This window comes from Nycticebus coucang, chromosome 4 (genome assembly GCF_027406575.1).
Source record: "Nycticebus coucang isolate mNycCou1 chromosome 4, mNycCou1.pri, whole genome shotgun sequence".
Lineage (NCBI taxonomy): Eukaryota > Metazoa > Chordata > Mammalia > Primates > Lorisidae > Nycticebus > Nycticebus coucang.
In genome coordinates, this window is record NC_069783.1 from 148,342,228 (window position 1) to 148,414,316 (window position 72,089).

The 72,089-nt window shown below is 41.0% G+C and overlaps 1 protein-coding gene across 5 annotated transcripts; it reads left to right on the forward strand.

The window, feature by feature from the left end:
* The first annotated feature begins 19,956 nt into the window (after positions 1–19,956).
* LOC128583188 (leucine-rich repeat-containing protein 37A2-like) lies at positions 19,957–42,542 on the forward strand. Of its 5 annotated transcripts, none has more exons than XM_053587199.1 (4): positions 20,054–20,535; positions 40,791–40,842; positions 40,924–41,066; positions 41,743–42,542. In XM_053587199.1, the coding sequence occupies exons 1-4, from the start codon at positions 20,366–20,368 to the stop codon at positions 41,831–41,833; spliced, it is 456 nt and encodes a 151-aa protein (XP_053443174.1). In that variant the 5' UTR covers positions 20,054–20,365; the 3' UTR covers positions 41,834–42,542. The 5 variants fall into 5 exon arrangements, 2 of the variants coding, with proteins under 2 accessions (XP_053443174.1, XP_053443175.1); XM_053587200.1 differs by lacking the exon at positions 20,054–20,535 and adding an exon at positions 33,316–33,702; XR_008379406.1 differs by lacking the exons at positions 40,791–40,842; positions 40,924–41,066; positions 41,743–42,542 and adding exons at positions 19,957–20,047; positions 21,365–21,587 and having other exon boundaries at positions 20,443–20,535.
* Positions 42,543–72,089: the final 29,547 nt, after the last annotated feature.

Consider the following 72,089-nt stretch of genomic DNA (forward strand, 5'->3'; position numbering starts at 1 on the left):
ATGAATAATAGCTGGAAAAGGATATAGAAGATGATATTTTCTTGTTTTATTGGTCTGTAAGGCCCTTGGGACCCCCAACCTTTGTTAGTCAAATTAAATCAATGAAGAACTGGTGTGAGTAGCCTTATACAATTCCCTATTGTAAGTGCTAATCAAGGACACGGATAAATTCAGACAGAGCCCACTAGCCCCTGCCTTCCTCTGTACTTTAGCCCTTTTTCCTACCAACTGATGATGACCTGCTAACATGACAATGGACCATTTTTTTGATTGCTGGAGGTGTCATTAAAAATAAAGAAAGAGACAAGTCGGGAAATAGAAAATATCACAAATTATTTACCAAAGAGGATGGAGTCAAGGGATAATAGGTTTCTATACCAGCGGCTTAATTGTGTGTCTCTTACCCAGTAAGGACCTTGTACTGCCTTGGTTCCTCATCTCTATCCTGAGAGTGATAATACTGCTCTCATCACGAGGGCAAGCAGTGTTGAGTACTTTCTATGTTATTTTTAAATGAGTTTGTTGATGCCAATTCACTACAATAGCTTTATGAAGAAGGATATTTTCATAATAAAACTGTCTTGTCACCCCAAAGAGGTTTTCTCTGTGTTCTCATCCAGAGGGGAGCAGAAGGCTGCACACTGCCTGCTGCCCTCTCCACTCGGCAGTAAGACAGGTCCTTGGAGAGCTTTGTGATTGTGGCACCTCCCTGTCATCGTGGCGAGAACCTGTGAGCAGGGGAGTGCCTCCACACTGACCCTTTCTCCCATAGGAAGATTCTTTGATGCCCAAGATTTCAGGGAAAATACATTCAGAACATTTTTTTTCTTAAAATACATCCTTGGAGGCTGCTTTCTCCCCTAAAGCCATTCCTCTGAGAATATAAGCCAAATGGCTAAATCTAGGGGATGGAATTTTTTAACAAAAAAATATTAAATATATTTGCCAGCTAAATATATTAAAACCACTTAACTCATTTCTTTGGTTAAGGGGAAGAGAAAATCTGGCCAATGCCTTGCAGGAAGTGACTTAATCAGCTGGCAAACAATGCCTGTGTTGTTATTATGGCTGACAGGTTATCGGACTGGTAAGAAAAGGTTTTCACACCACTTTCCAAACCACCATCTGAGTATTTTCAGGCTGTTTTGACCTTGTCTAAAGAAGCTGGAAGAATGTCTCCTGCTGTTTCAGTTTACAACTTGATGCACGCATTGGGGAATTTTGAAAACATTCCTATGAAAATCTACAAAAGGCTGCTGCCAGGGCAAGCTCTGCAGAGATGACAGCTGTCTGGTACCTGTTTAGCTCCTCCCCCACCCAATGTCTCATCCACTGCCCCGAAAGAAGTTTTGGATGGTCCTTTAGGCTGGAAAGCAGGTGAGGGGAATTCAGGGACAGACAGCACTAGATCTGCCTCCCTGAGTATTATTTGGGCCTATGGAGTATGCAGGGGGTTAACAGTAAAGTCGTGAACTTAGCATACGTCTTTGGCACTAAGTTCTTCCTTTCCTCAGTGGGTTGTCTAATTAACAAGGGCATCAGGCCCTCCTCTCGTCATACCAGGAGATCTGCAACACATTTCAGCTTAATCAACTTTCACTCACTTGGTGCACATCCAAAGAGTATTGGGGCTTCAGTGATTGCTCAATTATTAAGGAATTGTTAAATAGGTTTTGTGTGAAAATGAAGTTTTCTGAAATACATTGGCATCATCAGAATCTAAGCTTCTGTTCTGGGCAATTCTGTCTTCTCTTAAGTTTCACCCAGTGCTATTTTTATCCAGCATAGAGGAACAAATTCATAAAAGAAATCTCAATTTGTTAAAGCCTGATATTATGCACGTAATGACTAGATTCTACAATGAACTGACTTTTGAATTTTAGTGAGTGGTAAATGAACGGATTGGAAACTGCTGCTTTTAGAAATGGGTTCCTTCTGTTGCTCTATTCTAAATTTCATACTAGAAGGAAAGTTATTTTGCAGGTATAGTCCTTTCGCCTGGAGGTTGATTTTAATTTACTTGAAATGGTGGTTTCTTTTCCTTCTTTCCATTAAGGCTTTCTTTCTATTCAAATCTAGAGCATTGAAAAGCTTAGCAAGTATTTAGATCTTTTGTGATTTACAGGTTTTTGTGTATATATTCAACCTGGAGTAAGCCAGCAAGTATTCCCCTTCCCAGGCAGGGAGAAATATTGTCTAAAAGTAAATGAAAATGTCAGTAAGGGCTTAATGACTTTCATAAAGCCCTGGGAAAACAAGAGAGCACAAATGACTTCATTCCTTTCCTTTCTCTCTTCTCTTCATCTTGTTTTGAATGCAAGAAACCAGATAAAATTTTGGACGTATCAGAGCCTAAATAGAAGATTCTGGTTTAATTAATCACAGTAACAAGGCAGACAAGCAAGATTGACACAGATAGACAGATGACATACAACAAAAGAATATTAAAAAAAAAATACTCCACTCACTTTAATGCTGCTCCACAAACCATCTCGGGATGGCACTTGCTCCAGTGGTGCTGTGGAGGAGCTGGAAGCTGACAGGTGAGTTGACTTCTCCCAGCCTTTTTGTAGAGCTGGAGTGGCTTCCTGCTACAAATTTTTGGAAGCGAAGCAACATTCCATATACCTGGAGGAGAGGAAAAGTTCACATTGACCAATTTTATTTGATTTCTTATTAGAAAGATTAGAAAGTTCACACTCTTGCTTGCACAGAGTTATCACGCAGTCTCCCACCGAGGGGTAGTGTCACTTGCAGAAAGAACTTGCAAAGGCAGAAGGTGTCTTTGGGTTTTAGTCCTCTGCTCCAAGTAGCTGTGTGACCTGGTAAGATAAAGAATGTCTCTATCTTCACTTGTCTCCTGTGTGTAATGGGAAGGATATTGTGCGGACCTTCTAGTAGTCCACAGGAACTGGAAAAAGATAAAGCCTTAAATGTTCTTTCCAGCTGTGTGCAGTTTTCATCCTGGGTGTGCGGCACTAATGTTCTCAAATTTTTATCTAAGTATAATAAAATGATGCTTCATGTTAGGCAATGAAATAAGAAAAAAGTGGGAAGAGTCCTAATAGTTGCTCCAGTTTTTAGAAAAAAAAAGTTTGAAACTGTCAGAAAGACACAAAATTGACTTTTTTGGATACTTGCTAAATTACTATCAGTAGTAACTCAATTCTGCATGTTGCTAGTTTACTGAGTGGGTTACTATTGTTCATTCGTCTCTTTATGGCTTTCTGTTAAATAGTTTGTACAGTAAGCCTCACTCATTTCTCCAGTCTTTACGGCTAAGGTTTTGACTATCCAAGGATGGAATTGCCACATTTTTTATGTACATATACTATCAATTGGACCAAAGGTTTAAAATAACTTATCAACTCCATTGTTGTTTCCTTTCATTTCCCCCAACTCATAAACAAGGGACCTATTACTGTCCCAGTTACTATGGCTGCGTTAAAAAACCATCCCCAGCTTCATGGGCAGAAAACGGTTGTGTATTAAGCTCATTGATTCTATGAGTCACAGCAGGGTGTGGGACAACGTACCTCAGACTCACTGTGTCTGGGGCCTCTCCTGGAAGACTAGAAACCTGGAGACTGGAGTCATTGGAAGTTTGCTCACTTACATCCTGGCAGCTGATACTGACTATATTCTGAGACTTACCCGGGACTATTGACCAAAACAACATCTGACCTCTCCTTGTGGTCTGGGCTTCCTCATAACCTGGGGAAAGAGAGCTGGGCAGAAGTCATGTCCTTTTGACTTGGCAGTCACATAACACACTTCTACCCACTTTATTGGCCTAAGCAATCATCAGCCTAACCAAGTTCAAGGGAAGGAGAAACAGTAGTAAGAAGATTCTGAAGCGGCATGTAGGATTTCAAATATGGCTGTCATCATTTGTGGAAAGTGCAAACTACTACAGTTATCTGCCACTGAACATTGAGAAGTTGTAAAATATATACAGCTAAGTAAATGCCCAAAGCAAAAAACCCTCCTATTAAGTAGATGCCCTGCTTCTATTTATGAGGGAGGCATATTTCTCTTGGGGAGAACAGGGAGTCATCTGTAACGACTTAACTAGATGGCTGTGAATTCTAAAATCATAAATCATACCCAACTAAAATACAAATACCAAGCTACATTAGAAAACTTAATCTTACATGTTTGCGGAGAGTTCTTCTGGATTATCTTGGATCTCAGCGTTACTTTGTTGGACTGGATATTCTAGTTTCTCTTTTCTCTTCTAGTTCTCTAGAATTAAAAATGGTAGTGCTAATGGTGTTTTTTCAAATGAAAGGATTGTGGTGCCCACGTATTATCTTTTAGTCAGGCTTCTAACCATCTACCAACACTTCAGAGTGTTCAGTGGGATCAGAAATAATCTTTGGGTCATTGACGTACCGTGCATTCTTTCATCTAGCACACATTTGTTCAATACCTACCTAAAAAGCATGATAATAGTTATTTTCTTTGTCAGACACAAAGATTAATAATAAGTAGTATTTACTTTGAATAGTAATATTAGTTACCATTTATTGAGTACTCAGGACATGTCTGGCAAGGTGTGAAGACTTCATATATAGTGTTATTCATCCTTATAGCTTGAATTAAGGCAGGCATTATTGTCATCCATTTTATAATTGCATAAACAATTTATGAAAGCCGATTACTTGTTTAAGTTTGTATAGTCACTTGGTAAAACATCTCAGTATCACACTTTTCTTTATTGAGCTGAAAAGCCTATGCTTTTCCTACAAAGCTATCCTGCTTCTTTTAAGAATTAGTCTTACTAGGGCCAGGGGAGAGATAGGTACATTTACAAATAATTGTCATACTACACAATACAGGTGAAATTTGGTAAGTATTAAAATTATAGGAGTTTAGAGAGCCTACTTTTTTGTGGAATAATTGAGGGAGACTATCATGGAAGCAGTGGCATTCGAATTAGGGTTTGAAGAACTAACAGAATTTTAATATTAATATATGGAGATAAGGATAAAGAAGATAATCTAGAGGTTAACAAAATGTAACTGGTGGAGTAGGAACAGCATGGGGACATTTGGGGAATAGCAAGTCATACACATGAGAGGAATCCATGTGGGGAGATTAATGGGTTAGACATCTGGTTGAGTCCTTATCTTGAAAGATCATATGTGGCAGCTGACGGGAAGTCCAAGTAGGAGTTTAGGATGTACTGGTGAGCAGGTGCAGGTGTTGGAGTAGGGGAGTGACACAGATAAAGTGGGATGACAGGCAGAGAAATCCAGCTGGGCTCCACAGGATGCATTGAAAGGGCTTGGAGGCAGGGAGTGAGGAGGTTTGCAGTAATCCGGAAGACGGTGATGAGGTAGAGATGGGATTGGTGATGAGAGCTATAAAGGGAGAGAGTGAAATGTGTTGACATTTTTATAAAAAGTAAACTGCAAGTCTGGAGCAAAGAGAAGAGCCATTTGTTATATCTATATCTATGTTTCCCACCAACTGACCAGTTGTTCAATTAAAGTACATCGCCTCTTCCCTAAAATTGTCTTTTTTTTTTCACCCCCTTTATTAAGTCATATTCTCTGGGGGCCCTACTGAGCACCTGCATCTAATTTGGAACTGTGTTGTCATGGCTCCTCTTGGGACTGTTCTGCATTTGGAAGTTTATTTTTTATTCCGTTTATTTCTATTAAATGCTTTGTTATTAGACTTCTTGCAAGTCATATCTCCAGAATATGAAGTTAGAGAATAACATGAGCAGCCCCGAAAGTGCTGAATTGCTGATCAGTGTTGTTAGGAGCAAGAGGCGTAAAAGGGTAACAAGCGATTTTGTAAAAGAGGTTTATTCATTTTTTGCCCCTGAAATAGTGCAGACTTTGTAAAAAAGAAATGATGTGCCTGGTTCATTCTGTTAACATTTTCCTGTCCCTGTGCCCCTCAAGGTAGGTCTGTGCACATGGAGAGGTTAATATCAATAGTGCCTTTTTACAGCTAAATTATCTGGCTCTAGAGCCATTCACAGATTCTATTAAAGACCCCTATGGAGGATTGCTTCTTCAAATAGGCATTTTAATTCACCCGGGTACAATAAGGTGTTACCTTCCTTTCATTAATAAAATGGGAACTCATAAAGAAAACCAGATTATCTTGAATTTATGATCAAGTAATTTTGTTTCTCTTAGCCTGGATAATAATTGTGAAACATCGTTTTCCCCCTTCTTTCCTTTTCCCTTCATATACTTCGACATTCTTAGTTTCTCATGTTTATTTGATTGGAACCCCTGGCTAACAACTTTGATAACTAGTTTGGCCAGCTCTCTAATCCTCCTTATGCTGGGTTTGACTCGGACATAAGACCAGTGGGGACTGTAATGTCCTAACTCCATTTTGCTTTTGGTAAGGGCTTTTAACAGTCCCCCCTTTAAGCTCAGCTGAAAGTTGCAGAGTTTAGCAAAAACTGCAAAATCCTATGAAAGCACAGCTGTCCCTTGTAAGCACTCCCCTTACCCTATAGATCTAACCTTGCAGGTGTTGGCTTTTATGAAACTTGGCTTGCGTTAAGGACTCCCCCGCCCCTACCGTAAGCATCTGATAAAGCGTTTGTGCCCCTGCTTCTGGCGGTTGAAAGACTTTGAGGGTGAGCTCACTCTTGATCGCTGGCCAATAGAGGACCCCTGCTTAATTTGGACTCAGTGTGCAGGCGTTTCTCTATTCCACTGGCTTCAGGTATAGCAGGGAGAGCTCTTCTGTGGTTCATGGACAAACCTTGTCCTAAGTACCTTAGGGTTTGTTAGGAAATCATGTATTTTAGGGTTTTTAGTTGGTTGTTGCTGTGAACGGCAGCTCGAATCCCTTATCAAAATCTTTAATAACAAATCTGCACCACCCCCCCCTTTCTCCCTCTCTCTGCACAAAGTTTTCTGGAAATGTTGCATTTCTGCCCTGGTATAGTTATGTGTCTCTATCTCACATTTGTGCTGGATAAATTTTGGCATGTCTGGTGTTGACTGGAATAATTGGGAAGAAGGAAGATGCCTCTGAACCTTATCTCATCTCATAAGTCACCACTCTCTGCTCGAGGCTGTCCCAGACAACCTTTGAGAGGTCTGGGTCAATGTCCACCAAAGCAAGGAGGTGCTTTGGGGTGGTGCTCAGACCAGGGGGAGATTGCAAAATAAGAGCCTTGGTGTGCCGGTAGGCCGCAGTGTTTAGGAGGGAGGGCCCAGGTGTCTTACAAGCACCAAAAATGTCCACCTCCCCCACCACCCCCGGACACTTGGATGGAACTGGCATGACATGGCTGGGATTATGACACTTTCTCAACAGTCTTTTGCAACCCTTCCCCATGGGTGAGACCCTTGGTATCTCTGAGGGTCATGGGATGAAAAGCAGCAGCAAAGGAGGGGTCAACAGAGAAGGCATCTGCCTGTGAGATACTCTAGTGAGGCACCATGATCAGGTTATTGCCTGACCAAAGAGTCTGTCTGCCTATCACTCAAGCCAATCCATGGAGAAGCAGATGGGGGATCAACAGTTTCACTTTTATTTACAGAAAAGCCAGCAATTCTGGAGAACAGCAGGGATATTTCCTCAAAGAACCATTCAGCCCTCCTCTTTCCCTTTGTTACTTTTTCTCTCAGTGCAAGTAAACATCAGCAATGTTTACTTACTCATTATAGTATCAGTTAAACAGATTCCTCTTCATAGGTTACGAAGCAACACAATATCTTCTTATCTTAAAGTGATCTTCAAAGCATTTTTACTCTAAATTTATAGTTAGTCAACACTTCACTGGGTTCACAGAGTACCCTGGGTTCTTGACCAGGACCATGGATTCCAGTTTCCCAACTTATCTATGACAGTAGGCCTTGGAAGTGAATAAACAACCTCCAGATATCAGCACATATACTCACCCAGCCTTGTTAGGGCCTGAGCAGCAGCCCTAACAAGGCTCTGTGAAGTGGATGTTCAGGTTAGCAGTGGCTGGTAATAAGGTAAAGTTACCTACATCCTGGGTTAGAGTGGGCAATTTGACCCTGGCTCTACTTACTGAGCCCAGTGTCACACTGCTTTCTTTGAGTATCGCTGGGAGGAATCACTGCTCTTGTGGAGCCTGCTGGCCTGAGTCTCTATCACTGATAAAATGCAGGTAGAGATCCACCGTCCTGCCCTGCTGACTGGCTGGACATGAGGACTTTGCAATGTATATCCAACAAAGGGAAAGAGAAGGGCTGTGTACTACTGAGACCACATGTCTCTAGAACGGTACCCCTGGATCAAGGAGCATTACACCCTCAAGTAGTGGACTGCTGCTTAAGGACCGATTCCAGGAAAAGCATCTGCTGTTGTACTGGGAATCACCCCCTCCTTATACTGGGACCTGCTCCCTGCAGCTGTAGTGAACTTCTAAGGCTTTGAGCACTCACTATCTATAGCCACCACATTTTCAGGAGCATTCCCAAGGCGACACCCAACAAGAGCAGTGCACACTGACACAAATCAGTATTATCAAATGCTGGCAGGCAGTCCTTCCAGACCACATGGGGCATCTGATACAGAAAGGCCAGGAAGTGTGTCGCCCCCACCCCCCACCCCCCAGCCCCCATGAGCAGACATTGGAGTCATGTCCAAGCTGAGGCTATGATTCTGCCAACTACATTGATTACTTTGGACAAATCTCTTTTAATTTATTTATTAAGTGGTAGCTACTGTCACCAGCAGCAGCAGGGGACCTATCTGCATGGGTCCCTGTAAGGCAGCCTCACCATCAGATTGTGGGCACAGCTTCAGTGACACAACCATAATGTGAAACTGAGACTTTTTACTACTTACAGGATCCCAAGCTAGGCAGGGCAGCCAGAGAGAGAAAGGCAGCAGTCCTCTGTCCCAGATCTTATATAGCAGCAGTAACTAACCATGCATATCCAGGAGATGACTTCTCATATCTAAGGGTCACTGGGATGGAGTGTCCTAATTATAAGGAATTACTTTCTATGGGGCATCAAGGGGTGGTTGAGTAGTTGGCTGCAAAGCTGGTGTAGATTCTGGGCTTCAGGAAGAGACTTCTTATCTATCTTGATTAGCCCGGGCCAGGCCTAGGCAGCAATCAACTATTTTTTTCTTCATTATTCCCAAAGCAATAACCTAGAGAACATGGCTAAATTCCTGTGATCATACAAGTTACTACAATTGAATCAAGAAGAAACACAAACCCTGAATAGACCAGTATGAATAAGAAGATGTAATCACTAATAAAAGTCTACCAAATGATAAAAGCCTGGGACCAGAGGGCCTTACTTGTGAATTCAGCCTAACATTAAAAAAAATAGTTAATGCCAGTTTTTCACAGACTCTTTCAAAAAAAAAGAACATCAAAGAGGAAAGAAGGAGAGAACACGTCCAAATGAATTTTATGGGGGTGCCATGACCTTGATTGCAAACCCAAAGGTACAATAAGAGAAGAAAACTACAGACCAACATCACTGAATAACGTAGATGCAAAAATACTCTACAAAATGTGAGCAAACTGTATTTATAGCACATCCAAAGGATCATACACCATGATCAAATGGAATTTATCTCTGGGATGCAAGGATGGTTCAACACAGGCAAATCGGTAATTCTGATATACCGCATTAACAGAATGAAGGACAAATTAATATAATCATCTTAGTAAATGCAGAAAAATCATTTGATAAAATTCAACATACTTTCATGATATAAACTTTCAACAGACTAGATATAGAAAAGTATGCATCTCAAAACAACAAAGGATTTATATAACATGCCCTCAGTTAACATCAGACTTCATGGTAAAAAACTGAAAATTTTTCCTCTAAGATAAGGAACAAGACAAAAATGCCCACTTCCTTTTCTCCTATTCAACATGGTACTCAAAGTCCTGGATATAACTTCTGTTTGCATATATAGACAACTCTAGAGATTTGACGGGGAAAAACTATTAAAACTGATAAACTGAATGAAGTTACAGAATACAAAATCAACATGCAAAGATCAGTTTCATTTTTTGTACACTAACAATGAACTATGTGAAACAAAAATTTTAAAAATCTCATTTACAATAACATAAAAATGATTAAATAGTAGGAGTCCTGATGAAATTCAGCTAATGAAGTCAAAGACTGTACAAAAAGTTTAAAATATTACTAAAAGAAATTAAGGAAGACACAGATAGATGGAAAAACTTGTTTGTGGGTCGGAAGATGTAATATTGTAAAATACTGTGGAAACATACTATGCAAGGCAGTCTATAAATTCCATGCTAGCTCAATAACTTTTTTTTTTTTACAAAAACTATAGAAAATAACCTTAACAGTGCTAGAACCACAAAAGAACTCACATAACCAAAACAATTCTGAGAAAGAACAATACTGTGGGCATCACATTTCCTGATTTCAAAATACATTACACAGCTACAGTAATAAAATTTGTATGTGCTGACATAAAAATACACGTAACAACCAGTGGAACAGAACAGAGACATCAGACTCATATACAGCAAATATTTCGTTTTACGTTAAAATATTAAGGGGGGCAGGCATGGTGGCTCACACCTATGATCCTAGCATTCTGGGAGGCCAATGTAGGAGGATTCTTTAGCTCAGGAGTTTGAGACTAGCCTGAGTAAAAGTGAGACCCTGTCTCTACTAAAATTAAAAAAGTTACCTGTGTGTGGTTGTCACAGCTTCTCTGGAGTCTGAGGCAGGCGGAGGGCCTAAACCCAGGAGTTTGAGGTTGCTGTGAGCTAGGCTAAGGTCATGGCACTCTAGCTAGAGCACCAGAGTGAGACTCTGTCTCAAAAAACTATATATGTATATTACAGGGGTACGAAGGTTTTAGATTACATGGATTATAAATCCTGTAGAACCTCTGTAAGTTGACCACCCAAGGGACTGTAACAAGCTATTCAACATACAGAGGTGGTCAACATAAGGAGTTAGGCCTATTGTACTGATACATACACACTGTACTTTCTTATACAACTTTTATTAGAGAATATCATATGAAATGATACATAATCAATATGGTATCATGTGAAATCAATGCATTTACTGTTTTCTTATGGTTTAATCATTCCTTCTGAAAAAATAGTCAGTCTTAGTCTTTTTCTTCTTCATATTACAAACATAAGTGGAGAAACCACTCTCAGTGCTGGCTATCCCACTCAGCATACCTGGGCATTTTTCCACCGCAAATGGCTTCAATTGCATTGGAGTCTCTGCAATTTCTGTGTCATCCTCACTTGCTTCTTCCACTTCAAAAGCTGCTTCATACGCTCTTATGCTGGTCTGTACTTTTGTCAGTATTGCTTGGAAAATTGCTTCTGGGTCAGGATCATTACAGGTTGCCACCTCTTCATCCATTGCAACAAAATCTTCAGAACCTCCTCCTTTAGACTCTGCCAGAGCAGATGGACTCACTCATTTGGCCAAAACATGGCGCTCTTGGGTTGTGACAAATCCAACTTTCTTGAAAGACTTCTCTATTATATCTGGCTGAACTTTATTCCAAGCAAAGGACAGCATTTAGAGCATTAACTGATAGCAGAAAGTGAAGTTACTTTCACAGGCAGACCACAGGTTTTTGTTTTAGTAATGACCCACTGCAGAAGCTGGGCTCAGTAGTGCATTTTAAATGTTCTGATGATGGCTCGGTCAAGAGGTTGGATTTGTGAGGCAGAAATTTCAGTGTCACGTTTCTGAGATGATTCACTGTGAGTGGCCAGGACAGTTGTCACTGTCAGTAGAATAGACCATTTCTTCTTCGTTTCTAGGTTGATACCCCATACCCACTCCTCAAATAGGGCACCAGCTGACCATGTGAATTTGTTTGATCTCCAAGTGATGAGGAGAACCCACTGAGCCCTCTGAACAGCCCACTGCCTTTTCCTTCATTTGGCAGACAGACCCGAGGCTGGGTGGAGCCCCTCCCTCCCATCATGTTATGCTCTGAGCAAGCGGCTTCACCCCTCTGAGCTTCAGTCTCCTGGTGTGTAAAATGGAAGTGACAATGGTACTTCCACAGTGTTTTCAGAACTTACTGAAAAAACAAGTGCTCAGCACCCAGGAGGCCCTCAGCAATGGGGGGTATTCTTTTAAAGTGCATCTAACTCTGCCCATCCCACCCTGTCAGCCCAGGTGAGACCCCTGCCTGGTTTACGCAGAAGCCCAGCCCTGCCAGCTGTTCGGGGGCTTAGCCGACAGAATGGCTAAGGCCACAGCTAAAACCAGCAAGATACAAGCGCTGCTATCTTGGATAAGTCACTGTCCCTTTCTGGGCCTCAGTTTCTCCATCTGGGGAAGACGGGTGCCATTCTGCAACAGCTCCAAGGGGCAGCAATGACCAGTACATTTATGGAGCACTTGCTGTGTGCTCTGTGCTTTGCCTACTTCCCAACCACCCCATGGGGCCACCAGCGTTATCAACAGCCCCATCGTATGGGGAGTAAGGCTCAGAGAGGGGGAGCCATGTCCACAGTCACACAGCTAAAAGCAGTGTTGTAAGGCTGTCCTGTCTGAGCAGCTTGGTTCCCTCGTGGCACTGGGCTAACTTTGGAGGGGCTTCCATTCTCCCAGCCTTCCTCCGCCTTTCCACCATCCATGGGGGGCTCCCCTGGAGGAACAGTTGCTGCTGGCCCCCACCAGGCTCGGTGCAGAAGGCCATGAAAGGGTTGCTTCTCTGCCTGCACCTCATCAGGTGAGATGGACAAGCACAGGGGAGGAGTCAGTCTGCGTGGGCAGGGCATTCCAGGAGCCTGTGCTGGCTCTCCAGGCCTGTGGCCGACAGCCACAGGAAGGGAGACAGCTCTTTCAGCAATCGTTACCCCTACTGTGTGCCTAATTCTGAGGGAGGCCTTAGGGTTGGGGTGGAAGAAATGGGGCACATTGCTATGCACAGTGATTATGAATGGCATTTTATACCTCAGAGAGTGCAAGAGGGGTATGTCCAGATTTAGCTTTGCTGAATTCTGCCTTACTGAAGTCCCCCAATGCCTGTCCATTTCACAGACCGTGGTGGCCACCTCAAGCAAGCATGCCTGAATCGCCACTCATTGATTCCAGTCACCTTATGAACTTTCTAATGGCCATTGGCACGTCCCCCACTTTAATGCAATCCTTACATTAGTGAATTCCCCAGGGCCATGTCCTACTTGGGCAACCTGCTAATAAGCCAAATTTCCGGTGCCCTTTTGCCTGACCACACAGCTGGAACATTGGCCACAACTCATGACTCAGTAAAAACTCAACCATAGGGGCAAACGTCATGAATTGAGCCCACCGAATGGGTTACTTCTGCTTTCTTTGGTCAGAGAGTGGCAGTCTTCCAAACAGGAAACTTCACATTCACCTTGGAACTGATGTGCAAAAGCCAAGCAGCTCTTTTTTGTTTATAAGGCCCTGTCCAAGTGGTAATAAAATCAAGCAGCTTCTAAGGTGGGTTCAGTCAGCTCCAGGGAGAAGAATCTTGCTGCTTATGAACTTGCTGAGAAACTCTTTTCTCCTTTAGTGTGTTCCTGTTCCCATTTTATTGTGAAACTCAATAAAATTGTGAGCCTTGCTCTCCATATTAAAGAGTTTATCTGACATTGTCTAAGATGTCATGGGAACCTACTTCAGGCTTCAAGATTATGTCCTTTAGTCATAGGGACAGTTTCAATTGATGTCGATAGAAAGTTAGTAATTGCCCTTCCAAAGGACATTTTCTACTCCGTGGTCCCAGAAATTGTCACTGGAAGGGGCCCATAGGATCTGTGCCTGTGTTCCAGGCTACATTCCATGTAGGGCTGTAATGCAGAGAATTTGCTTATACCAACAGCATTCAAGCTTCTATTCTATATCTTGTGGGCTCAGGCATTCTGTCCCCCCGGGAATAGCCTGCTTTGTATTTGCATTATCACTGGGATTGTTCCACAGTGAGATGTGGGTCTTGAATAAGACCAAACATTTTTCTACTTTAAGACATTCAAGCCTACCCTCTCCTCTTTCCCCTTCTTCTTGGACTATAGTTGGATTATAGCTTTCATATGAAAGCTATAAATTGGTTTCATAGTAGGGCTGTGTACATTGGATACTTTTTCTTCCATTCTTGAGATACTGTGCGGGGGAAGGATGGGTGGAGGGAGGGGAATCAGTGGGAACACAACTACGGTGCATTTCACAAGGGTACATGTTAAATTTACTAAGTGTAGAGTATAAATATCTTAACACAATAAGTAAGAAAATGTGGTGAAGGCTATGTTAATCAGTTTGATGAAAATATTTCAAATAGTATATAAAACCAGCATGTTGTACCCCATAATAGCATTAATGTATACAGCTATGATTCAATAAAAAAAAAAAAAAGACATTCAAGCCCAGAGCGACTGGCCCTAAATTAATCTTACCATCCGTTTCCATAAGAACTCTTTAGGAAGATGGCAATTCTGATTCACAACGTGAGACAATTATTTTGCCCTGTACTCCCTCAATAGTCTCTTGGCTTTTCTCCCCCTAACCCCACAAAGACTCCTTTCTTTGTGACCAAGGATCTTAGAGGTACTATCTATTGTCCCAACATAATTTTTCCTTTGGGAAAAATTGAAGCATCTTTGAAGCTAGTGGCCATAGCTCAGGTGGACCAAAATATGAGCTTTGCCTGGCCATCAAGATCTGACCTCACACTCTCTTTTAAAATTATATTTTAGTTATTACAGGTAGCAGTAATGGAAGGATTCTGTGTTTTACTTTTACGTATTATTTTATATCTCCCTATGCATCTAGTGAACAAATTTTCTGGAAGTTAAATCTATCATCTCTAAATTCCATTGGTAACTTTTTTTTTAAATTAAAACATTTTAAGGATGTATAAATGTTTTAGGTTACATAAATCCCTTTTTTAATATTTGAGTCACAGTTAAAGGTATGCCCATCACTCAGAGGGTTCATAATACCCATTAGGCAGGTTTTTGACCTGCCCTCCTTCCCACTTCCCTCGTTGATTTCCACTGAATTTTACTCTCCTTTATGTGTGTGCCCATTGGTTAGTTCCAATTTAATAGTGAATACATGTGGTATTTCTTTTTTCATTCTTGAGATGCTTCACTTGGAGAATGGTCTCCAGTTGCACTCAGATTATTGTAAAAGGTATGAATTAATATTTTTTTATTGCTGAGTAGTATTCTATGGTATACATATACCACATTTTATTAATATACTCAGACTGATGGACACTTGAGTTGATTCTACATCTTTGCAATTGTGAATTGTGCTGCAATAAACATTTGAGTGAGATGTCTTTTGGCGAAAAGTCTTCTTTTCCTTTGAGTAAATACCCAATAGCATGATTGCTGGATGGAATGGTAGGTCTATTTCTAGTTGTTTGAGGAATCGCCATACAGTTTTCCATTAGAGGATGTGCTAATTTGCAGTCCCACCTACAATGTGTATGTGTTCCTTTCTCTCTGCATCCACGTCAGCATCTACTGGTTTTGGACTTTTTAATAAAAGCCATTCTCATCAGGATAAGCTGAAATCTCATTGTGATTCTAATTTCATTTCCTTGATGATTAGTGATGTTGAGCATTTTTTCTTTTTTGTTTTTTGCCATTTGTCTTTCTTCTTTTGAGAAGCTTCTATTCATGTCTTTGCCCTCTTTTTGATAGGGTTGTTTGTTTTTTCTTGCTGACTTGCTTGAGTTCTTTGTAAATTTTTGTTTATGAACACTTTATTGGCTCATGTAGCTTCTTCCATTCTGTAGGTTGTCTATTTGCTCTGTTGATTGTTTCCTTAGCTGTGCAGAAGCATTTTAGTTTAATCAAATTCCATTTATTAATTTTAATTGTTGCCAAGATTGCTATTGGTATATTTTTCATAAATTCTTTGCCTAGGCTGATATTGAAAAGAGTTTTCTCTACCTTGTCCTCTAGAATTCTTACAGTTTCTTTCCTTAAATGATCTGACTCTTTTAGCCATCCTGAATTAATTTTTGTGAGTAGTGAGAGATGGGCTTCCTATTTCATTCTTTTGCATGTGGCTATCCAGTTTTCCTAGCAGCATTTATTGAATAGGCCTTCTTTCCCCCATCGTATGCTGTTGTCTGCTTGGTAAAAGACCAGTTAGTTTATTGTAACTAGATAACTGGTAACTTTTAGCTTTGGAATTGGTTGCAACATAGCTGCTGTTCTATACCATGCATGACCTTGTGGCCACCCAGGAATCAAAGAATGCTCATTCCACAGCCTTTCATCCTTTCTATTCCTAAACCATGTGTTTCAATGAGTCAAAGTTGTTCCAGAAAATCCCACGTCTGTGACACGAAGTCATTTATCCCCCCTCCCAGCTGGATGGCTATTACAGCACATTATGACATTTTTGCTACCAGCCACCCAGAGTTAGCATTAGATACCACAAGATAAGGGCAATGTTATCCACACTGATCTTAAATCAGACACCAGATGCAATTCGGGGTCCCTTAGGCAGCCCAAATGTCAAAAAGAGTGACCCTGTATTTGGGGGTTCCCATACCCCTCAGTTTCTGTAGTTTGCTAGATATAATTCATAGAACCGAGGAAAATTATAATTCATAAAATTACAATTTTACCACAATCTCACACATAGGTGAGATCTGGTAGGGTCCTGAACTCAGAGCTTTCATGCCCTAACCTTATTGAGTCATAGGATAGATAATTCCTTCACAGCCATCAGTTATTCACAAACCTGGGAGTTCCACTGAGCTTTGGGTTCAGAGTTTTTATTGGAGTTTCATCATGTAGGCGTGACTAATTCAAACATTGTCCACATGACTGAAGCCAGTCTCTTGCCCCTCCCTCTTCTTGGAGGTCAGTGTGGCCCAAAGTTACCATCCTCTGTTCATGTGGTTGGTCTTTTATTGTCACCCAGAAAGTATCTAGGGGATCACATTGAATTTCCTTGTTAATATAAAAAGAAATGCTGTTATACAGGAAATTAAAGGATTTTTGAATCTCCATGATAAAAGCTGGAGACAGAGACCAAATATACCCTTACTTATGCCACAGTAAGTATATCAAAATAGATCAAATTGTATACTTTAAATATGTGCAGTTTGTTGTATGCCAAGAATTTTTTTTATAAACAAGAAAGAAATAGTTTTGCCATATAGAAAAATGGTCCTGAGGTTCTAAATGGACAAACTGTGTCTTGGGATTCCTTTTACGAGTCAAATAATTTAATAATAAATCTCAATTACGAGGGGCTTTTATGTTCCCGTCTCAGAATTTTGATTGATCAAATAAAAGAATCCTTAATCCTTAAATGAATCCAGATAATCTTTATTTGAATTATGAAAAAAGAGGGCTTGAGAATGTGTATGAATTACACAGAGTTGCACACCCAGTGAGTGGGGAAGCAGGCACCACAGATTAACCTCATCGATTCCTCATTGGCAGGAATCTGGTGTCCCTTTTCATTACATGTACCCAGAGCTTTTTTCATTACATGAAACCTCAGATTTAATCTTCACCTATCTCAAAAGCAAGGAGTGCTGGGCAGGGATCCTTCCTTCTGAAGTGAGCCCCCAGTGGAGCCATATGCCACACTCAGTTCTAGTCAGTAGATAAGGAAGAAGGAACCTCCTGGCAGAGTTGGGGCAATTTCAGACCAACTGTCCCAATTGATGCCCAATATTCCATTTCAGACAGTGTTGCTGAAAATAGGAAATTACATTTCCACATGGAAAATATGTCTCCCATGCCTTTACCAACTCTGGTTGCTGTGTACTGGGGCCATCACTTTGCAAAGAAATGAGAGGGCTTCTTCTGGGTCTGAGTGTCAGGGTGAACACGTGGCTCCCTTCCTAAAAGGTGGGCATGGTTCATTGTGTACTGCAAGTAAAGATAAATTCACCCATGGGTGACAGAAAAGCCCCCAATCAAGTCCCCATTGAACCTGCCAGTTAATGTAGGTTTTTGGTTCCTCAGAACACCTTTGCAAACTAAAGTATTTGTTCAAGAAAACATACATATAAAGTGAGGAAAATTATGGCTTGAGGACCCCTTTGAACCTTGAATAGCTGTGTGAAATACTTTGTATTTCCATAGAATTTGATTACCCTGGAGTTGTGAATTTTTTCCCTCAACAAAACAAAAAGGACAGCTCTGTTGAAAAGTGTCATCCGTCTCTCACCACCATAAACGTGCTTCTCATCAATAGACTGTCCTAGAAGTCCTTAATCACTAGACAGCAGTTTCCCAGTGGTACTTGAGGGGGAGCCAGATGTCAGTGACTAAATATTAAAATTAGTGAGATGAAGACAAAGGGCTCTAGGAATCCAGAAACAGCCGCCTAGTGGATTCCATGGGAGGAAGCAGGCTCAGGACCATGAGCTGGACCTTAAAAGGAAAAGACAAAGATGGACAGAAGGAAGTCACAGGAGCACCCAGGCCACGTGAGGATGACATGGACTTGGGAGGAAGACGATTTCAGGGTTGTAAGTTCAAGCGAAGCTGTGTGGCCTCATCACCTGAGTCCAGCCGCAGCCCAGTCCTCCTGGTGTGAGTTTTTTGCTCCTTCCATGTGAGGATGATTAGGTGCCATGGCCAGAATGAGCACCTCACGGACATCTCTGAGATGTCTCAGGGGCTTCTTTCTTGTCTTGTCATCTTCTCCATCTACTATGACACACCAGGCCCTTTCTGTAGTGGAAGGTGTTGAGAGGCAGAGAATAGGAGTCAGGCTCCAGTCCTCTGACCCAAACTGGAAAGACATGGGTCAGCATGGATGGACTGAGGGTCAGGCCAGATGCAGTGAGTTCCCCAGATGCCTGTTGTCCCAGGGGCTGGGACAAAAGAGGCCAATTTCTATTATTTATCTGCTTCTAGAAGCTGCTTTACAACCAGTCCTTGGGTAGACACTATTATCCAAGGATTATCTGGCCCAGAAACGCCTTCCAAATGAAGGCAGAGTGTCACCACCCAGTCACAGCAGCTGCCACAAAGGTGGTATGAGGATGGAAGAGCAGGGCAAGCCCCTTGAGGGCCTGGTGGAGGAGCCTTTATTGGCCGGTCAGTAACTGTCACCACACAGGTCAGATGAGGAGGTCCCATCTATTGTGAAGGTAATATCTTCTTTCTTCCAGTAGTAAGTAGTCTTTTTTTTTTTTTGTAAGTAGTCCTTCTTAAAAAGGAATTTCGTATTTGCCAATGAAAATAGACTTCAGAAATCTTTCATGAAAATATCCTGTCTTTACATAAGCATCCTCTATGCTTTATATTTTGGGGCCATTGCCTCCGCCACTATTTTCTAACATCACCGAGGGAAAAAAGACCCCTGATCCCCTAAGTCTTCTTTCTCTAATTTCAGGTGGACCCAAGAACAAAGGAAAACTATGTGTTTTCTGGGATTGCTCCCTCGCTGAGGAAAAATCTAAGTGAGGAGAAAGTGAGACACTCTTGGTTGCTTCTGTCTGGACAGCCACCCTGGTTCCAGCTTCCTGCTGGAGACAAGGACTGGGGGTGTGGTGCAAGAAACAGATGGTCTACTGAATAACTGAATGTCAGGTAAAGTCTCTGGAAGCAACTGTGCCATTTGGATGGCCTGGGTTTGTTTGCATGAGGGTTGGAAGTTATCCAGGAGTAAGTCTATGTGTACTGATTATGGGGTGTATCTGTGAGTGTATATATTTCCTCAGGAGATTTGTACTTATTTGCACAGCACAGTCCAAGTGTCACTTTTCTAAAAACTAAATCCCAGTACCACTGTGTGCTTTACATAAAACAACTTCACGCATTCCCCTCTCCCCCAGCACAGATACAAGAGAAGGTTTGAATAATACCTGCACTCTTGAGATAGAGAGGGTGTAGAGATGACTGGCCCAAGCTGTCACCCTAAGAAGTGGCAAACAAACGCAAATTCAGGCCTAGATTCCAATGTTGATGCTCTGGGACACTGACTGAATTCATCACAATCATCCACAGGGTACCCTGTCCACATGCCATGGAATTCCATGTGTGCACCTAGAATTACTACAGCCAACAGAGATCCCAAACACCGTCCATCATTATAAGGTGGCCTCAGAAGTCACAGGATAGCTACAGGTACATTTTACAGCAAACTTCACCACAGTCGTTAATGTGAAACACACATAGAAAGGTCTCAGGATTCTAGTCAGCTCACAGATTCTGAGAGGTGGGAGGCTCCACACAGGATGGTGAAGGTCAACATCTGTCAGTGCTGAGGTCAATTCCTCAAGACTTGACCTAAAGCACAGAAGGGGAGGGAGGTATGTGTGATAACCACAAGCCCTAGAGGGCACCAGTCCATTAGTACACATGCCTACAAGGGACAGTGCCAAATAAGAACTCAAAGGCCAACTCACTTGTTAGCAGGGAGTCCTGATATCACCCTAGAGGGAAATGTCCCAGAGAGCTGGGTTAGAGAGAGTCAGCACTCATCACATGCTGAACCCCACACCACACTGTCCTTCTGTCAGAGGCTTGTGGGAGTGTGAGCGGAAGCTGATCCATGGAAGGGAAGACTGGGAGGAGAAATACCACAGGACCGCTGTGATATTGATCTGCAAATGGTAGGTAGAAGAAGTCAGCATTTTCAAATATTTTTTTGTTTAATTATCTTTACAACAGAGGTTTTCCAGGTAAATATCATTAAAAATTTTGCCTGGATGTTTACATGGATGGAGTTGGGACATATTCTTCTTAGTAAAGTATCTCAAGAATGGAAGAAAAAGTATCCAATGTACTCAGCCCTACTATGAAAGCTATAACCCAGTTACAACCTAAGAATAGGGGGAAGGGGGAAAGGGAGGGGAGGGAGGGAGTAGGTGGGCAGAGGGAGGGGGATTGGTGGGATTACACCTGCGGTGCACCTTGCAAGGGCATATGTGAAACTTAGTAGATGTGGAATGTAAATGTCTTAGCACAGTAACGGAGAGGGTGCCTGGAAGGCTATGTTAACCAGTGTGATGAAAATGTGTCGAATGGTCTATGAAACCAGTGTATGGTGCCCCACGATTACATTAATGTGCACAACTATGATTTAGTTGTTTAAAAAAAAAAATTTTTTTTGCCTGGAATTGAATTCAGTCTCCCAATACATGTTTCTCGGTTAAAGTAAAAAGTCTTCTTAGAAAGGATGATCTGTGAATATATTGTAGCTGAGAAAGAAATGATCTTGGAAGGTATCAGTAAAGTAGTGGCAATTCACTTTGGCCTCCTGGTGGGCAGGAGGAGTTCCGAGACTCTGCCATTGAATCACAGGATGCATGGTAGTGTTTACTTTCTTTGTGGTTTTCCCATCAGGTAGGTGGTCTGCAGCTAGACAGACAAAGGCTCTGTTTCTCATGTCTTGCTTGTTCCTCCCGTGTGCCTTTCCCCTTATCCCATGTCTACATCAAGCAATGCCTCCGAATAGCTCATGACCAACACCTGCAAGGTACTGACAGTCACTCTGTGCCACCTAGCTCCAACTGGGGACCCGTAGGCAAGCTTGCTGATACCAGAGCAGAAGGGGACATGCCATCACATAGCAAAGTGAAACCACCTGTCTGTTGGAACTGGAATTTTGCTGTTTTGACTTTATTTTCACAAGTGAAATTAAATGCAAAAATCTCAACATGGATATTACAGCTGTCTTATACATCTTCCTTGGTGGGGGAAATTTCTACTGAGAGTATATTACCAGCTGAGACCTGATTCCAGACATCATTTGAAAAGAAAAATAATAGCATCAGTTACAGTGCTGCAGGTTTTTTTGTTTTGTTTTGTTTTGTTTTGTTTTTTTCCCCTCAGCAGATTTTTTTTTTCTTCTGTTTTAGAAAAAAGTTTTTGTCATTTCCAACCAAAGTGGGACCCAAGAGGTACAGCCTCTGGGAGAAACTGCGGCCTTTTGGCCTGAGTAGCTTTGCTTTGTTCTTGCTTTGGGTTTCCTTCCCTTGCCCACTATTTCCCTATTCCCCATCAATATTCTAATGTCACCAAGTGAAAAAAAAAAAAAGCCTCGTGTAAGCAGAACAGAGCATGGCCCAATGCCCATGGTAATTTTTTTTTCTGTAATTATGAGTGGTCTCATGAATCAGGGAAAATGGAATGTATTCTGGAATCACTCCCTTGCTGATGAATAATCTAGATGATAAGAAAGCTGGCGCTATCTTGATGGCTTTCCTGTGGAAAGGAATGGGGATTACAGTTTCTTGCTCTGAAGGAGGATTGGGGGTTGGATGATAGAAACTGACTTTGCAGATAAAGGACTGTAGCTGTATTCAGTAGTCCCTGGAGTCAACTGTGTTCTCTATAGGGGATGTGGGGTTGTGTGGATAGGGTGGATGGAATATGTCTGTGTGTGAATCCACGGGGCATGATTTAGCATGCGTGCTTGTGTGTGTGTGTGTGTGTGTGTGTGTGTGTTTTGGTATGTTTATGCGTTTCCTTAGACATATGTTCCCCCAGTTATCAGTGTCTACATTCTCAGTTTAAAATTCCAGTCATCACTCTAGTATCATAGGATGTTTTACAGAATTGGAAGTTTTTCGTGTCTGTGCTTCACTGCACCCTGCGTGTATCTCAACTAACCTGTGGGGAAAACAAAACCTAATTTACACCTAGGAAAATGTTCCTGGGGTCCTAAAAACATCAGATTGTGTTTCAGAATCCTTGGTAATGAACGTGTCAGCCACAGCTTCATTTAGAGATAAATCTCACTTCTTTATACACCTTGCTATTTCCATGATCATGCTATTTGAGCAGCCATGGTGTGTCACTCTGGACACCTCCCTTTTTCATAAGCCTTTTTAGGAGAGGCTTCAGGCTTAGTTTGCTACATCCTATCTACAGCCTGGAGAATGGGACAGCTCTATTCTTTGCATTTAGACCCCAGTATAGCCTCTTGCTGTTCCCAGTTCTTTTAGGAAAAATGAAAAGGAGACGCTTAAGGCAGAGTTGGCAGCGGGAAAATCATCCCAACTTTCTCCACTGAGGTCTGATATTTATCTTCAGTTAATGTGGCCCCAAACAGGAAATACCATGCTTTTGTCTCCCAGCATGGAGCCTAGTCTAGTCATGGTATCTCTAGGAGGGTGAAGGGTGGGCCGTACATTGTAGGGTGGGGAAAGGGGAACTTAGTGTGGGGCAGGACAACCTCCAGAATGTTCTTGTTGTACCTACCAATTGAAATAGGTTCAGGTTTGCTTTTGAAGGTTTTTGCAAAAAAGAAAAAAAAAAAAGTCAAAACTTTTAGTCACTATGAACATACAATGAACCAAATTATGGCTTGCGTTTCTTTTTGGAGAGTCCATTCTGTAGAAATACATTATATTTTTATAGGATTAGATTGCCCTGAGGATGTCTATCTTCTTTTCCCCACAAAACAGCACCAACAGAGAAAGCTTGATTTTTAAATGTCCAAATCCTAATGTGATTCCTTTTGAGAAGCCTGTTGTCTGGCTGCTCCTCCTCACCCTACATGGCCAGCAGGAATCCCGGAGGACACGTGTGAAGGGGCTGTTGGCAAAGCTGCTCACAGTGGCTCTCACAGTCCCACTTGCCTCATCTCCTGAAATGAATCAGGCCCAGGATAGATCCCCTGAGCAGCAGGGACAGAGGTCACTGCTATTCTCAGACCAGCACTGCTCTGGTCCCCTCCCTCTGAGCAGGCCCTAGGCCGTTCCCTGTACTCAGGCCTGCCAGGTCCCCTGGCCTCCAAGTCCTCTGACTCAGTGCAAACTGACAGCTTCCCTTTATTTGTGTGGCAACAACTGCTTACCTTACTTGCAAACTAAGGGAATTTAGATACCTCACTTTTTGTAAAAGTGGGTTCGTCCTCATTTATTAGAGAAGTTATGGGTTTGTTGTGATGGTCAAATATTTCCTCACTCTGCCTCACCCCAAAGTTCAGGACAGGAAAGCCTCCTTGACATAGCACCTCCTTAAGTTGTAGGTCCCAAAACAAATGTGGGCCCATGACAGGTGCTCCCTGGGTTTTGACTGATAAGTTAATTGATCAATTGATTGATTAGGGTGAGTGGCAGTATATCCTGGCACTTGCAGCCAATGTTCCCACCCTACAGAAAAAACAATGGTGGAGAGACATAGAAAAGGGCGGGCAATGCCAGGCACAGGGGGCCATGAAGACAGGGGCTACCTCTGGAAGGACCAGGGTGACACAAGTGTCCCTTCCTGGCTATAGTTAAAGAATGAAGCTGGATAAGGGGCCCTGGAGATCCACAACCCATTACTCACTGCAGAGGTGAAGTAATGAGGTTCTGAGACAGAACTACAGAGATGAGGAAGACTTGGGTTGTGTCATTGGGGTATAAGATGCCAGGAGTAGTAGGGCCCAAGTTTACTTTCTTTTCCCAAGGCCACCTAGTAACCGTCACTGCTCTGGTACATGCGGAGGCAGGCTTTTTACATGAGGAGTAGGACATCAATCGGTACACAATTTGTTTCCCATTTTCATCTCTTCCTATTCTATTTCCTATACATCAACTCCTCTTGGAGGCTCTTCGCCATTCCCTCTTTCCCTCTTTTCATGACTCTTCATCCTAAAGGATCTGGTCTCATCAGGCAGTTGATGTACTTGCATCTTTAATACCTATAATATCTTCCTGCATCCCGAGGAGCCCGCTGAGTCCCACACTTTCCCCCTCCCCAAAGGCCCCTACCGATCCCCCCTCTCTGGGCCACCCAGGGGTCCCTGGCCCGTCCGTGCTGCACACTCCAGGTGAACCGACACCTGGCAAGGCCGTGATGTGCAGGGCTCAGCCTGGGCCTCAGCGGAGCTGCAGCTGACACAGGGTTGGGAAGCTTGAATTAGACACACGGCCCCTGGCCAGGGACCAGCCCACCACTTGTCCTCCCCAAGTCAGCTAATGCTGCTCCAGCTATTTTGTCTGTGAATTGTATGTATTTAGAATCATTTTTAGAGAAACTCTGCATTTAATCCTGAACTTTGTCCCCTAAATGATATCTATTCCAGTAGTCCTTAAAAATATTTTTTTAAAATATAAAGTAAAATGCATTTGCAGAATAGCACAAAAACATCTTAATAAGTTATGATGAGATAATCACTCTAGTGACCATCCCCCGGGTCACACCCTCTCATATTTCCCTCATTTAGTCTTAGTTGTACAAGTGACTACAAATTTAGGACCCATGATATGTCATACATCATTGTCTTTCTAGGTACCTTCTTATCTGAAGTTTATTTCTCTGCAAGAGATTCACACCTCTCCCATGTCCAAAATCTTGGAAATAGGAATAAAACCCTAACTTGATTCCATTTAAGAGCTCCACGTCCAGATGCACCTGGTCACCCTCTAAGGCCAACAGGAACTCCGAGGCTGTGTGTGAAGGGCTGCTGGGCTTGCTGCCCTCATTGGCTCTCACAGTCCCACTGGCCTCATTGCCTGGAATCAACCAGACCCCAGGAATGTTCCCTTGGGCAACAGCAACAGATGACCCGGCTCCTTTCAGAGGCACTGCTCCAGCCAGACAGCGCTGCCCTGCTCCCCCACCCTCTAGTCAGGCCCCAGCCTCTTCCCTGTGCTCAGGCCTCCCAGGCCCCCTGCCTTCCCAACCCTTTGCAGTCCTCTATGGCTCCAGGCAAACTTTGGAAGGTCCCTTTATGTGTGTGCCCCAAATCCACCTGCTGTGGAATCCCCGTTGCCTCACTTGCAGTGAATTTGGACAAGTTGCTTTACCTCTCCTTTTATATCCATCCTCTCTAAGAGGCTAGAAAAATTAATGGGGTTGTTGTGAGGATTAAATATTTCCCAAGTCCCTAAGAACATCCCAGGCACATGACAGTAACTGGACACGTGGATTTGGCTGTCTTTCTCTTCTACAGAACTCAACACAACCCCAGCACCATGCAGGGTGCTTGCCTGTTTGCATGGAGTAGATAATTCATCCATGGACTGATTGGACAGGGTGGCCTTATATCCAGAGTCATTTTTCCAATATCCCCGTGTTGGAGAACAGTAGCATTGGTGACTGACAAGGAGAAAGGAAATGAATAGGAACTAGGAGACAGAAATGAGAAGTCAATAGTGAGAGGAGAAGAAAAGATGGGGCATCCATGTCTTGCACAGGGAGACGAGGGGACGGTGGCTGCCTCTAGGAGGAACAAGACAAGGCAGCCACTCCTGCCTCATCTCAGTTGCAGCATTTGAGGGTGGGAAGGGGCCCGTGCAGATCCCAGATCCATCTGCTCATTGCAGAGGGGAGGCTTTGGAGGCCCTGGGAGAGAAGTGTGCAGATGAGGGCAGAATGGGGTCCAAGGCGAGGTGTTCTCCTGCCAGAAAATGGGGCCCCAAGTTCTCACCCCATCCCTCCATCTCTCCCTTCTCCTTTCCCAAGGCCACCCTGTCACACCATTGCAATTGTACATGCAGAAGGTTACTTTGCAGATTCTGAGGACACTGACAGAGAAACAGCATTCTGCCTGTAACTTATCACCTCTTTTGTGTCTTTTCCTACTTCCTGATTCTTAATCATAAGCCCCTCTGTGTAGGCTCTCCCCAGTCTCTCTTTCCCTCCTTTCGTGATGGGCATCCTGAAGGTCAGGTCTTATCCAGGCAGTGGATCCTTGGGCCTTCACTCTCTCTAAGTCTCTCTCCAGGCTCCTCCCCTCTTTCTTGGCATCACCCTGGTTTCTACTCCGCAGGCTGCAGCTGTGACCCTTGGCCAGCAGCCCTGGATGTTCCAGGCAGGGAGCTGGGCTGGGGAGGGGATCTGGGCCCTCCCTGCTGGAGGGGCCTCTGGCAAGTCTGTGTCTGCTCTGGGCCCTCCCCTAACAGGGCTGTCCCCGCACGGGGGCCCTCTGGGCAGGTGCAATTATTCCTTTTCCTCCAGATGCCAAGATATTCTTTAGTCCTATATCCAGGAGGAGAAATGGAGGACAGAAAATGGAGCAGAAGAGAGCGAGAAACCTGAGTGTGGAGCAGGCACCAGGAGGAGGGGAAGGAAGACAAGTGCACATGTCAGCAATGAGTCTGATTCTGTTGTTGGCCCAGCAGGAAAACCAGCATGTCTGAGGATAGCACCGGAGGGGCTGGTCTGGTGTGACTTTGCATATCTATGAAAGGGAGCTAAGACCCAGGCAGGCAAATGAAGGCTACCCTGAGGACATCCTACAAGAGAATGGACACTCACAGCTTAGAAGTCCCTAAGTCTGCTTGGCTAAGCCCCCAGCAGGCTGCTTTAATCAAGGGAGTGGCTATGGGTGCCGGTAGGGACACCTTGTCTAAGACTTCCTGGGGGGGGGGTCTCATCGCCTTCCTGTGGACAGAACCACTGGAGTTCGTCAACGTCTGCCTCTGCAGGATCCAGCCCTGCCTTCCCAACACTCTAAAGGCATTAGAAACCCCCACCCCCCGTTAATTGTGAGGAGACATTGGGGCTGACCCTGACTTCCCCCTGTTTTGAGGCACCCAGGGCCCTTGTCATATAAGCAAGCAGCCCACCCAGCCCAACTGTGCCTGCCTGTGGAGGTTCTGGCACCAAGTGGGGGACACCCCAGTGTCCAAGACCATCTGGGATATGCCCAAGCCCTTAGGGGGTCCCCAGCCTCTGTGGAGCACCATGTTTCAAGATGAGCTTCTATATATTTTTCACATATACATAAAAATCAAAGAAAATATACACATACACACACACAAAATGATTTCATCAATGCTTTCTTGAGATATGTTAAGTTGATAGAATTTCACGTTACTTGTGTTTATTTTAGAACTCAAATTTATCAATAAAGGTAATTGCTTTAAAATAGCAATGTTTTCTGTGTCCTTCCCATAAAATTTACTTTTTATTAGCATTCTTTTAATTGAAAGACATAGGGGAGGTATGGCAGTGGCGTTAGAGGGAATAACGATAATTAGCAACAGAAGCAAAGAGCTCCGGGAAGCAGTTCTTATTTCCCCTGCAAGTCTCCTAATTGTGCAGGCTGAATCGTGTTGAGGGTCTGGATGTACTCTCGCACCGCTATGTCATCAGACCTCCTGCTCCTCACAGGGCCAGGTGGAGGGGACTCTGCCTTTTCATTCTGGGATCCTACAGAGCTCCCCTTTCCTTTGCATCTGTTTCACCATCCAGAGGACCTGTCACCTGAAGGCTTCCCAAGTCACTGCGTGGGCTAATTTTCTCCAATAGGATGTTTATAGACACTCTGTCGACACACAGCACCCTCATCAGAGAGCAGAAAACAGACCTCAGTACCCCATGGACTAGACTCCCTATCACCTCTTCATCCTGCACACCCACCCACCCCAAGGAGCTTCTCCTCCCTCTCTGCCTCCCCAGTGATCCCTGTGCCTGTGTCTGTGTTGTACATTCCCACAACGGGACACGGGAAGGTGACGACATATAGATCCCATCCTGGCCCTGTGGGGACCCAGAGTCACAAATTTGGGGAAGATTAAATCAGAAAGGAGTCTGCTGCCTTCCCCCGGCAGGAGCTAGTTTAGTGACAGGACCTGAGCCCAGTCCAGAAGGCACCCGGCCCTTGCTCTCGGCCACTGTGCTCTGTGTCTTTCTGTATTATGTCCTCTTGAGAGTAATTTCCCCACACAATCAGTCCCTTAAATACATTAAAGTGCACACCATGCCGCAGGGTTCCTCTTTCGACTCCTGTGGCAAGTGATGAACAGAAGAGTGACCTGGGGAAAGATTATTAACACCTTCCCATGGTCTTCTGCCAACAAGATGTCAACAGGCATCTCTATTTTGAATGTATTGGGCAGGATCTTGCCTCAAAGTTATGATTAAAAAAAAAAATCACGAAGGATTTGAATACAGAAAAGTGTTTGTATTCAAGGGAATCCACTGTCCTTTCCCAGAAGTGGATCAGCAGCATTGAAATCCCCATCTGGCCACACAACAGGGTAAAATCACAAACATCATCCCCTGCCAACTGGTCCCTGAAAGGTGCTGTGGAAATGAAACCCTTCAATAGATTCCAGAGTCAGGACTATAGTTTATATAACAGGCACTGAGGATGTGAACAGGAAGGTGACTCTCAGAGCTGGTGTAGCCACTGCCCCTCTCACTGAGGCCTGAGTCCAGGCTGCTCAGACAGTTGGTAGAACTTAAGTAAGAGAGACAGACTCTGGGAGCTCAGAGCCTTTGTGCATTGAATGACTTAAGCACTGGCCCAATGGGCCAAAGTAATCTTAACTGCTTATCTTCCCAGTTTGGTCAGTTGAACATACTGCTTAGGTTCTGTGCAACTGTCATGTGGGCAGTTGGTTTGGAATGTCCTGGGTTCTGAGTCAGTTGGGAGTCAAGGAGTTGAGGAGGTCACCTGACCACAGGGAAATCTCACCACAAGGCAGTTGACAGAGTCAAGTGTTGGGGAGATGGATGCAAAATTGGTCCTGGTCCTTCGGCAGGGCTGCAGTTGAGGTAAAGACACTGCATTTGGGGTCAGGGATTGCAATGTCAATCCAGGAGTTGAGTCAGTATTTGGGCCACTCTCTGGGGCCAGCCACCTTCTGCAGAGCATCACCTATTTCCCAGCATCATCCTTGCGGGGAGGAGGATTTGGGGAAGGGAGTGAGCAGAGTCCTAGGTTTTGTGTCCAGGGAGTGTCCTAGTGGTCTCAGGTGTTCAGGGATCTCCAGGGTACCAAGCATATCCTCTGTCTCAGACCTATTATCAGTGTTGTGACTCTGGGACAGTCAGTCTCTTGTAAATTTCAGTGCTCTGAACCATAAAATGGAAGTCACAGCCCTTATTCTGCTCACCCTACATCATACAAGCTGGATTCTTTTCCATGAGCTGTAAAGTGTCCTAGCCTGTCCATGTGGCAAAGTAAGTCTTCATGCTCCCCCGTCCTGTCACTTTCCATGTTCCACCTCTGGAGTTCACCACTGCTGTGTCTAGCTTATTCATCTATAAATTGAACAATTAGTAAGTAGTACTTATAAAGCAGATGCCATTTTCTTGAAGCTTCATCTGCTCTATTGGAAGAGAGATTTTTTTTTTGGAGGTCTTTATCCTGACATGTCTGCTAAAGTCAGTTGTTAAATTATGTTCTCTGGAATATCCTCTTGACAATTTTAGGAATTCTGTAATAGTTGCAATGCAGTGTAAATTGTATCTGAGATGAAAATTTCTCAAGTAGAATGCATATTATTAGGTGAAATAGATAAAATTAAATTTAAATACAGGGTGTCCATAAAGTTCATGTGGAATTTAAAATAGTTGTCTGATGGGAGAGGGGAGGATGGAGACTTACTCTGCCACATGGAAAGGGCTAGGACGCTTTACACTCACGGAAAAATAGTTTAAAATTGTTGTCTATTTTGAATTGCACATGAACTTTATGGACACCTATAGGAGAGGGTCTCATTTTAAGAGGATTTTCTTAAATGATATTTTAAGGAATACTGAATAAAATGACCTGGTATATGTGGCATTACAGAAGTTTTGAGACACACAAAAATCAAGAAACATGTAATCTGCTCAGACTGAAACAAATGAAGCCCTCCCAGTGATACCAATAAGCCCAGAAAATTGAAACTTGCCCGGGTGAATCAGAAAAGACACTGTTGACTGTGTTTCTTGGCAGTGAAATAATGGACCATAACATGTCTGTCTCAAAACTTTTGTAGTGACCCATGTCCTTGTGGTTAATATTGGCAATATCTTAGAGTTAAATTGTTAGCTCATTTTTTTCTCCCCTTCCAATAAAAGAAAATAATTTATTCTACATAAAATTTTACAGCAGTCGGCTTAGATATTTAATTTATATATACTTATATAGAGAGAGTAATACTAATGAAGTTAAATATACACAATGGATTTGTTCTAAAAGCCAAGAGAAAATTTATAAATATTGACCAGAAGCAATGTTCACGAGATTTATAAATATAGCTGATCCTTGAATAATGTGGGAATAGGAGCACCTACCCCATGTGTGGTCAAGCCTGAGTGATGATATGATCAGTCCATTAACACATGTTTTGTATGTTATATGCATTATATACAGTATTCTTACAATAAAGTAATCTGGAGAAGAAAGATGATATTTAAAAATCAAAAGGAATGTTACAGAAAGTCTGGCCCTTGTCCCTAAGACCACATCAGAAGAAAGAGCATAGTTTGAGGAGAAAAGAGAAGTTTATTAATTTGCTGGCAAATGAGGAAATTGTCAGACTCCTGACTTCAAAATACCAATGTCTCGCTGCTGGGCAGAAACAGGAGGTTTGACAGGGAATGGTTTGATTAATTCCTTTGTCAGCTAAGATAATCTCATAACCTCCCCTGAGCCATCTCTGAGATTACAAGAACAAGGACACTCTCCTGACCCTCCTGACCACTTGTCTGATGTAGGGATGCAGCTTTTAATTCCCAAAAACAGTGGGGGAGGTTTTAGAGAGACAAAACATTTTTACCCATTTTCAGGCCATTATTCCTGTTGTAGAGAGAGAAAATATATTTACTATTTCTTAAGTGGAAGTGGATCATCATACAAAGTCCTTATCTTTATCATCTTTAAGTTGAGTAGGCTGAGGAGGAGGAATAGGAGGGCTTGGTCTTGCTGTCTCATAGGTAGCAGAGGGGAGAAAAACCTACACATCATGGACCCTGCCACTCAAACTCACAGTATTTCAAGGGTATGCAACCAGAAATTTCTGAAAACGCAATTCATTTTGAAAGTTTGGTTCAATGTTGAGTTAAAACATTTGACTCAAGGTTTATAGTAACCTCTGTATCATTAGTAAGAATCTTGTTTCTGCAGAAATTTAACCAAACTATAACCAGATTAAAGAGATGAAGCCAGGTGTGAACAGGGTGGGCAAAGACTCCTTCTACTTTAAAAACCCCATGTAGATCAATCTCACTTTAGAATTGAGCCACCTTTGGGAGGTGAGTCCAATCTTATTTTGTTTTTACTTCTTATATTTTTACAAAAATTCAATGTAGGAGGGCAAGATCTCAGGAAGTGAATACATTATTAATGCAGCAGGAGCCGTCTGAGGCCAACTCAGTGCCAAGCACAGCAGGTGCACTTAGGGCCACTGGGTCCTCTGCTCCAGGACCTACAGGCAGGGTAGATTCCCCAACCCAGGCTAGAGATGTGACATGTTCTTTCTTTTCTCAATCAATTCACAGCTTGGGCTACTGTAGGCTATGATGAATTGAATTTTCCCCGATGACTTCATTCAACCTGGCAGCTGCTGCTGTAGGTTTGTGCCTCCAGCCAGGTTGGACCAGCGGTGGAGCTGAAGGAGCCCTGAGCCTAGATCAGTGATGTCCTGTAGAAATATAATGTGACCCACCTATATAATTATACATTTTCTAGTTGCCATAATAAATAAAGTAGAAAGAACCAAATTAAAATGATTTTAATGAAGGGCTGGGCACCATGGCTCGTGCCTGTACTCCTAGCATTCTGCGAGGCTGAGGCAGGTGGATCACCTGAGCTTAAGAGTTCAAGACTGGCCTGAATTAGAGTGAGACCCCATCTCTAAAAGTAGCCGGGTGTTGTGGAGGGCACCTATAGTCTCAGCTACTCAGGAAGCTGAGGCAAGAGAATCACTTGAGCCCAAGAGTCTGAGGTTGCTGTGAGCTATGACACCACAGCACTCTATTGGGGGCAATAAAGTAAGACTCTGTCTAAAACAAAAATGATTTTAATTGGTAAAATATTTTTTATCATTTGAACATGGATTTACATTGATGACACAAATATTCTTGTTTGTTTGTTTTTTTGTAGAGACAGTTTCACTTTTATCACCCACGGTAGAGTGCCATGGCGTCACACAGCTCACAGCAACCTCCAACTACTGGGCTTAGGCGATTCCCTTGCCTCAGCCTCCCGAGTAGCTGGGACTACAGATGCCCGCCACAATGCCTGGCTATTTTTTTGTTGTTGAAGTTTGGCCAGGCTGGGTGCTGTGTGCTGTGTGCTGTGAAAAGGTTGAAAAACACTGCTCTAGAGGCTAAGACAAGAGGATCAGCTGAGCCCAGGAATTTTATGTTGCAGTGAGCTATAGTGATGTCACTGTACTCTATCCAGGGCAACAGAGTGAGACTGTCTCAGAAAAATAATTTATGTCTTCAGAAAATATATCTTTTAGCCAGACATGGTGGTGCATACCTGTAGTTCCAGCTACTAAAGATGCTGAGGCAGGAGGCTTACTTGAGCCCAAGAATTTGAGGCTACAGTGAGCTATGATCATACCGCTATACTCTACCCCAGGTGACAGATTGAAACCCTATCTCTAATAAAAAATTATAGATAGCTGGCTCAGCAACTGTAGCTCAAGCGGCTAGGACACCAGCCACATACAGGAGAGCTGGGAGGTGGGGGGGGTGGGAGGGGGTTTGAATCCAGCCCAGGCTCGCCAAGCAACAATGACAACTATAACCAAAAGATAGCCAGGCATTGTGGTGGGCACCTGTAGTCCAAGCTACTTGGGAGGCTGAGGCAAGAGTTTGAGGTTGCAACAAAACTTAAGCCAAAGAGTTTGAGGATGCTGTGAGCTGTGATGCCACAGTACTCTACCCAGGGTGACACCTTTTGTTTTGTCTCAAAAAAAAAAAAAAAAGAAAAGAAAAGATAGATAAATAGAAGTTATCTCACTGGGTAGGTAAGACTTAAAAGGAATGAATAAAGATTTGGAGATACTGGTCATTATGATGGATAATCATGATTGTTTTCTTCCAAAACAGATTTATTCTCATAGACGAGCAGCAAGGACAGATGTAGAATCAGGCTCAGTCCCAAGGAGGTAAATACTGGTCTGGCGATTTAAATTAGAATTTTAGAACTAGAGAACTTAGAACTCATCTATTTCAATCCTTTCATTTTATTTTTTTTTATTTTTTTTTTATTAAATCATAACTGTATACAATGATATGATTATGGGGCATCATACACTCACTTCATAAACCATTTGACACATTTTTATCACAGTGGTTAACATAGCCTTTCCGGCGTTATCTCAGTTACTGTGCCAAAACGTTTACATTCTACATTTACCAAGTTTCGCAAATACCCCTGTAATATGCACCACAGGTGTGATCCCACCGATTCCCCTCCCTATACCCACCCCCCCCTTTCCCACTTCCCCCTATTGTTAAGTTGTAGCTGGGTTATAGCTTTCATGTGAGAGTCCCAAATTAGTTTCATAGTAGGGCTGTGTACATTGGGTATTTTTTCTTCCATTCTTGGGATACTTTACTAAGAAGGATATGTTCCAGCTCCATCCATGTAAACATGAAAGAGGTAAAGTCTCCATCTTTCTTTAAGGCTGCATAGTATTCCATGGTATACATATACCACAGTTTATTAATCCATTCATGGATCGATGGGCACTTGGGCTTTTTCCATGACTTAGCTATTATGAATTGGGCTGCAATAAACATTCTGGTACAAATATCTTTGTTATGTTGTGATTTTTGGTCTTCTGGGTATATGCCCAGCAGAGGAATTACAGGATTGAATGGCAGATCTATTTTTAGATCTCTGAGTGTTCTCCATATATCTTTCCAAAAGGAATGTATTAATTTGCATTCCCACCAGCAGTGCAGAAGTGTTCCCTTTTCTCCGCATCCACGCCAACATCTCTGGTCTTGAGATTTTGTGATATAGGCTAGTCTCATTGGAGTTAGATGATATCTCAAAGTAGTTTTGATTTGCATTTCTCTGATGATTAAAGATGATGAGCATTTTTTGATATGTCTGAAGGCCGTGCGCCTGTCTTCTTCAGAGAAGTTTCTCGTCAAATCCCTTGCCCAGCCTGCGATGGGATCCCTTGTTTTTTTCTTGCTGATGCGTTTGAGTTCTCTGTGGATTCTGGTTATTAAACCTTTGTCAGAGTTATACCCTGCAGATATCTTCTCCCATTCTGAGGGCTGTCTGCTTGCTCTGCTTACTGTGTTCTTAACTGTGCAGAAGCTTTTTAGTTTGATCAAGTCCCAGTAGTGTATTTTTGAAGCTGCTTCAATTGCCCGGGGGGTTCTCCTCATGAAATACTCACCCAGACCAATTTCTTCAAGGGTTTTCCCTGCATTCTCCTCTAGTATTTTTATAGTTTCATGTCTTAAGTTTAAATCTTTAATCCAATGAGAGTCTATCTTAGTTAATGGTGAAAGGTGTGGGTCCAATTTCAGTCTTCTGCAGGTTGCCAGCCAGTTCACCCAGCACCATTTGTTAAATAGGGAATCTTTTCCCCACTCAATGTTTTTTTTTTTTTAATTTTTTTATTAAATCATAACTGTATACAATGATATGATTATGGGGCATCATACACTCACTTCATAAACCATTTGACACATTTTTATCACAGTGGTTAACATAGCCTTTCCGGCGTTATCTCAGTTACTGTGCCAAAACATTTATATTCTACATTTACCAAGTTTCGCAAATACCCCTGTAATATGCACCACAGGTGTGATCCCACCGATTCCCCTCCCTCTACCCACCCCCCCTTTCCCACTTCCCCCTATTGTTAAGTTGTAGCTGGGTTATAGCTTTCATGTGAGAGTCCCAAATTAGTTTCATAGTAGGGCTGTGCACATTGGGTACTTTTTCTTCCATTCTTGGGATACTTTACTAAGAAGAATATGTTCCAGCTCCATCCATGTAAACATGAAAGAGGTAAAGTCTCCATCTTTCTTTAAGGCTGCATAGTATTCCATGGTATACATATACCACAATTTATTAATCCATTCGTGGATCGATGGGCACTTCGGCTTTTTCCATGACTTAGCAATTATGAATTGGGCTGCAATAAACATTCTGGTACAAATATCTTTGTTATGTTGTGATTTTTGGTCTTCTGGGTATATGCCCAGCAGAGGAATTACAGGATTGAATGGCAGATCTATTTTTAGATCTCTGAGTGTTCTCCATATATCTTTCCAAAAGGAATGTATTAATTTGCATTCCCACCAGCAGTGCAGAAGTGTTCCCTTTTCTCCACATCCACGCCAACATCTCTGGTCTTGAGATTTTGTGATATAGGCTAGTCTCATTGGAGTTAGATGATATCTCAAAGTAGTTTTGATTTGCATTTCTCTGATGATTAAAGATGATGAGCATTTTTTCATATGTCTGAAGGCCGTGCGCCTGTCTTCTTCAGAGAAGTTTCTCTTCAAATCCCTTGCCCAGCCTGCGATGGGATCCCTTGTTTTTTTCTTGCTGATGCGTTTGAGTTCTCTGTGGATTCTGGTTATTAAACCTTTGTCAGAGTTATACCCTGCAAATATCTTCTCCCATTCTGAGGGCTGTCTGCTTGCTCTGCTTACTGTGTTCTTAGCTGTGCAGAAGCTTTTTAGTTTGATCAAGTCCCAGTAGTGTATTTTTGAAGCTGCTTCAATTGCCCGGGGGGTTCTCCTCATGAAATACTCACCCAGACCAATTTCTTCAAGGGTTTTCCCTGCATTCTCCTCTAGTATTTTTATAGTTTCATGTCTTAAGTTTAAATCTTTAATCCAATGAGAGTCTATCTTAGTTAATGGTGAAAGGTGTGGGTCCAATTTCAGTCTTCTGCAGGTTGCCAGCCAGTTCACCCAGCACCATTTGTTAAATAGGGAATCTTTTCCCCACTCAATGTTTTTAATTGGCTTGTCAAAAATCAAATAGCGGTAAGTAGCTGGATTCATCTCTTGGTTCTCTATTCTATTCCAGATATCTACTTCTCTGTTTTTGTGCCAATACCATGCTGTTTTGATCACTATCGATTTGTAGTAAAGTCTGAGGTCTGGTAGTGTGATTCCTCCTGTTTTGTTTTTATTTCTGAGTAATGTCTTGGCTATTCGAGGTTTTTTCTGATTCCATATAAAACGAAGTAATGTTTTTTCAAGATCTTTAAAATATGACAGTGGAGCTTTAATAGGGAGTGCATTGAAATTATATATTGCTTTGGGTAGTATGGACATTTTGATAATGTTGATTCTTCCTAGCCATGAGCATGGTATGTTTTTCCATTTGTTAACATTTTCAGCTATTTCTTTTCTTAGAGTTTCATAGTTCTCTTTATAGAGATCTTTCACGTCTTTTGTTAGGTAAATTCCCAAATATTTCATCTTCTTTGGCACTACTGTGAATGGGATAGAGTCCTTAACTGTTTTTTCAATTTGACTGTTTTTGGTGTATATAAAGGCTACCGATTTATGAATGTTGATTTTGTAACCTGAGACGCTGCTGTATTCCTTGATCACTTCTAGGAGTTTTGTAGTAGAGTCCCTAGTGTTTTCCAGATACACAATCATATCATCTGCGAAGAGCGAGAGTTTGATCTCTTCTGACCCTATATGGATACCCTTGATCGCCTTTTCTTCCCTAATTGCGGTGGCTAAAACTTCCATTACAATGTTGAAAAGCAATGGAGACAATGGTCAGCCTTGTCTGGTTCCTGATCTGAGTGGAAATGATTCCAATTTAACTCCATTCAATATGATATTGGCTGTGGGTTTGCTGTAGATAGCCTCTATCAGTTTAAGAAAAGTCCCTTCTAGACCAATTTTCTTGAGTGTTCTGATCATGAAGGGATGCTGGATATTATCAACAGCTTTTTCTGCATCAATTGAGAGAATCATATGGTCTTTGTTTTTTAATTTGTTTATGTGCTGAATTACATTTATAGATTTACGTATATTGAACCAGCCTTGAGAGCCTGGGATAAAACCAACTTGGTCATGATGTATAATTTGTTTGATGTGTTGCTGGATTCTGTTTGTTAGGATCTTGTTGAATATTTTTGCATCTATATTCATTAGTGATATTGGTCTATAATTTTCTTTTCTTGTTGGGTCTTTTCCTGGTTTGGGGATCAGGGTGATATTTGCTTCATAGAACGTGTTGGGTAGTCTTCCTTCTTTTTCTACATTTTGGAACAGGTTGAGTAGTATAGGTACTAATTCCTCTTTAAAGGTTTGGTAGAATTCTGGTGTGAAACCATCTGGTCCCGGGCTTTTCTTTTTAGGGAGGTTTTGTATAGTTGATACTATTTCTGAACTTGATATGGGTCTGTTCAACATTTCCACTTGATTCTGGTTAAGTCTTGGAAGGTGGCGTTCTTCCAAGTATCGGTCTATTTCCTTCAGGTTTTCATATTTCTGAGAATAAAGTTTCTTGTAATATTCATTAAGGATTTTTTGGATTTCTGATGAGTCTGTGGTTATTTCATCTTTGTTGTTTCTGATTGATGATATTAGAGATTTTACTCTTTTTTTCCTGATTAGGTTGGCCAGAGGTTTATCTATTTTATTGACCTTTTCAAAAAACCAGCTTTTTGATTTATTGATCTGTTGTATTATTCTTTTGTTTTCAATTTTATTTAATTCTGCTCTAATTTTGGTTATTTCTTTTCTTCTACTGGGGTTGGGGTTGGAATGTTCTTCCTTTTCCAGTTGCATGAGATGTCCCATTAAGTTGTTAACTTCCTCTCTTTCCGTTCTCTTGAGGAAGGCTTGCAGTGCTATAAATTTCCCTCTTAGAACTGCCTTTGCGGTGTCCCAGAGGTTCTGATAGTTTGTGTCTTCATTGTCGTTTTGTTCCAAAAAATTGGTGATTTCTTTCTTAATCTCATCTCTGACCCAGCTATCATTCAGCATAAGGTTATTTAACTTCCATGTTTTTGTATGGGTATGCAGATTCCTGTTGTTACTCAATTCAAGTTTTATTCCATGATGGTCCGAGAAGATGCATGGAATAATTTCTATTCCTTTAAATTTACTGAGGTTAGACTTGTGACCTAAAATGTGATCAATTTTGGAGTAAGTTCCGTGGGCTGATGAGAAGTATGTGTATTCAGTTTTGTTGGGATGAAATGTTCTGTAGATGTCTGCTAAATCTAAATATTGGATGGTTAGGTTTAAATCTAAGATTTCTTTGCTCAGCTTCTTTCTGGAGGATCGATCCAACACTGCCAAGGGAGTGTTGAAATCTCCAACGATTATGGAGCTGGAGGAAATCAAGTTACTCATGTCTGTTAGAGTTTCTCTTATAAATTGAGGTGCATTCTGGTTGGGTGCATAGATATTAATAATTGAGATCTCGTCATATTGAGTATTACCCTTAACAAATACGAAGTGACCATTCTTGTCCTTCCTTACTTTTTATGGTTTAAAGCCTACTGTATCTGCAAATAAAATTGCAACACCTGCTTTTTTCTGATTACCATTTGCCTGAAATATGGATGACCATCCTTTCACCCTGAGTCTGTATTTGTCTTTTAAGTTGAGATGTGACTCTTGTATGCAACAAATATCTGGCTTGAGTTTTTGTATCCAGTCAGCTAACCTATGCCTCTTTAGAGGACAGTTTAAGCCATTCACATTGATGGAGAGTATTGATAAGTCTGGTGGAATTTTGGGTATCGAGTTTTTCAAAGGTCCAGTGGACATTTTTAATCCTTTCGCCAGTGTGGAAGTTGGAGTTTGATCCGAAGTTTCTGCATGAGTTTACTTTTGTGGTATAGGATTGGGTTGGTCATTGTGGAGGATAGGTCTGAGAACATCCTGAAGAGCTGGTTTACTTATGGCAAATTTTTTCAACATATGAATGTCATTGAAGTATTTAATTTCTCCATCATAGATGAAACTCAGTTTAGCTGGATACAAGATCCTGGGTTGAAAGTTTTTTTTGCTTTAGGAGATAATCCTTTCATTTTATACTGATGAAACTGCCAGAGGCAGGAAGAATACTTACCTGCCTTAGTGCTTTGCCTGGATCCAGCAAAATTAGCTCCCCAGACAAAGCTGAGTTGGACAGGAGTGGCAAGGACGAATCTGCTGCCACCAGTCCTTCAAGGGAAGGCAGGGGCGGGGGTTGGAGTTGTGCCTGTTCCTTCCGGTGGTGGGCATCAGGCCAGGCAGAGGCCTTTTTGGAGGCTCTGGGGAAGGGGCAAGGGAGCTAGTCTCCTTCAAGGCTCCTTCAAGAATATATGACTCCTTCCTCCAGAGTGGCAGGAAAACCTACCTTCTCATTCTACTTGCTTTGGGGTCTCCATTCTCTATTTATCCAAATGTCAGAGAATTTTAACTAGAAGAGACCTTAAATAATACTTTGCTCTTCCTTTTATAATAAGAAAAAGGAGACAGAGAAAAGGAAATTACGTTGCTCCATGGTCCCAGTGCTAGTGTCAGAAAGAGGGTGGTCCCTTTCCAGCTGGGGACTTCTCCATTGATTATTCTCTACTTGGGCTGTGAGTCACATTTTATATCACAATTCAATACGCACATGCTGTGTAGACATGAGTAGATGTGGAAACAGTGCACTCTGATTTTTTTTCTATTCTGCTCATATTCTAAAAGGATATTTTGTCCTTTAAACTGATTTTACAACTAGTCAGTGACAGCCTGCAGTATGAAAATAAGTTTTGTAGCTGGACCCAGGCATTTGCTTGACGGGACTCGCCTGATAGGATAAAGCTTCTAGGAGAATAGAAGCACTTTATCCTTCACCCACCAGCAAACGCTATCTGTGGTACTAGGTTTGAAAGGGACTGATGTCAAATGCTTCTGGAGAGTGAAGTACTTCTGGCCTGTGTGTTTATACAGTTTGTTCACTGTACAAGGGAACTTGGCCAATGGGGTAAGTGGGACTGAAAATCCTCCCTGTACCTCCCACCAAGCCATGCGCAAAGGTCCCCCCAGTGACATTACGGGGCCCTCTTAAACAGACGTGGAGAGCTTCTGGAAGTCTCTCCATGAAATGATTTTCAGGATTCCAGGTCCATAATGATGTTGCCCCCTGTGATTATGTGCCAAACCACAGATTTAGTCCCAATAAAATGAGAGGTGTACATCGTGGGAGACCTGGGAAATGGCAGGTATCACTAATTGTCTTGTGTGTGTGTTTTTTCCCAAGGGGCTTTTTTGAATTTCTGCATAGAAGATGCTCATCGCAGAGTGAAAGCCAGGTAAATTTGAGGAAGATTCAGTGCTGTGGCCAGAGAAAACAGGAGAAATGCAGAATTAATACCTACCTTTCTCTTTTCTAGGAGGGCTTTTTCTGGTTAAGGCGTCCACTTTGGCTGAGGGTTATGTACAGACCTCTCAATGCCACACGCAAGAAAAACATGGCCCAGAAGCTTTACGACAAGGAGTCTTCTGATGAGGAAGAGATTTACAAGAAGGATGCAGGGTAAATGACTGGGAACAATTTAAAATCTCATCTACAGTGGCCAGGCACGGTGGCTCACGCCTGTAATCCTAGCCCTCTGGGAAGTTGAGGCAGGACGATTGCTTGAGCTCAGAGTTCAAAGCCATCCTGAGCTCTACTAAAAATAGAAAAATTAACCGAGTGTTGTGGCAGATGCCTGTAGTCCAAGCTACTTGGGAGGCTGAGGCAGAAGAATCATTTGGACCCCATAGTTTGAGGTTACTATGAGCTGCTCACAACATCTAGCCAGGCCAGACTCCATCTCAACAAAATATCTTATCTAAAATGAGGGGATAATGAGAAGTTTAATTGCTCCTTTTTTTTTTATTTATTTTTATTAAACCATAGCTGTGTACATTAGTATGATCCTGGGCTCCATACACTTGGTTCATAGATCGTTTGACACATTTTCCTCACATTAGTTAACATAGCTTTTGTAGCATTTTCTTAGTTATTTTGCTAAGACCTTTACATTCCACATTTACTAGGATTCACATATACCCTTGTAAGATGCACCGCAGACATAATCCCATTAATCCCCCTCCTTCCTCCGCCCTCCCACCTCCCTCCCCTCCCTGTCCCCTTTGACATGAAAGCTATAACCCAGTTAATTGCTCCTTTTAAGAGTAAAAGCCTTGCCATTGTCTTCCTATTCCAGCGAGCCCATATCAACAGCAACACCTGTGGATTCGGCTGCTGAAGGTGGTGAGGAAAGTGAGACAGTGCCAGAGGGGGAGGACGAAGAGTGATCCAGCCTGCCTAAGGCCGCCTGCAAACTGTGTTTTCTAATGTTGGCATCTCAGCATTGCTTGTAAGATACTTATTTTTCACACACAAAAAATGTATACAATCTGGGCGGCGCCTGTGGCTCAACGTGTAGGGCGCCAGTCCCATATGCCGGAGGTGGCGGGTTCAAGCCCAGCCCCGGCCAAAAAAAAAAAAAAAAATGTGTACAATCTATTGTCAATTCCAGCCAGCTGGTAAGAAACTTAAACCCTTAATATACATGCCACTCCCTTGATTAAAGCAGCCTGCTGGGGGCTTAGCCAAGCAGACTTAGGGACTTCTAAGCTGTGAGTGTCCATTCTCTTGTAGGATGTCCTCAGGGTAGCCTTCATTTGCCTGCCTGGGTCTTAGCTCCCTTTCATAGATATGCAAAGTCACACCAGACCAGCCCCTCCGGTGCTATCCTCAGACATGCTGGTTTTCCTGCTGGGCCAACAACAGAATCAGACTCATTGCTGACATGTGCACTTGTCTTCCTTCCCCTCCTCCTGGTGCCTGCTCCACACTCAGGTTTCTCGCTCTCTTCTGCTCCATTTTCTGTCCTCCATTTCTCCTCCTGGATATAGGACTAAAGAATATCTTGGCATCTGGAGGAAAAGGAATAATTGCACCTGCCCAGAGGGCCCCCGTGCGGGGACAGCCCTGTTAGGGGAGGGCCCAGAGCAGACACAGACTTGCCAGAGGCCCCTCCAGCAGGGAGGGTCCAGATCCCCTCCCCAGCCCAGCTCCCTGCCTGGAACATCCAGGGCTGCTGGCCAAGGGTCACAGCTGCAGCCTGCGGAGTAGAAACCAGGGTGATGCCAAGAAAGAGGGGAGGAGCCTGGAGAGAGACTTAGAGAGAGTGAAGGCCCAAGGATCCACTGCCTGGATAAGACCTGACCTTCAGGATGCCCATCACGAAAGGAGGGAAAGAGAGACTGGGGAGAGCCTACACAGAGGGGCTTATGATTAAGAATCAGGAAGTAGGAAAAGACACAAAAGAGGTGATAAGTTACAGGCAGAATGCTGTTTCTCTGTCAGTGTCCTCAGAATCTGCAAAGTAACCTTCTGCATGTACAATTGCAATGGTGTGACAGGGTGGCCTTGGGAAAGGAGAAGGGAGAGATGGAGGGATGGGGTGAGAACTTGGGGCCCCATTTTCTGGCAGGAGAACACCTCGCCTTGGACCCCATTCTGCCCTCATCTGCACACTTCTCTCCCAGGGCCTCCAAAGCCTCCCCTCTGCAATGAGCAGATGGATCTGGGATCTGCACGGGCCCCTTCCCACCCTCAAATGCTGCAACTGAGATGAGGCAGGAGTGGCTGCCTTGTCTTGTTCCTCCTAGAGGCAGCCACCGTCCCCTCGTCTCCCTGTGCAAGACATGGATGCCCCATCTTTTCTTCTCCTCTCACTATTGACTTCTCATTTCTGTCTCCTAGTTCCTATTCATTTCCTTTCTCCTTGTCAGTCACCAATGCTACTGTTCTCCAACACGGGGATATTGGAAAAATGACTCTGGATATAAGGCCACCCTGTCCAATCAGTCCATGGATGAATTATCTACTCCATGCAAACAGGCAAGCACCCTGCATGGTGCTGGGGTTGTGTTGAGTTCTGTAGAAGAGAAAGACAGCCAAATCCACGTGTCCAGTTACTGTCATGTGCCTGGGATGTTCTTAGGGACTTGGGAAATATTTAATCCTCACAACAACCCCATTAATTTTTCTAGCCTCTTAGAGAGGATGGATATAAAAGGAGAGGTAAAGCAACTTGTCCAAATTCACTGCAAGTGAGGCAACGGGGATTCCACAGCAGGTGGATTTGGGGCACACACATAAAGGGACCTTCCAAAGTTTGCCTGGAGCCATAGAGGACTGCAAAGGGTTGGGAAGGCAGGGGGCCTGGGAGGCCTGAGCACAGGGAAGAGGCTGGGGCCTGACTAGAGGGTGGGGGAGCAGGGCAGCGCTGTCTGGCTGGAGCAGTGCCTCTGAAAGGAGCCGGGTCATCTGTTGCTGTTGCCCAAGGGAACATTCCTGGGGTCTGGTTGATTCCAGGCAATGAGGCCAGTGGGACTGTGAGAGCCAATGAGGGCAGCAAGCCCAGCAGCCCTTCACACACAGCCTCGGAGTTCCTGTTGGCCTTAGAGGGTGACCAGGTGCATCTGGACGTGGAGCTCTTAAATGGAATCAAGTTAGGGTTTTATTCCTATTTCCAAGATTTTGGACATGGGAGAGGTGTGAATCTCTTGCAGAGAAATAAACTTCAGATAAGAAGGTACCTAGAAAGACAATGATGTATGACATATCATGGGTCCTAAATTTGTAGTCACTTGTACAACTAAGACTAAATGAGGGAAATATGAGAGGGTGTGACCCGGGGGATGGTCACTAGAGTGATTATCTCATCATAACTTATTAAGATGTTTTTGTGCTATTCTGCAAATGCATTTTACTTTATATTTTAAAAAAATATTTTTAAGGACTACTGGAATAGATATCATTTAGGGGACAAAGTTCAGGATTAAATGCAGAGTTTCTCTAAAAATGATTCTAAATACATACAATTCACAGACAAAATAGCTGGAGCAGCATTAGCTGACTTGGGGAGGACAAGTGGTGGGCTGGTCCCTGGCCAGGGGCCGTGTGTCTAATTCAAGCTTCCCAACCCTGTGTCAGCTGCAGCTCCGCTGAGGCCCAGGCTGAGCCCTGCACATCACGGCCTTGCCAGGTGTCGGTTCACCTGGAGTGTGCAGCACGGACGGGCCAGGGACCCCTGGGTGGCCCAGAGAGGGGGGATCGGTAGGGGCCTTTGGGGAGGGGGAAAGTGTGGGACTCAGCGGGCTCCTCGGGATGCAGGAAGATATTATAGGTATTAAAGATGCAAGTACATCAACTTCATAGTTGGCTATGAAGAAATCAGGAAACTTCCACCATCCTCTTTTTGTGTAACTTTCCAAAAAATGAATACCTATAGCAGCAGCTCTCCAAATTTGGCTCCTAAATCAGCAACAATTTGCTAGAAATATTATGTAAATGTTTGGGGCCCACCCCAGCCTACTGTATCAGAAGCTCTGAATGTGGGGACTCAGCAGTCTGTGTTTCCACAAGCTCTCTGGGTTATTCCCATGCCTCTCAAGTTTGAGAACCACTGACGTAAAGCATCTTCCTTAATGGTGTCTTGGTCACTTTAGTGGTTAGCAAAGGCACATGGGCTTGAGTCCATGACTACATTTTGGATGAATATGTTTGATTCTGAAGATTGGAACTTTAATTGTGTATTTCCCAGAACCAGTACAAATGACAAAATATCTCATTAAAACTCACAGTATACTTTAGGATATTATCTCAAAGTCAATTCATATTAGAATCCATGAGTTATTGTGAAGTGTTTTAACACATGACCTTTTAATTTATTGTCCCATCCAACTAGATAGATTAATCCAAGTTTAAAGTTTTTTTAAAAAGACAAGTGGAGGGCGGTGCCTGTGGCTCAGTGAGTAGGGCGCCAGCCCCATATGCCGAGGGTGGTGGGTTCAAACCCAGCCCTGGCCAAACTGCAACAAAAAAATAGCTGGGCATTGTGGCGGGCACCTGTAGTCCCAGCTGCTCGGGAGGCTGAGGCAAGAGAATCGCGTAAGCCCAAGAGTTAGAGGTTGCTGTGAGCCGTGTGACACCACGGCACTCTACCTGAGGGTGGTACAGTGAGACTCTGTCTCTACCAAAAAAAAAAAAAAAAGACAGGTGGATACTGACAATGAGGATTCAGGTGTGGGGTGTGTTTATCTCGTGGGTTGTTTGCATTTGAAGTTAGAAAGAAAACTCTACCTACTACAGTGTATCAGAATTATAATGAAATATGACATAATGTCCATTGGCAAAATAGAAACACTCCGTTGTGAGAACTTTTTTATCAGGAAATAATTAATTTCTCAGTTATTTAAATAGCAAAATTAATGTAATAAATGCTTATTGCCAAGTTAACACCTATAGTCCCCTAGAACTTGTTATCAGGAGATATGATCTACACTGAATAGAAATCAGATTTCAGTGAAAATGATCAGCAACAGATATGTGCACATTAGTGTCAAGAGGCCTGTGTTACAGTCATTTGCCTTTCTGAAGTCTATTCTTCATTCAGAACAGCTCCTTTCTCTTTTTGAAGTTCAGTTTCCTCATTGGTAACAGAATATTGGATTTAAAGAGCTCTGAAGGCTCTAAGAGATCTAATATTTTCTCTGGGCTGGAAATGCAAGAGATAGCTTGAGAACTTGAGGAAATACTTAAGGTAAAATCAAGTACTGAAAGCCTCAGATATGGATGGCCCTTTTCTGCTGACTATTGCAAGACTGGGTGGAATGTGCAGGCCCAGAAGGGATGGTGGCCTGAGAGAAGAAATATGGGGAGGTATCGATGTCACAGTGAAAGAGATGTTGCCTTCCTACAGTCCTAGGGCAGTGCAAATGTTAGGGTTACGTTCATAACTAAGAAACACAACTCCCTCCAGAATTCAGGAGGCCATCAAGATAAGTGAATGATCACCATCCACTCACTAAGTCTGCCCCTGCCAATGAAGATGTCTTCCACGTGCTGTTGACCTCCCTGTCTGTCCCTCATTGCTGTCTTTTCACAGTGTTTAGTCTCCAACCTGACTAATTAACCTTGAATCCTCACCTGTTTCCAACTAAGCTTGCTAGATCTTGCAGCAGCAAGCTCTAGCTCAGAGCTTGTCAACCTTTTTTATCTCACGGCACACTTGAAATAGAGTTTAACTTATATGGCACACTTCAATTATGTTGATCAAAACAAAAAAGAGTTAAAAAAAAAAAGAATATACTTATTATGCTTTGAACTTCTTTCAAAAATAAGTTAATTAATGATCTTTAAAAATGTTCATAGCGGGTCAACGCCTGTGGCTCAAAGGAGTAGGACGCCAGCCCCATGTGCCAGAGGTGGCGGGTTCAAACTCAGCCCTAGCCAAAAACTGCAAATAATAATAATAATAATAATAATAATAAATAAATAAATAAAATAAAATAAAATAATATTTTATAGCGCACCTAAGAGTTTTCTCATAGCACAACAGTGTGCCCTAGAATATTAGGTTCCAAAGGTTTTACTCATTCTCCCACCTTGTATTAGAATAGAGGTTTTATTATTATCCAGTTATGGTAAATATGAGATGGTATGGTAAAGTCAACAGATAAAGATATGGCAGTCACTGAAAAGATGATTTCTTATCCTCATGGCTCCCATAGGAGGGGGCTTGCTATAGTATACAGGGCCATAAGGGAAGCACTGGTCAGTCAGAGGGAGTGAAAGAAAATATTTTCTTCTTCCAGGAAGAAGAAGCAAGTAAGGCAAGGTAAGCAGGTATAGGATTGAAGAGTTAAGAGTAATTTCAGCAGGCTCTAGGGCACATAGACTCTCCCCAGTTTTCTATGGATTAGGACAGATGGATAGGGGCCTGGAACTGTGAATCTGGTAGATAAGGGAGGTGTGGGGGCAGAGGCTCTGGACTGATTGGTTTGCATATGAAAAGCACAGTTGCAATCTCCCAAGCCCTGGCTAGCACTGGGAGGGACAGTCTCTCCAGTGATTGGTGATCTTCCACTAGGAGTATTGGTGTATTTTTCAAACATTATTTATCTGACTCAAGTTACTACTTAAATATGTGTTTTGGGTACTTCCTCCTAGAAAATTTCAGGTCATAGTAAGACCTCAGTGAAGATAGTTAAGTAATATGTTGTCTTTTTGGCATAAGTTGCAAGCTCATGAGATGGCTGTGAAGAAATCAGAAGTTAGTAAGACCTCAGACATCAAAACATCAGAATAAAAAGACATGCTTAATATACATCTCCACTGGCCACTTCCCTCAGGCTACCCTCAACTGCCTGTAGTTGGTCCCAAAGTATCACAAAATCAAAAAAAGGGAGCCTATGCTAAGAGCAGTCAAAGTCACATACCCAAGGCAGCAGGATTTTACTTGACAGGGTCATATACCTTTGTGGGAGGCCCCAGTTTGAAACCTGTTGTCACTATTCAGTAGTCGCTGAGAATGTCATTTAACCAGTTGGAACCTCAGGTTTTTTTCCCCTAACCTGATCAATAGTGATGATAATATATACCAATTTTTTGTGATAACCTAAAAAAAAATGTGTTTTAAGGCTACAAAGAGGTATATGTTAGTATCTATGGATATTTTAGCAGAATAAAAAATAGATCAACAAAGGTGAATACTGAAGTATTGGTGAAATAATATATCCAGGATTCTTTTTAAATGAGTGAAGAAAACAAACAAAAAAGTCAAGGGGATGGGGGCAAGACATGATTGCAAGAGGGACTTTACCTAACAATTGCAATCAGTGTAACTGGCTTATTATACCCTCAATGAATCCCCAACAATAAAAAAAAAAAAGAAAAAAAAAAAAGTCAAGGGGATTGATGATACAACAATAAATAATATTGATAATTACTAAAGCTGGCTGATGGGTACAGGGAATTCATTATACAATTCTCCTTGTGTATATTCATGAGTATTTGAATAATACAAATTTTAAAATGAAGGCTGAAAAACAGAAGAAATCATTAGATACTAGCAATCACTAGAGAATTGCTGTTATATAAAAATACACACTGTATGGTTATTCTGTTTTACAATATTTATTTTTATGAACATGATTGAATAGCCCATCCTCTTTCTTAGACTCATGAGTTCCTAGGGTGATTTGATCTTTTCACTGGTTCCAAATATCTCCAGGCTAATACTTACTTAGATTAATCAAATTCAAAAATGTGTCAAATGGTCTATGAAGCAAGTGTATGATGCCCCATGATCATATCAATGTATACAGTTATGATTTAATAAAAAAAAAATGGAATTCCTAATGGTAAAACTGTAATCAACATGGTATGACTATTTTCTGGTGAGAAGTCCTATCCAATTAGAAAATTTATGATGAGAAGTCCTATCCAATTAGGAAATTTCCCCAATCAAAGGCCCTTCTCTCTCAAGAGGTTTCACTGAATAACAGTGGCAGTTACTTAATTAGTGAGGTTAAAACATCTCTCAGAAACAAGGTCAAGATGACATTTCTATCTATGGCACGCTGATGAAAGAGACCTTCAAACACAGTGCTCAGAATCTTGGTCTAAGACTTACAGGGAGAAGAGAAAGGAATATATATTAATTCTGAAATCAATGGATTTTTCTTTAGGCATGTGCTAGCTATTGGCTTTATACAAGCATTTCCTTAAATTTGCATAAAATTAACAACTTTTTGCTTGAGAAAACTCTTTTTTCCAAATTCATTTTTCTTGTTTGAAGAAATAAGAATCCTTAAAGAAAAGAGATCCATGAATCATTAACTATAAGCCAATCAACAGAGAAAATTTAAAAAGAAGAGTTTATCTAAAAGTCATCTTTTCATAGTGTCTGTAAAGAAAAGGAAAGATATGGCAAGAAACTTTGAGTTGGTCCATGAAATAAAAAGATATGGATCAATATAAGAGAGCCTTTATTCAAACTGCTGCATGCAACCACAGAACAGTTGATAAGCAACATGTCTGCTATTTGTGTGATACCACACAAATACACTTGATGATATCAATTCATTCAAACTATAAATAGTTATTTCATTTTTTTCTTTCTCTTCCCATAAGAAAATACCAGTGACAAATCCCAAATTTTTTTGCTTTATCTAACCAAACCATTTTTAATTTCCCAAATGATTGAATTTGTGGTAGATTACATTTATGGATTTATATATATTGAACCAACCATGCATCCTTGGAATAAGGCCCGCCCGATCATCATGTAAAATCTTTTTAATGTGTAGCTATACTTGGAAAGAAGTAGGAGAATCCTCAAAGAGCTAAAGTGGACCTTCCATTTGACCCCACAATACCATTACTTGCTTCTACTCAGAAGGAAAAAAAATCATTTTACCATAAGGACATTTTCACTAGAATGTTCATCACAGTTCAATTCACAATTGCCAAGATATGGAATCAACCCAACTGCCCATCAATACATGAATGGATTAATAAACTGTGGTATATGTATACCATGGAATATTATTCAGCCATAAGAAAAGATGGAGACCACATCTTCTGTATTTACCTGGCTGGAGTTGAAAAACATTCTTCTTAGTAAAGTATCATAAGAATGGAAAAGCAAGTATCCAATGTATGCAATACTAATATGAAACCAATTAATAAACAACTATATTCCCACATGAGAGAAAAACACAAATAAATTCAAGTTGGGGGAAGAGGGAAGGATATAGAAGGGAAAAGGAAGGAGGAAGAGAGATTGGTAAGCTCTCACTATGGACACAAGGTAAGGGTATACACCACACTCCCGAGTGAAGGGCTTGGACTTTACCTAACAAATGCAAACAATGTAACCTAATATTTGTACCCTCATATTAATCTAAAATAAAAAATAGTAGACTTTCAACTTTCAACATCAATTTTCAAGCCCCTCATTTAACTTTATGTATTTTAATGTGGCCTACAGTGAAATTAAAATGTCAGTCTAAAAACATTAAACTGCTCAAACTAATATAAGGATATCCCCAAAGTGTAAAATATAACAGGGCACATTATTAAACACATACCAAAACCAAGATGAGTTTGTCTTAAACAAAAGACCTCATTGCATCCTTTCTACACTTTGAAACTTCACTTTGGTACCAAGAATAAGCAAATAGTTCAGCCAAGAAGAAAAAATAAAAGCTGCACATTTATTGAGTATCTATATTGTTCAAGGTAAATAAGTATTGTTCATTTTCATTGGTAACAGGGAAGGAAATGGGGTTCAGGAGTTGTTATTATAAAGCCTACTCAAGCTTGAGCATCTGTAAGAGACAAAATTTCAACACTGGTGCTCTTTCCTCTTCCTTTTGTTACCTCTGAAGACTACTGAAATTTACATTACCAGCCAAATGTTTAGAATATCTGTTGCCTCCCTGCTACTTTAAAAAGAGTAACAAAGTCAAGTGAGATAGTTTAGAATCCTATACTGAGCAGCACTACGTTAAAAGTGAAAAATCAACAACTAGAGAGCAACCACCATGAAGGCTGAAGAACAGCATGAAGACCCACCTGCTAAGGTTGTTTCAACTTCGCCCATTTTGGTCATCGGGAATTTTTTTTTTAATTCAGTTTTTTTTCTTTTCTTTTTTTTTTGAGATAAAGTCTCACTCATTTGCCCTGGGTAGAATGCCATGGTGTCAACACTCACAGCAACCTCAGACTCCTGGGCACAAGCGATCCTCCTGCCTCAGCCTCTCGAGTAGCTGGGACTACAGGCATGCACCACAACGCCCAGCTAATTTTTCTGTTTTTAACAGAGATGGGGGTCTTGCTCTTGCTCAGGCTGGTCTCAAACCTCTGAGCTCAATCCACCCACCTTGGCCTCCCAGTGTGTTAGGATTAGAGGTGTGAGTCACTGTCCCTGCATCAGATCATTAAGAATTGACAGAGAATATACCTTGCCTCTGACTGCCCAAATTTATTAGTCAAATCTAAATTTCCCTCAGTGTACCTTTTGTTTCCACTTAACAAACCAATTAAACTAACAGAAATGATTAATCCAAAATACTCTTTTCTTAGCCAGAATTTCCCCAGAAATGAAAATAAACCACAAGACAAAAGCTTTGTGTTTATAAAAGAAAAATGTATAGTATGATATGGGATCATATGCGTAAAAGTACATTGTAAACTCTTCTAAAGCCTGTAAACATTATGGAATGTGTGATTGCATTATCATAAATCCCAGAAGACTTAAGCTTAAAATAAACATAACCAGAAATTTTGGTTATAAGACTCAACAACAATAAAGGTTTTTACCGTCTCCCATGCCTTGGCTGCAGGACTGCCACCTACAATACCACCCAAAGCCAAGTGGCTGTGAAAACTAAATGTTGGGACCAAGATCATCTAAGTCTAGAGAAGTCCCCTGAACACAGGGCCCTGTGCCCACCCTCTTCAAAGAGGTTAACTGCAAACTTCCATGCGTGTTCATCAGGAACACCCCAATATAAGTCTCTGGCCATCCATCCTCTCCTTCTCCCTCATCCTTCCTGATTGCTACTTCTGGGCCCAGGACCCAGCATATCCTTCTCCCAACATCAAAACCCTTGATATGAGCTCTCTGGAAATACTGTTTCATATACTGCTTTCTATGAACTTATCTATTTCTTGCTTAATCCCTCCACCTTATTTAAGAGAGACCCCAATGCAAATACTTTCCCACATCTCTCGCAAGTGGAGACAGTTCCCTGTTCCTTTTCTCACTGTCAAGGTAGCTCAAAATCAGCACATGGGAGTTTTTTGGCTTCTGTGCTTCCCCCCCATCACCTGCCAACAATAATCATCTCCCCCTATGTCATGCCTGACAGCCTCTCCCCTTCCTCCTAACTGCCATTTACCACCTTGCCAGTGACTCATCAGCTTCCCTTGTCACCACCACTCACAGGAGGCTTTTGCACATGATGACAGTCTTCCTCCTCACCCTAAGTCCTGCCAATAGCTGAGTCACTTAAGTAGTTAGGTGGAGGACCCACCTGACAGCTTCACTTGGATTCCTGACCTCCTCATCACTTGCAAACTTCTCCTTTGCCACCTACCCCACAAGCATGGCTTTGGACTTTCATAGCCTGAAATTATTCACTGGGACATCTTTCATTTAGATCCTGACTTCCTTCCCTTCCTGTTTATTATTTTATTATTTTATTTTATTTATAGGTATTTTATTAAACTATACCCATAGTGACCATTTTTCCAGCTCAATAGGGCCTCTAAATAACTGTCTTCTTTACTATCATTCCTACCATCATCCTTCTCATTTCTTCACTTTCATTTTCTTTCTTAAATTCCATGATCCACCATTTTAGTGACAATCTGGGCAGCACTCCAAAGACCTGTCACATATTTGGCATAATCACAATCAACATAAACACTATCTATCCTCTGACTTTGTGCTGGATTAAATTACACAATGTACTTAGATTTTAAACAAATGATCAGCAGCCTGCTACATTTATCTGGTCAACATATTATACTACCTAATGTATGTCATTCTTCTCTAGAAAGATCCTAATAGCACCAACATCCCTTTCCTCATAGCCAATGGCATTACCTCCTACTTCATGAAAAATGTTGAAGCCCTCAACATCCACCACCACACCCTTCCACACATTTTTTCAATTTTCTCTACTCCTATTACATTGGTCGAACATCTGTCTTCTTTTCAAAAGCCAAATACTACTCTTTGGATCCCACTCTTTTCCAAAAGCACAAACTATCATTCATATGTTTTCCATCGTATATATCCAGCCATTCCATCTCAAGTGGATCTGTCATTAGGAACTCCCCTCCACAATTCTATGGGCCAGTGGTAGTGCAAAAGCAAATTTTACTTATTAAGAATATAATTAAACCTTTAAATTCTCCACTAAGAAAGAGTACTCAGAGTTTGTTTCAATTTATTGGTATTATCTGTAGCTAAGGGTTCTTGACATGCAATTTACATGTTTATAGTTTAAATATGCAATTTACATGTTTGTAGTTTAACTCTTACATAAGACTATAATTAAACCTTTAAATTCTCCACTGAGAAAGAGTACTCAGAGTTTGTTTCAATTTGTTGATATTATCTGTAGCTAAGGGTTCTTGACATGCAATTTACATGTTTGTAGTTTAACTCTTAAGTGGTGGAAGGATGGAAATATAAATATTCCTGAATCTTTTTTTTTTTTTGAGATAGTCTCACTTTTTCACCCACCCTCAGTACAGTGCCATTGCATCATAGCTCACAGCAACCTCAAACTCTTAGTCTCAAGTGATCCTTTTGCCTCAGACTCCCAAGTAGCTGGAACTATAGGCACCAACCACAATACCTGCCATTTTTAGAAACAGAGACTCACTCTTGGTTCAGGCTGGTCTTGAACTCCTAAACTCAAGCAATCCACCTGCCACAGACTCCCAGAGTGCTAGGATTACAGGCATGAGCCACTGCACCCAGGCTCCTGATATCTTCATATGGTCCCCAGTCTAGCACTACAAACACTAGAACTCAGGGCGGTGCCTGTAGCTCAGTGGGTAGGGTCCCAGCCACATACACCGAGGCTGGCAGATTCGAACCCAGCCTGGCCCAGCTAAAACAACAATGACAGCATCTGTAGTCCTAGCTACTTGGGAGGCTGAGGCAAGAGAATCGCTTAAGCCCAAGAGTTTGATGTTGCTGTGAGCTGTTACACTATGGCACTCTACCCAGGGAGACAGCTTGAGACTCTGTCTCAAAAAAAATACAAAAACAAAAACAAATTTATTTAAGTATGTACGGTCTTAAGAAACAACAATAAGTGAGCCAGGAAGTCTGTATTAGAAATCTGTGTCTGTTCAAAAACACAGATCACAGAAGAATCTCCAAAACACTGTTGAGTTAAAAAAAAAAAAAAAAAAGAAAGAATACAGACAAATAACCATACACACACACACACACACACACACAAACACACACACCACACTGCTCCCTAATCTCATTTCAATGAAGTTCCAGGAAAGGCAAAATTAAGCAATGGTGATAGAAGAGGGAAAAATGTTACTTTCGAAGGGAGAAGGCAGATGGTGACTGGAGAGGGACATGAGGGGATGTTCCAGGATGATGAAAATATACTATATCTTGATCTGGGTGGTGGATATGTGGGTGTAGGTATACATAAAAATTCATCAAGTTGTATATTCAGGATGTGTTCCTTTTATCCTATGTAAATTATACCTCAACATGAAAGACATGACAAAGTTATTTGTCATTGATATTACCAAGTCATAGCCTAAGTTAAAAGTCAAAGATGGCCTCCAGGGCAACCCTGTTTTGTAAATAAAGTTTTATTGGGACACATCCACACCCACTTATTTGCCAAGACTGTATAAACTGCAAAGCCTAAAAAATTTACTGTCTAGCCCCTTTTAGAGTAAGTTCCCCTACCCCTGACCTGAGCCAGTAGTTCATAACTTTGGGTGGGGAGAGAGTTCACTGATCTCTTAGAGAATCCAGTGAAGGGTAGAGATTATCTCCTCAAGAAAACACACAGCTTCTTAAATAAAAAAATGATATTTAAAATTTTAGAAAGTTTAGATACTCTCTGAAGCACAGTCACGATCCCCACCTTTCCCAGACCTTCTGTTCAAGGTTTTCATCACAAATTACTAACCCACTCTACTGAGAATAATCCATAGGCTGGCCCTCTTCTTGGAACTACATCAGTGTGAACTTCCATTTCACATCCTTATTTGTTCCATGGAACTACTCATTGTTATGGCCAATAACAGAATTACCCAGATCACAATATCCCATCTAATATCAATCAATTTGTTTTGCTCTCTCTCAAGGGGGCAATCAATATATTATACAACCTAACTTTGAGAAGCCTTTCTGAAAATGTATGGAATGTACAAAGCTTTTCTGAAATGTATGTTTGGTACAGAGAGAGACCATGAATGCCAGAAGTGATGAACTGGCAAACTCTAGCATCAGTACTAGAAAAAGCACAAGGCAATTAACTTACAGTGTCACATTCAAATACAAATAATATTGACACATCTATTCAATTTCACAGACCTGAGTAAAAACGTGTGGACCAAACAATGGAGTATATGCTACTATGGTGAGCTCTTTCATAGCAGAGCTATGCTTATGCATCTGTTTAGCCCCTGTGGTGCTTCACACATTGTGCTAACCTAATAAGTAATAAAGAAATGACTGAATTAAACCAATTTGTAAAAATAAAAGTCATTATTTTATAAATGGTTTAAGCTTCCTGGGAGTTTGATTTATTTTCCTTTCTAGAAAAAGACAATTATGAGTAAAGAACACTCCCCGTGTTCTGTAATTTTGATTTTATATTAATGTGCTCACAAAACATACATCAAAGGTCTACTTGGTGGGAGGCCTGCCAACTTATTAATGCCATTTATTGTCCTGCAAGAAAGCACTCATAGCAGTCGTTTAATGAAGGCACAGCATGTTTTGACCAATTCCCAAATAATAAAAAAGCCATCTTCACACAAAATAAGAAACTCCAGGCAGCATGATCTCTGATTTAAGGTTAATTCTATGATTCTTCATTACTGCCTTCCTAGCTGAGGTATGAACAGTGGGTGGCATTCTACAAAAGCTGGGATATTAAATTGCTGAAAATTGAAGGAATTTGCCCCATGCTGACAAATTGTTAATCAAAAATTGTCATTTCTGGGTGGCGCCTGTGGCTCAAGGAGTAGGGTGCCGGCCCCATATACTAGAGGCGGTGGTTTCAAACCCGGCCCCAGCTAAAAAAAAAAAAAAAAAAAAAAATTGTCATTTCTACCACTGTGCAAGCTTTAGCACATTTTATAAAATACATGTACGTTTCTTCCCAGATGCAATACTATAAATTCTCCCCTCAATGAGCTTGAATGTTTTTATTCTAATAGCAAAAGTTTTAGGGGTTCGTCAAGAGGCTAAATCGCTGTAATTCCAATGAGTCAACTTCTAAAGTGAAAGGAAGATATTTCAGTGCATATTTTCTACTTTTTATATCAATTTGATAAGAATCCACAGATCCATGAAGATCTATGATGACACTGAATTATAAATTTATTTAAAAAGCAATTTATTAGGCAATTATATTGCTAAAGAAAATTAAACGGCCTAACTTCCTATTGGAATCCATTTTTAGTAGTTACCATTACTAGAACCTCAGAGCAATTAGCAAGCCTAAGCTTTTGTCAAGTAGCCATTTCAACAAGAAAGATGATAACCATTAGAGCAACCATATTTTCAGAATAGACTCAAAAGAATAAAAGTCAGATGTTGGAATTTTTATATGCAGAATGTAAGATAGGAATGCATAACGTCCCAAAAAAATAACAAAGAGTATTGATAATATAAACAAATAACAAGAAAGTATCCAAATTGGTTAGGTAGATTTAGGGAAAAATCAAACAAAAAAAATTCTAAGAATACAATGTAATAAAATTTAAAATGCCATTGATGGATTCACAGCAAATTGCATTTACTTTAAGAATTAATGAACCACAAATAAATCTGAAGACAATTTGTAGAATTCAGATGCTAACCAGACATTAGTTCTTCAAAAAATAAATACAACAGAGTAGAAGGATGGTTACCAGGGGTCAGGAAGTTGGGAAAATGGGGAGATGGTTGTCAAAGGATACAAAATTTCAGTTAGAAAGTGAGTAAGTTTTAGAAGCCTAAAGTGACTATAGTTAATAATATCATATTGCATACTTGAAATCTGGTAAGAGAGTAGATCTTAAGTATTGTAGCCACAAAAAAAAAAAAAAAAAGATAACTATGTGGTGATGGATATGCTAATTAGCTTGGTCATGGCAACCTCTAGCATCAGTACTAGAAAAAGCACAAGGCAATTAACTTACAGTGTCACATTCAAATACAAATAATATTGACACATCTATTCAATTTCACAGACCTGAGTAAAAACATGTGGAACAAACAATGGAGTATATGCTACTATGGTGAGCTCTTTCACAGCAGAGCTATGCTTATGCATCTGTTTAGCCCCTGTGGTGCTTCACACATTGTGCTAACCTAATAAGTAATAAAGAAATGGCTGAATTAAACCAATTTAATTAAACCAATTAAACCAATTTTATATGTGTATTAATGTGAAATTAATCATTTCACATTAATACACATATAAAAATATCCCAATATACAACTTAAAGATATATAATTTTTCTTTGGCAATTATGCCTCAATAAAGTTAGACAAGAATAGATATATGGTAATTATTATAGTATTAAAATGAAGAACAAGTAGGTTAAATCAACAAACTTACCAGTATTTCAATGGGAACTATGGGCCTGCTTTTGGCTAATGAGATGGTCAATGTCCATTTCCATGTTTGTCACTGCTAGTCGTAACAAGTGATGCAAGTGTGCATCAGTTAGTCTAGATCTGGTTGGAGATTTTAGATGTTTAATTCTGGAAAAAGTCTGTTCACAGACATAAGTGCTGCCAAAGATGGTTGCCATTTTGAGTGCATGGTTCCTGAGATTAGGATATGTCTCAGAGGGGAGAGATGCATAGAAATTAGGAAGGCTGCTTGACTTGAATATGTCTTTCAGAGAGTCACAATTCTGCAGTTCAGCCAGTTCCATTTGGTAAATTGTATTCGCATTTTCAATGTCAGTAGAAAATGGGTTACAGACAAGCTGTATGTCCTGTTCATAGAGATGAAGCTCTTTAAATCTAAATTAGAACTCCTTTTGCAACTTTTCCAGTGAATCCACACGTGTTTTATTTGGGAATGCAACCAATGGATTTTCTGCTAACAGATTTTGAGTTGTGAGGAGATGGCAGAAATTTTCCTCCTTTACTTGTTTGATAAGGAGGCCTAATTTTACTTCAAATGCTTTCACATGTGATTGCATATCACAGATGAGCTTCCCCTTTCCTTGAAGTTGCACATTGAAACTGTTAAGTAGATCTGTTACATCTGTCAGAAAGGCAATTTTCCATTTCCATTCTGCATCATTAAGCTCTGGTACTTCTTTGTTTTTGAAAGCAGAAAAGATGTAATCTGTGGAAGTAAGTAATAGAAATGTTTCAAAACTCTCCCTTGACTCAGCCAATGGACTTCTGCGTGGTACAGAACATCTTCACAGGCAACATTTAGCTCAGACAGAAATTCTTGAAATTGTCTGTGGTTTAGTGCATTAGCTCTAATGAAGTTAACACAAGATACCACAGTTTTCATAAGAGCCCCACTTCAGTGATTTACTACACAGCGCTTGTTGGTGGATGAGCATATGGCTGAACTTGCACTGTGCAGAGATCACAACAGTGTGAACCGGGGCTTACACAGCACACAACATACAAAATCATACAGAACTGAATAGCAATTAGAATATAAATGCACTTACTGTCAATTAAATTGAATTTCCTACTCCTCAGCTGTCTACAGAGCCAGATTAAGTTCGCATGGGGCCCTAGGCAGATTAGCAGTTTGGGACCCCCATGCAATAACTCTGAGCACTGACCATTTGCATTAACACTGACTGCAGACCATTTGCGATAACACTGAGCACTGACCATTTGCATTAACACTGACTGCAGACCATTTGCGATAACACTGACTGCTGACAATTTGCATTAATGAGTGCTAACAATTTGCATTAACACTGAGCACTTACAATTATCATTATCACTGAGCACTATTTGCATTACCTCTGAGCTCTGACCATTTGCATTACCTCTGAGCACTGACAATTTGCATTAGCACTGAGCACTGACTATTTGCATTATCTCTGTGATGCAACCCCCCTAGAAACCACCCCCAAACAACTAACCAACTCAAATAAAAAGGCTCTTCTAACTTCAAAAAAAACGGCACCCCCTATCTGCGACAAAAAAAGACCTCCTAAACCAGAACAAAAAGGCCCCCTTTAACCATAAACAAAGGCCCTACTAACTGCCAAAAAAAAAAAAAAAAGACCTCTTAACTTAAAAAAAAAAAAAATCCTAACTTGTTCTTACCTCAGTCCTTAGGCAGCAACAGGCTCTGCACAGGCAACCTAGTGACTCCTCTGATTACACCAGAGACTGAGAGGAGTCTTTGAGAGACAGAGAGAAGGAGGGGAGTCGGAGAGTAAGAGGGGAGTCAAAGAGTGTGGGGCACATTCCACACATGCGCACTGTGGGCAGGGACCAGTGGGCTGCTAAGCAGTACAGCAAAAACACCCCGCTGCGAGAGACAGAGAGAAGGAGGGACAGGGAGAGACAGAGAGAAGGAGTGGCGTCAGAGAGTTGGTGCACATTCCACATATGTGCACTGCGGCCCAGGATGAGCGGCTGCTAAGCAGGCCAGGCAGGGCGGCAAAAACACCTGGCAGGCTGGATAAATGTCCTCGGTGGGCCGTAGTTTGAGTACCCCTGCTCTATAGGAAACATTTAGAAAGAATCTTAATGGAAATATCCTTCAATATTTCTTAAGTGGAATGACTGAGGTTGACAGATTTTCACTCTAATTTGAGTTGGCTCCCACTTTGTGGACAATCAGAAAGGAATCTAGTAAGTTTTCCCCAAGGTGGAGAGCAAAGTCACAGGCAACCCTTGCACAAAGAGAGCCTTCATCCCTACAGTAGCTCAGTAACTCCCTGTGGAGAAAAGCTGCTGTCTTTTCTTCAACTTTTTCTTTGGCTTAAAATACATTTTCCCAAGGCCAGCAGCCTGGGAAAGTCTAATGAAATAGTACATTGCATGTGATAATGTGTTAAAAAAAATAAATAAAACATGGCAAATGATTTAGCCCTGACATGAGTTGAGAGTTTGATTCATTCTCAAGAATTAGTTTGAAACATCTCGACTTTGATCAGCTTTCTTCTTTACAATTTTATAAGTCACAAAGTCTTATAGACAAAGCACTGTCCTAAAGGCTATGTATTTCTGAAGAGTAGCATGGGATACTCTAGAAAATTGCTTCAGATTGTGGTTAGTTTGATGCCTTCGACTTTCTACTTTCCAAGGAGGAAAATATTCTACTAGATGAACCCAAGTAATCAATTTGTTAAAATGAAGAAACTTTGGCTAGATTATAATTTGTTTACAGAATACCTATCATCTTACCCATTGGCATATTAATCATTTTTTCTTCACATTCTTACTTTTCTTTAAAGCCTTTGAATTGTGGGAAAAGAACATGGGAATCACATAAGCCTCTTTATCAGTTATTTGAGTTTGGAAAAATTATATACTTTCTGAGCTGTGATTACCTTATTTATAAAGTGTGGGACATAAAGACTATTGTGGGGGGGTGTTGTGAAAATGATAAGAGATAACGTATATAAAACCCTAGTGACTAATACTTAATATGTGCTCAGTAACTGCTGTTTTAATAGTTTTCTTCCAGCCTGCACTGATTATTTCTTTTCTGAATGCCTGTATAACATACTGTACATTCCCCTGTATTTCTATAAAGATAACTCTGTCTCTTTAACTAAGGTGTAAAACAAGAGTATCGTATGCACCTGCAGGATTTAACATAAGGCAGGAACTAATTTGGGGAAACACCATGAAAACTCCCAAAGTCAACAGGCTGTGCATTGTGCAAAAGCTTGGTTAGTGGTAAAACACACTGAGGAGTGTGGCCCGTGTGATAAAAAAGGCTATAAAGGCCAATAAAAATCTCACAAATTGAATTCTGATTGCCAAAGTATATGAGTAAATTAAGAAGGCCAACATTCCTAAAATAAATTGGCAGACAGGCTGTGGTTTCTCCAAATTATCTCAAGTCTTTTGAATATTGGTCTTTGAATGACTTTGATATAAGTCAACATTAAATGAAAAGATAAAATTAGAAATGAAATCTTGGCAGAGAATTCCAAAATGGTGCCTGTTGCCACAGTTTTGAATCTCATCTTCATTCACTTTGGAATGTTAATGCCAATCCTTTGGTTCACAAAAGGTCCAATATATTTTTCCTATTTCTTTGTTAAAGCTATTACTGTTTGTATATATTTTCTTCTAATTTTTGTTAATGAATAGATGTTATCTTCTTAAAATGTAGCTTTATCATTTTTAGTATTTTAGAAAATATTTTCCTCAGTATTGAAAAGTTACAGCATCAGGGCGGCGCCTGTGGCTCAGTGAGTAGGGCGCCATCCCCATATGCCGAGGGTGGCGGGTTCAAACCCAGCCACAGCCAAACTGCAACAAAAAAATAGCCGAGTGTTGTGGTGGGCGCCTGTAGTCCCAGCTGCTCGGGAGGCTGAGGCAAGAGAATCACGTAAGCCCAAGAGTTAGAGGTTGCTGTGAGCCATGTGACACCATGGCACTCTGAGGGTGGTACAGTGAGACTCTGTCTCTACAAAAAAAAAAAATTACAGCATCATTTTAATGTTTGCAATATTCATTAGCCATTTCCTGAATTTTGGACATTTATACATTTTTAATATTTTAAAGTAAATGTTGCTTCTGTGAAGATTCTCATCTACCCTTGTATGACTCTATATTTTGGCTAATGGGATTTCTAGGTCTAGCCAAATGAAAAAATCTTAAAAATCTACGTCTAGCTGAATGAAAAAATCTTAAAAATCTTAAAAAATCTAAAAACCTAGAGAAATGATTCACATCTCTAAATAGTCTCAAAGACTGAACTAATTTACACTCCATCAACAGACTGCTATTTGTTGGTGGGGTAGGAAATTAAGGTACGGGGACAAAATGAACTTCAAGATTTTACTGAGAAAACATATGTTAATGTTATCACATGATTGTTTTAATACTATTTTATTTGATTACTGGTTTTTAATTGAAATCATTTGCACTCAGATCAGGAGCCAGACAAGGCTGTTGCACTGTTCTTTAACATTGTAATGGAAGTTTTAGCCATTGCAATTAGGGAAGAAAAGGCAATGAAGGGTATCCACATAGAATCAGAAGAGATCAAACGTTCACTCTTTATGATGATATGATTGTATATCTGGAAAACACAGGGATTCTACTACAAAACTTTTAGAAGTGATCAAGGAATACAGCAATGTCTCAGGCTACGAAATCAACACCCATAAATCTATAGCCTTTAATATACCAATAGCCAAGCCAAAAAAAACAGTCAAGGACTCTCTTCTTTTCACATAGTGGCAAAGAAGATTAAATATTTGGGTGTTTACCTAACAAAGGATGTGAAAGATCTCTATAAAGAGAACTATGAAACTTTAAGATGAAGATGTTAACTAATGGAAAAACATACTATTCTCATGGATGGGAAGAAGCAACATTGTTAAAATGTCTATACTACCCTAAGCAATATATAATTTTAATGCAATTCCTATTAAAGCTCTGCTGTCATATTTTAAAAATCTTGAAAAAATAATACTCGCTTTTATATGGAATCAGAAAAAAACCTCAAATAGCCAAGACATTACTCAGAAACAAAAACAAAGCAGGAGGAATCATGCTACTAGACCTGAGACTGTACTATAAATCAATAGTGATGAAAAAAACGTGGTACTGCAAAAACAGAGAAGTAGATGTCTGGAACAGAATAGAGAACCAAGAGATGAATCCAGCTACTTACCGTTATTTGATCTTTGATAAGCCAATTAAAAACATTCAGTGGGAAAAAAATGCCCTATTTAACAAATGGTGCTGGGTGAACTGGCTGGCAACCTGCAGAAGACTGAAACTGGACCCACACCTTTCACCATTAACTAAGAGAGACTCTCACTGGATAAAAAAAATTTAAACTTAAGACATGAAACTATAAAAATACTCAAAGAAAGAGCAGCAAAAACTCTTGAAAGTGACCGCCTAGGTGAATATTTTAAGAGGAGGACTCCCCGGGGCGGCGCCTGTGGCTCAGTGAGCAGGGCACCAGCCCCATATGCCGACGGTGGCGGGTTCAAACCCAGCCCTGGCCAAACTGCAACAAAAAAATAACAGGGCGTTGTGGCGGGCGCCTGTAGTCCCAGCTACTCGGGAGGCTGAGGCAGGAGAATTGCCTAAGTCCAGGAGTTGGAGGTTGCTGTGAGCTTTGTGATGCCACGGCACTCTACCAAGGGCAATAAAGTGAAACTCTGTCTTTACAAAAAAAAAAAAAAAAAAGAGGAGGACTCCCCAGGCAATTGAAGCAGCTTCAAAAATACACTACTGGGACCTGATCAAACTAAAATGCTTCTACACAGCCAAGAACATAGTAAGCATAGCAAGCAGACATCCCTAAGAAGGGGAGAAAATATTTGCAGGTTATACCTCCGACAAAGGTTTAATAACCAGAATCCACAGAGAACTCAAACGTATTAACAAGAAGAGACCAAGTGATCACATCTTAGCCTGGGCAAAGGACTTGAAGCAAAACTTCTCTAAAGAATACAGGTGCATGGCCTACAGACACATGAAAAAATGCTCATTATCCTTAATCATCAGAGAAATGCAAATCAAAACTACTTTGAGATATCACCTAACTCCAGTAAGATTAGCCCACATAACAAACTCTCCAAACCAGAGACATTGGCGTGGATGTGGAGAAAAGGGAACACTTCTACACTGCTGGTGGGAATGCACACTAATACGTTCCTTTTGGAAGGATGTTTGGAGAACACTTAGAGATCTAAAAATAGACCTGCCATTCGATCCTATAATTCCTTTACTAGGTATATACCCAGAAAACCAAAAATCACAATATAACAAAGACAATTGTACCAGAATGTTTATTGCAGCCCAGTTCATAATTGCTAAGTCATGGAAGAAGCCCAAGTGCCCATCGACCCATGAATGGATTAATAAATTGTGGTATGTGTATACCATGGAATATTATGCACCCTTAAAGAAAGATGGAGACTTTACCTCATTCATGTTTACATGGATGGAGCTGGAACATATTCTTCTTAGCAAAGTATCTCAAGAAAGGAAGAAAATGTATCCAATGTACTCAGCCCTACTATGAAGCTAAGTTATAGCTATTATATGAAGGCTATAACCCAAGTACAGCAAAAGAATAGTAAGAAAGGGCCTAGGGTGGGGAGGAAAGATGGGAGGGTGGAGTGGAGTGAGGGTAATTGGTGGGGCCACACCTACAGTGCATCTTAGAATGGGTACAGGCAAAACTTACTAAATGCAGAATACGAATGTCTTCATACATGACAACTATAACTCAGTTACAACCTAAGAATAGGGGGAAGGGACAAAGGATGGGGAGGGAGGGGGGACGTGGGCAGAGGGACGGGGATTGATGGGATTACACCTGCGGTGCATCTTACAAGGGTATATGTGAAACTTAGTAAATGTGGAGTGTAAATGTCTTAGCACAATAACTAAGAAAATGCCAGGAAGCCTATGTTAACCAGTGTGATGAAAATATGTCAAATAGTCTATGAAACTAGTTTATGGTGTCCCATGATCACATTAATATACATAGTTATGATTTAATAAAAAAAAAGTCTTCATACAAGAACTAAGAAAATGCCATGAAGGCTATACTAAACAGTTTGATGAAAATATTTCGGATTTTATGTGAAACCAGCACATTGTACCCCTTGATTGCACTAATGTACACAGCTATGTTTTAATAAAAAAAAAGAAATTTTACATTTATTCATTTCTAATCTATTTATATTTAATTTTCCCAAATTGTTAACCAAATACATAATCAGTTCATAGGATTGCAGAAACTAAATTATTAAAAGAATTCTTAGCTGTATTCCTATTAACTTCATTATTTTCAGTGTTTAAAACTGCCATCCTGGGCAGCGCCTGTGGCTCAAAAGAGTAGGGCACTGGCCCCATATACCAGAGGTGGCAGATTCAAACCCAGTTTCAGCCAAAAACAAAAAACAACAACAACAAAACTGCCATCCTGATTATGCTAAAGCTCTGTAAACTTGACAGACATATTGAGACAGTTCATCACACAGCTTCAAGTAAAAAACAGGTCAGGATTTGCTACTCTTCTAATTAAGAAAATTCTGCTTACATTAACATTTATTGAGCTATCACCCGAATCACAACAGTCACGAGATCCTGAAAGTGTGCACCCCTGCTTATTGAAAAAACGCGCATAAAGAAATTTCTAAAGACCCTCTTAATAGCAGTAAATGATTTATGATTTAAAAAAGCAAGGCATTATTTTCTGTAAGGTGATTAAGATCGCCAAAAATATTCCTTTTACCTTTCCAAGCACAGAGGAAGATAAATCTCAGGCTAATATTATTGGAAAGGAGAGATTTGAAGGAAGTAGTCCCTATCAAATCCCAACTGATCTAGTGATTTCTGATGTTTTTGAGACATGTCACCTCTGAGGAAATATTTTTAAATATACATTCCATGATTTATTACATTTACTAAATCAAAATCTTCCTGAAAGGGTCTAGACTTATAGACTTTTTAAAAATTTCCCCAGATCACTGTGATGCACAGTTCTAGCTGAAAACTTATACAGGAGACATCAATCTCATCTGTTATCCACCTGGCCAATCAATCCCTTTTGTCAATTAGGGATCTGACAAAATAGGAAAGAGAGAGAGTCATTTACTGAAAATTCCATCTGATTTTCTTGGTTGGGAATCAAACAGGGACTAATACACTCAAACAGAACTTGATTTTGCTATTTATAATATCTTCCCATCAAGACATTCTAGATTGGACAGCAGAGTTCACACTCTTAGCAAATGGCTGTTTTTGTGAGAATAGGATAATAAGTCAGCTAATTCTTTGTTCTTCCCTCTTCTGAAGTATTTCCTACTTCATCACCACTTGTTCACAGGCAATATGTTTTCCTCAGAGTCCTCCTAAAACTGACTCTACGCAAGTTTACAGCTCATTAATTCTCTTTTCTAAACTGAAAATTATTATCATCAAAACTGAAGAGCACCTTGCCTCAACATAGAAGCTGGAAAAAAAAACAAAACAACCAACCAACCAACCAACCTAAACCAAAAAAAACCCTCTTCTTGGTATTTCCCCTCCATTACATAATTTCTCAATTGGTCTGCAGACTTTTGATGTTCTCCTTTCCCTTTCTATTCATCACTGTTAAGCCTTGCCCCTGAGAATTAAATCTTTTTCATATAAATTAATTTTAAGAGAGGTGTCTACAGCAGCAGGATTTCCATTCATTATAAAATGCTTTAGATTTGTATAAAATAGACTTCTAAGATAAAGTCTATTTTGTGGACAAATTTTGCTTTACTGTGTTGTTTTATACTAATTAGGAAAAAAATACTTGGGTGAGGAAAAAATACTTAGCAAAAAAAAATTCACCTTTAGCAAATTCAGTGATTTCACAAATATTTACCATAAATGCATAAAAGAAAACTGTACCCTCTAATGTCTCATTAAAAATAATGATATTTTAAGAAAAATCTTAGACAATTAAGTCATTCCAAAATATTTTCATTCATGCAATGTTTTTATTTTTTTATTAAATCATAACTGTATACATTGATATGATCATGGGGCATCATACACTTGCTTCATAGACCATTTGGCACATTTTCATCACAATGGTTAAGATAGCCTTCCTGGCATTATCTCAGTTACTGTGCAATGTTTGAGCTTCCAATATGAACCACTGACCCTTACATATATGTCAATATTAAAACAAATGCATTTCAAATATTTTGAAAATGAAGTTGGTTAACCTGTACTTTGTTTTTTATTTCAATATTTGCATGGTATGAAAGCAGTTTTTGTACTAGCAACACATTTTCCTTATAAGACAGCATAGTGGAGGGCAATGTTGCTGTAGATAACCTGAAGGTTGGGATCAGCACCGTATTCCAGTAGAGAAACAGTACATCCCCTTTCCTGGCAATGTACAGCCTGTTGGCATTAGACCATGAAAGATCACAAATTCTAGGAATTCGAATAAACATTCCACAGGTTTCACCAATTATATTTAAATGAGATAAATTCATTTTGGGTCTATGTATTTTAATCAAATCCACCTCATGCTGAAATAGTTATTATATACCTTCATCACAGGTGTCATCTTTTCTCCGTCACAGATGTGAAGTTGGCACCATCTTTCCAGCAGGAGAATCACCACTGCTAAATGGCCTTTAGTACAGGCCAGATGGAGAGCAGTCCTATGAAAGTCAGAGAATTTTTAGAAAACTATAGTGCACTACCTCAAAACAAACAATGATTCATGCAGTTGTAAACATTAAATAGCATGTTATTATTCAAAGTAATTTTCTTGTGAAGAAGATACGTTATTTATTAGCACATATGGCTCACTACATTATTTGGGAGAAGCCTATTTGAATGGAAAGAGCTCGACCTCTGGATGCAGTTTAATTTCAGCTTAAATCCCTACTTTAAGCTCTGTCACTTATTAGCTATGGCGTACCCTTTCTGTGCCTCAACTTCTTCCTTTATAAAATGGTGATGAAATAGTAGCCATCTCACAGGACACCATCGGGATACTTAAGTGAAAATCTATGCAAAGTAAGCTGAGTGGGTCAGGACAAAGAAAAGTAAGCTAGTTTACATTTAAGCTAGCCATTGCTAGCAAGCTTCCTGCCTTTTCTGAAATTCTAGACGGCTGGGGATACACCTTACAAAATCAAAAGTTTCCTTGAACTAACTGACAAAGGGGACACAAGTAGGCCCCTACGGGGTCTCTGAGCACTCTGAGGAAAAATGGCCATAAAAGAGGCTATGACAAAGACCTAGGAAGATACATTAACTGGGTCATTTCCTGCCTAGTAAACAGGCAAAGCAGATACCCATTGTGGAGATTTGCATTTGCCTGGGGCAGAGATCAAGAGAGTAGCTCGAGCCCTGAGATATGGGCAGAAGAGCTTATATCTTTTATTACAAAGGAAGATCCTCTGTGGTGGTGATGGGAGGAAAATTCCTCCCTCCCACCGATTCCTCAGAGGAGATTAATGCTGGTGGCGTTTTACTGCACAGGAAATTAGAGGAGTTTAACACCTCCCTAGAAATGTGTGTGTGTGTGATCTCAAGCAGGAGGCTCTCCCAATACAAGGCTCAGATTTCAGATTTCTCAAGGCTGGTCAAACCCTTAAATAATAACAATAAGAGCTGATATGCTAATTCAGAAACTGCTGACATCTTTGTTCCCTCCCTCATCTTACCCTCTGGGAAAATAGACTCCAATAAAAGCACAGTGATGGTGCCATTGCCAGGATCCCACAAACGGGCAATGGATCACTGAGTTCCCAACTTTTATTCTATTCTGTCTTGTGTCTCTTTGTTTGCCCTCATTTCTAACTTTATATTTATTCAGTCAGTTGCTACCAGTTCCACAGGGCTTAGCGGACCCTGCCCCTGGGGCAGGTCCCTGACACTTTTCCTGTTCCCAATAAAGCTTAGCATAATTTTTTTTTCTAGGTCTGTGAAATAAAAAAATGGTTTTTAATGGGAATTGTATTGAATTTATAAGTGACTTTGGGCAGTAGGGACATTTTAACAAAGTTGATTCTGATAATCCATAAGCAAGGAATGTTTGTCCTTTTGTTTGTGTCATCTTCAGTTTATTTCATTAGAGTTTTATTCTTCTCCTTCTAGAGATTTCTCACTGCTTTGGTTAAATATATTCCTAGGTATTTTGTTTTCTTTATAACTATTGTGAATGAGATCAAGTTCTTTTTTAGCTTTTTTTTTTTTTTTTTTTTAGAGACAGAGTCTCACTGTACCACGCTCAGGTAGAGTGCCATGAATTCACATGGCTCACAGCAACCTCTAATGCTTGGGCTTATGCGATACTCTTGCCTCAGCCTCCCAAGCAGCTGGGACTACAGGTGCCCGCCACAACACCCTGCTATTTTTTTGTTGCAGTTTGGCCGGGGCTGGGTTTGAACCCGCCACCCTCGGCATATGGGGCCTGTGCCCACAGGCACCACCCAAGATTGAATTATTATTTAGACTCTTTGCTTGACTGTTATTAGTACTATGTACATATATATGCTATTGATTTGTGTACATTGGTTTTATAATCTGAGAATTTGCTGATTAAACTCTAAAACTCTAAACTCTCCACCACAATGTCATGTTTTCCATGAATCAGGTGTTCACATATGTGTAACAATGTCATGTTTTCTACTAAAAATAGAAAAACTAGCCAAATGTTGGGGTAGATGCCATAGTCCCTGCTACTTGGGAGACAAGAGGACTGCTTGAACCCAGGAGTTCGAGGTTGTTGTGAGCTATGACACCATGGCACTCTACACAGGATGATAGACAAAAACAAAACAAAATAAAACAAAAAGGAGAAAACTCAATTTACTTCAAGATGGGGAGAGGGGTGGGGAGGGCTGGTGTGCTCTCTCCTAGTGGAGACAATGTAAAGGGATATGGCACACCTCCTGAGTGATGTGCACAAGTATGACCGGGGCCTTACCTAACAAATGCACACATTGTAACTTAATCATTTGTATTACGAGACAAAGAGGGTCTGGCCACCTGTCACTGTCAGCCAATACGTGGAGACTGGGATAGGTCCACCAAACTTGGTCAGTAGGCTGGCAGTTCTGGAACACAGTGAAAACAGCCTCTTTAAGACGATTCTGTTCTTCCATTTCCCAAATCACAGTTTTATACATATGGTTCACAGTAAAGACTACATTAATTCTTGTTTAAATAATAAACTCCACAACTCAGTGATAATCTATTACAACATTTCCAATTGAAAAGTTAATTTACTAAACTACTGCAAGATGGGCATCATTAGGTTGGGAGCTAAATTTACAAAACAATGAGAATGAGAGACAGGAGCTGAAGGTCACTTAGGACCTAAAAGACTCATCTTATTCTCACTACATGTGCTTTCATTTGTACCCTCTGAGTAATCTGAAATTTTAAAAAAGGAAAAAAATATGGGACTGCCTGATCTTCCCAAATCAATAGGTTGGGTGACTCCTTCCTCTTAAGTAGCTGTGTTTTCTTTTCACCTCTTAATCTGACTTCTCCAGCCACAGCTAATTGGGTCAGAATAAGCCAAGAGATCCAAGGTGTGGCCTAAGGAGTGGCCTGATATGAAACTGCTGTTTTATTGGGACAATGGTGATATGCTGAGTCTACTGGGTACTCTCTCGGGAATTTCAACTGATGACATGGCAAGGGCCAGTGGAAGCAGAACCTTGGCTGGAACGCCCTCAGAGAGAATGTGGTGTATGGGAGGGGCATGGTGGCTCACACCTGTAATCTCAGCACTTCTGGGAGGCCAAGGCAGGTGGATTGCCTGAGCTTGGGAATTTGAGACTAGCCTGAGCAAGAGCGAGACTCCATCTCAACTAAAAGTAGAACAACTAAGCAGGCATTGTGGCAGGTGCGTTTAGTACCAGCTACTCGGGAGACTGAGGCAAGATGATTACTTGAGCCCAGGAGTCTGAGGTTGCTGTGAGCTATAAGGTCATAGCCCTCTAGCCTGGGCAATAGAGTGAGGCTCTGTCTCAAAAAGAAATAATAAAAATAACAGAGTAGAAAAAGTTAAACTTTAAAAAAGAAGAAGAAGGCAGTATAGGAGTCATGAAGCACTACACATCATGAATAAACAAAAACAGGAGTAGGCGAATGCCGTGTAGTTAGGGAGACTCCAGAAGAACAGGCGAGGTGGTTAGTTGGTGGCAGCTGATGGAGTGCTGTGGCCCTTGCATGGTAGAGAATAACCTGGGTAAGGTGATACCTGGAGCTATGCTGATTTTTTCTGATTTATGAATTGTTAATGCAGCTCAGGTAAATATTTCCATGGCATTTGGAAATATGACACTTACATCCCCATGTCATGGCTTCCTCCTCCTCCACTATGGCAAGGTCACAGAAGACCTTGCATGACAAACAGCCTAACACAGGAGTATGTATTTGTGGTTTGTATAACTTTTTTTTTTTTTTGCTTTTCTCTTATCTTCATTCCTCTCTTCATAAGTTCCAGAAGTTGCTGCCCCTTCCCTCATCCTCCACTGCAGGATGACCGAGAGCAAAGTGATAATGAGGACAGTGAGGGTTAAACTCCCTAGAAAAGTTGGTTAAACCACCCATGACAATCACCAAAGGGCCCTCCAGACACAGTCTGGCACGTGCTGTCTTTGACTTTTTAAATCAATAGATCTTCCTAATTGATGGACGAGAATGTGATAATTAAGCTCAAATATCAGACCACTTCCAAGTTTAGAGTAGACTTTGTTCCTTCTCTTTCTGTTATTAAAGAAACCATGAAATATTATGCAGCCTGAAAGAAAGATGGGGACTTTACCTCTTTCATGTTTACATGGATGGAGCTGCAACATATTTTTCTTAGCAAAGTATCTCAAGAATGGAAGGAAAAGTATCCAACGTACTCAGCCCTACTATGAAACCAATTTATACCTTTCATATGAAAGCTATAACCCAATTATAGCCCAAGAATATGGGGAAAGGGGAAAGAGAGGGGAGGGAAGGTAATTGGTGAGACCACACCTCCAGTGAATCTTGCAAGGATGCATGTGAAACTTACTAAATGTTAAGAATATAAGTGTCTTAACACAATAACTAAGAAAATGCCATGAAGGCTATGTTAACCAGTTTGATGAAAATATTTCAAATTGTATATAAAACCAGTGTATGGTGCCCCATGATTGCATTAATGTACACAGCTATGGTTTAATAAAAAAAAAAAGAAATAATAATAACAAAGTAGAAAAACTTAAAACTTAAAAAAGTTTAACTACTCTTATCCCTAGATTCTTCCTTTCTCCATCCAAAGACAGAAA

Excerpts from the sequence above, each read along its gene's own strand:
- LOC128583188 (XM_053587199.1), top strand. The coding sequence starts at position 20,366 with ATGTCCCAGAGAGCTGGGTTAGAGAGAGTCAGCACTCATCACATGCTG. Across the intron at positions 20,536-40,790 it reads GTGATATTGATCTGCAAATG|GGGCTTTTTTGAATTTCTGC; the intron begins GTAGGTAGAAGA and ends TTTTTTCCCAAG. Across the intron at positions 41,067-41,742 it reads ATTTACAAGAAGGATGCAGG|CGAGCCCATATCAACAGCAA; the intron begins GTAAATGACTGG and ends TTCCTATTCCAG.